Here is a 72,089-nt window from a genome sequence, read left to right as displayed (position 1 = left end):
AAGACTTGTGCTCCAGACCCCTCACCAAGCTTTGTTGCCCTTCTTTGGACATGCTCGAGCACCTTAACACCCTTCTTGTAGTGAGGGGCCCAAAACTGAACACAGTATTCAAGGTGCGGCCTCACCAGTGCCAAGTACAGGGGTAAGAAGTCTGTCCTTCTTCAAAAGGTGTTTTTCCCTGGTTATCTGAAAAATTGTGAGAGGCTGTTCCATTCAGTTCCACTCCAACTGACACACAGCAAGAGAGGTTGCCAGGTAGGCAGGTCTCTTGCCAAACCAAAGACAAAGAAAATGGTATTCTGTTTCAACATTTTCTTTTGCTCTGCGCTCCATGAGGCCTACAATTAAACAACTCAAGAACAACATTTTGAAGGAAATAAATCTTGCTATTTCTACTCAAATAACAAGTGGGACAGAAATACGCTGTTGAACAAGATCTGTAAAGTAGATGGTAGGAAGTGGGAGTAGTAAGACTCTTTGAATTAGACAAAAGGTAGAGATATCGTGGAATTCATCATGATGTAATTTACACAAATTTGTCACAACACTTACACCTCCTCTTTCTTCATTTTGTGTCCCGCACCTCATGTCCTTGCAGTCCACTCATTTCAATTTAAATAATTTTTTGGAAAGGCAAGTTCCACTGAAGCCTTTAGTAATGTGGCTATTAGAATAGAGAAATTTAACTATGTGGTGTAAATACACACCTTCTGTGTCTAATACTTAGAACATTGCAATTTGGTGCATTACATGACAAGATGCCAGGTTTCCTGATGAGGGATGGTGGCCAGAATGATGAAAAGAATGGACATTCCTTTGCAGCAGATTCAGGAATCTTATTTAACTACAGGGCAGGCACCTAAACTAGTGCCTGCTCAACATGATGGATGAATTAGCTGGTAAATCCTGAAACAGTAATTTCTCATTTGTCTTTGGATTCCGAAAACCTTGTATTTTAAGCTTTTTGAATGCTGCTACATTGCAGAGCATGAATATTTAGCCTTGGAAAATACTGCTGATGGGATACTTCCGTCCTTCACTCGGTATGGGCTCATCTCCAAGTCATGGACTACGTCACCATCTTTGGGATCCAGCATCTCTGTGCCATTCAACATTTAGCAACTCTAGCAAAAGCCAAACAGAGGGCTGGGAACCAGTTTTCTCAAGGGAAAAAAGGCCCTTTCATTGCTGGGCTTTCTCTGTGCCTGGGCATGTTAGATTTCACTATTAATCCTGACACAGACCTCATACTCAAAACATGTCTAAATAAAGCCCTCATAATAAATCAGGATTTATTATTCTAATCTCATTTAGGTCATACAGTGGTGTACAACAGTACAAATGTAGGGCCTTAACCTATAATCCTTAAGGCAGCCAAAGCTTCCATTGGCTTCAAGTAAAGTAATGCTTATGCATCAAGGGCAGGAACTCACCCACACAAACTAATCAGAGTAATGCAAGTAAGCTTTAAAGCAAGAAAACTGTGGTTTCATAATTTCAGCCAATACTTGACCAAAAGAAAATTTTCCAGAAGAATTAAATATGTTACTCAGTGAATAGAAGATAGAAGGAGACAGATTCTGTGAAACAGAAGCATCAGAACATCAGTGCCTTTGTTTCATTTTGGAGTTTTGTCTCTATTAGGGTGGTTATACATAGATTTCAGGCCTTCCTGCATACTTCCCCATTGCACAAGACACAATAGGAGCAGACTCAAGCTTGGAGATGCAGTCTGAATTCCAGACTGGTAAGAAAGTCTTGAACACCCTGAAATTTCTGTCCATGCTGCACGTTCCTTGGGGTTTAAAACAAGACTCAGCAATCTGTAGATCTAAGATTAAAAAGGACTGAAAAGCATTTGTTGCTTTTCACTGTTTAAATTGTTCTTTGCAGCCTTCAGTTTCCTGGTACTGCCATAACCCAGAAGGATACTTTAAATCCATGTTAGCTCAAGTAGAATATAATCTCTCCCTTGCTAGCTTTCTCTGCTTTCTTTGATTTAGGGTTTACCCCTTTTTTCACAGCCTCCCCACTGGCAAAACCCATAAAAGAAGAACTAAAGCAGCTAGGTATTTCCCTTCAGTGGGGATTCCCTTAGATGTATCAGTCAGCTGGGTATGAGCTGACTGGAAAAGGGAGGTGGACTAGATGTGGACTAACAACAGAAGGAGGTAGATTTGAGTGCTGAAGATTATTTGGCCCAGTGTCTGGGGTTTCATATCATCTATGACACAACCTGGCAGGGAATGTGGCTTCTCTTCACAAGAACCTTGATGGGTAAAGAATAAAAGCCTATTTAAATAGAGATGATTTTAACCACATCCAGTAAAGGGAGTCAATTAATTTTCTTCCCTTGGCTTCTGCTATTTAGACAATACAAAGCATCTGGCTCACAGCTAATAAAACCCCATGTTAGAAATCATCTGCTTCAGCCGATTATCTGTTCGTTCAAGCAGCTGAGAATTCAGCTTGTGGAAGCAAAAAGTCCTGAATCTTGCTGAATCCTTCTCAGATTAATACCTGGAGAGGGCTTTTAACTCCAGTATCCTAAATCTACTCCAGCTGGTGCCGACTTCCATACTAGCTGAGAGGACTGTGCAATGTTAGGAAGTGGGCCCACAGATGGTCTGAGCAGCTTGATGTTTCCTCACCTTCCAAAACTGTGTTTGGCAAGGCTGCCCTCTGAATGGCTGCTGCAGAAACCTTTCAGCTGTAAGGCCATCCTTGGAGTAGTGATGAAGACATTTTTGTTGGTGAGGGGCCTACAGAACTCTAGCCTGGCCCTTCTGGGATACAAAAACAGGGTGGAAAGGGGTAGCCCGGTGTGGTTGGAAGCAAAGGATCATCTCTGGTACCTCAAGGGGATGTAGCTGTGCAGAGGAACAGAGAATTCCTGAGCTATGTGTCAAGCATACAGCTTAGGGATGGATTCCTACAGGATGTTTCTTTGATCATTAGTGAATCTGTACTTAAGATGTCTGCAAAGACTCAAGAGAAAAATGTAACACCTGAGCTAAAACCAAACAGTAAACAAACCTTTAGAGCAAATTTGCATTCAACATTTAACACACAAGATTCAGGCCAACAGCACCCTTCCTTGTCCTACACATGTCTATCATGTGTTGTACCCCATGTTTGTACGCGTGTATTTGTGCTGTTACTTTCCTGCCACCATATGCCTTGTACAAGCCATTAGCCTACACCTGAGGGTGAAGGACTCCGGTAGCTCCTCCAGGTTCACAGAAAGGAAGGCGAGAGAGCTGGCACCTTACCTGTCAGGGCAAATGGGCATCATCTACAGCCCCTGGACTGAGCTGCATCCTCGCCGCCTCTGAGGTGCCTCTCCGTCAGCAGAAAGTAGGGAAAGACAGTCTGAGGCCTCGAGCCAGATGCCCTCCATCCCTCTCAGCCTACAGCAAGGGGCAGGGAAGGCTCGCTCATGGCCTCCCCCAGCCGTACGGCTCCGGGCGCGGCCACGACGCCTCACCCCGAGGCGCAGGGCGACGGGGGTAGGTGGGGGCACGACGGTAGCTTGGGCGCTGAGGAGGGGTGAGAGGGAGCGGTGAGCTGGAGGGAGGCGGGATCTGTGCGGCCCTTCCTCTCAACCAACGCGGGCAGAGGGCCCACACGGCCCGGCCCGCGCCGTCTCTCCGGCACCATCGCGCCCCCTAGTGGCGCGGCGCCGTAGCTGCAGCGCCGGCCGGCAGCGGCGGGAAGCGGCCGCAGGCGGCTGACGGGCCCGGGGGCCTTGGCTCCCAGCTTGCTGCTCCGTGTGCTGAAGGCTGGGCAGGGCTCTGTGAGGAGAGGATGAGAAATGGGAAAGGTTTTACCAGGTGCTTGCTGACGGGTGTAAATTATGTTTATGGTTGGTTTTTTCAGATTATTACCACTTTTAGGACTCACAGGGAAAGCGCAACAACTTCCACTTACAAAGTTCGGGGCAGAAGCGGAGCCGGGCTGGGCGCAGGCGGCGGCGCAGCACACGGCCTGCCGGGCCCGGCGGGGCCCGAAGGCGCGTGCGGGCAGTTACCTCAGCGTGTGGCGCCGTTGCCGCGTCTCCGGGCGCGGGGGGGGCCCAATCCCCCTGCTGTGGGCCCACTGTGTTAGCAGTTGTTAAGGCTGTCACGCGTGTACGTGCAGCATTCAGAGTGCCATAGGAGCCAGGGGCTAGGCAGGCAATTGACTCCTTTCTGCCGCGCACCTGAGAAGGACGCACTGAGCAGAGGTTGCAGCTGCTTTCCCTCCCCGCCACCTCTGTGTGCTGAGGGCATCTGCTCTTCGTAGCGCCTGCCTGCGAAGATGCCTGTTCTCTTCATAAAACTCCCCTGGAAGAGAAAGAGTTACATAGGTTCATGTCCTTCAGCCAGCTGCGTTTAGCTGGGCGGTTTCCTGTCCCAACCTGCAGCTTTTCTGGATTTACCCCTGTTGCAAAGCAGTCACCGGCATTGTCCAGCTCTTTGTTCTGATTGCTTCTGCAGGATTTCATTCGGTCGTGAACTGTGGCTCAGTGGCAGAAGTCAGCTGAGCTTTGTCTCCTCCTCCTTAACGTCATTAAAATACATTTATATGAAAAATAAAGTTAATGGTAACTGGCTTAACAAAATGTTGGGTTTAGTGGGGGAAAAGTTCCAAGAATATATGGGCTGTTTGTGAACGGAACTGCTTTTGTTCCTAACACAGTAAAATAAATTATGATAATTTCATTAATTTAATAATAATGTAAACTATTTATGTTTATTTACACCGTGACAGAACATAAAATGCATTAGACTTCAAATGGCCCAGCTGAATAAATTGCCCTAGTGGCTGCAACAGAGTGGAGAACTGTAGAAGTGTGAAAAAAGAAAATAGTGGGGGAAAAAAGAGCAAAGGAGAAAGTTTGAAGCAACAGAGCTGCAGATGTTATTACAGGAACTACCTTAAAGAGAACTGCTCAGAGAAAGTAAGTACTATGCAGGTTTCTCAACCTTTGGGGGATTTTTGTAAAATTCTCATAAGCAAGTTGTTTGATGATATCATTATGTGGATAGCTAAAACTTTGCCTTTCTCATTTCTTTTCATAAACCTGTGTCTATGTAAGTTTATTCCGTTAAATAAGCATCTTTGCTAAAAGTATAATTCGTTAATAATTACATTTGATAACATAATAAATCATAATTATTAAATACTGTGTTGCTACATTAATATATTAGTAAATACAATTTAAATTATTATGATAATACATTATAATGTATAATTATTAAGTAATAAGTATTAAGTATTTAAAGATTAGGAAATGGTAGAATTAAGGTTGTCAGTGCAAGTTTTGTTTGAATCTCTTTGCAAGTGCTTTTTGGTGTTACTTTTAGTGATTGTTCTTCCCCCAGGATCCTTGCTTCATTCAGAGGATAGAGTGGTAGTGCAACAAGTGTCCTAGGAGGAACCAGAGTTGTTAGGAAGCGATACGGTTTTTTGTAGGGTGTAAGATATAGGCAAGATGGGATTTGGCAAAATAAGGGTTTGTGTAAGGGCGTGTCAGGTCTTTGTAACTACAGGATGAGGAGAGCTGAGGAGTTCTGCAGAGAGGAGACGGTAAAAACTGTCGGGTGCTACATGCTGTGAAAGGAAGAGGGGCAGAATAATTTAACATCTGGGATGGAGGGCAGGGAATAGGTATTTATCTTGGACATACTTCTATCACCTCCAGCTGTGCTGGCTGTAGTTTGTTTTGGAGAAAAATCCAGTATAATACAGTGGCAGATTTCCAGTCCTCTTATAGAACAGACTATTACAGTAAAAGAATTTCAATCATTTTTGCTATTAAAACATTTTAGGAGGTGTATTCCTGTGTGCAACTGTATTTGCTTCGTCTTAACTGTGACATTGCAGAGAATGTTTCATCAGAAACCGCTGTCTTTTGTTTTATTTTTTACATTTTGTTGGCCCATTTTGTTTTTTTAAAAAAGTAATGAGTGTCTAAATCTCAGCTAGGCTAGTTACAGCCACTTGATTAATGAATAGAAAAAATATACAGAATTTCAAACTACCTTAATGAAAGGAACTGAGCAGCTGAATTTGAGTCTGATTAATCAGTATGAAATGTTATGAGATCTGCGTAATCGAATTTGTCAGTTTAAATGTGAGAGATGTGCTAAAGAGACCTCAGTCAGTGGCATCAATGACAAAGTTAAAATCAAAAGTGATTTTAACTAATTGACAATGCTTGTTGGGATTGTCATATCTTGGGACTGCTTGTCCCAATTGTTTCTCAGGTCGGTGACATCAGGTGTCCTTTACATATGTCATGCTAAGTATTGGGTTTTTTGAGAATACAAAGTGTAGAGAACCACAAGTATAAAATGGTAGTCTTAGGAGGCCTACAGCATTAGGCCATTTATTGCACCATACTAAAAGTGTGTCCTGTGTTCAAAGACATGGCAAAAGACCCTAAGTTAGATATATAAAGATGTGAAGAATAAAGAATTTCCAGGACTATATCTTCAAACGTAGGATATGCAAGCCTTTGTTTGTATCTTCAGACAGCTTTGGTTATAATTTAGTCAGGATCTTACCAAATCTATTCTGATGGTTTACCTATTTTGTTGTGTTTATGTCTATCAATTTTTAATTAGGAGAAGCAAAATAGTAATTTCAGAGGAAGTTTGCAATAAAGAAGACACTGTGATCTGGTAGTCAGAAGTCAGTTGCGGGGCGGTGGGTTTCCCCCCATAGAGCTCTATAAAGATGGATTGCACAAGAAAAATTCAATCTTCTAAATGTTTTAATTGAGACACATTAACTGTAAATTGTTTTTATTTGTTCAGTTTGCAGGACTTTGTAAAAAGAAAGTGGTTTTTATAAAACAAACAAAAAACCCCCATGAACTAATTATTTGCACAGTGTATTCTCTTTGTAAAAGCCTTGTAGTGGTACATCAAAAGTGAATTTAATCTTAGAAGAAATTAGGTAAACTCGGGGGGGAAAAGTATCTTTTCATTAAAAAGTAAAGCAACTGCCTCTCCTTCTGTGCTTTCTATTGAAAACACAGTGACTTGACAGATACAGAGACCATGGAAAATCCTCAGCCTTTTTTAATTCACTGTAAAATACAGAGATTAACGAGGAGAAGATACAACTGTCTCTATCTAACTGTCTCTATCACTCTATCTGTCACATTTTGTGATAGATACCTGTGTATGCAAAGCAGTTAAAAATCCTGAAAACTCATCAGCAACAAGTTGCATCCTTTCAGGGGAATTCCACTGGGAACTGGGGTTGTTTAGCCTGGAGAAGAGGAGGCTGAGGGGAGACCTTATCGTGCTCTACAACTACCGGAAAGGAGGTTGTAGCAAGGTGGGTGTCAGTCTCTTCTGCCAAGTAACAAGCAATAGGACGAGAGGAAACGGCCTCAAGTTGCACCAGGGGAAGTTAAGATTGGATATTAGGAAAAATTTCTTCACTGAAAAGGCTGTGAAGCATTGGAACAGGCTGCCCAGGGAAGTGCTTGAGTCACCATCCCTGGACATATTTAAAAGACAGGTAGATGTGGTGCTGAGGGACATGGCTTAGTGGTGGACTTGGCAGTGCTAGGTTAGTGGTTGGACTTGATCTTAAAGGTCTTTTCCAACCTAAATGATTCTATGTAGACTTAACAGTCTGGCTGAGTGTGTTAGCTTTCATTGTACATTTTTTGCTTTTATTAGCTTCAACCTCATTTTTTGTTAATTTTTTACCTTTAAGCAATCATATACGGAATTATTTTTTATTAGCTTTGATAATACAAAATCTGGGGATTTCTAAATTCCATAAGAACCTACACACTGTCAGAGAGTTAGAAAGAAGCTTGAGCATCACCAGAAGTGGAATAGGTAAATTTACTAACAGTGCCACCACTTGCCTTTTTGAGCAGAGATAGATAATGCTGATTTTATCCCACAGCTCAGGGACATCTTTGTGTCTTGGAAACTATGATTGCTTTCTAATTTGAAGTCACTGTATATATTGATTTCACTCAAGTTTGTCTAATATACTGGCTGAAGATCTAGTCCAAGGTGAATTCTTACTCATGGTCAGGTTGTCAAGGAATTTGTGGTAAGAATTAATCTAGTCACTGCATACGTATTCTGTTTCTATCCACTCATGATCTTGGAGAGCATATTTCAAATGCAGTCTATCCATTTAAATTCCACATAAATACCCAATTTCCATGTAGTTCCATTAAGCAAAAATAATGGCTATAAATGACCTTTCCTAGTTTCAGTGTAGGTATTTTTGTTATGTAATTGATAAGACTAATCAAAATCAAATACACATATCAGACACCTCTTGGATTCACTGCTTCTCTGCAGGAGTAGCCACTAAAATAAAAATAAACTGTATTAACCTGCATGAATGCACATAATCAAAAAAGAAAGAAAATATCTTTCCCAAAATAAATACTTAATCAGATCATGAACTGGTTTAGGTACACTGTTATTTTCCATATGGACCTTTGTGTTTTTATTATTGGATATCTCAATATGGCTAAAGAGTTTCTATAACTACACAAAGTTTTTTAAACCAATAATTTGCAGGTGATCTTCAAAGAAAAATACAAATTAAAATGTGCTGAACATGCTTAATCACAGAGAGTCACTATTTACTACTTCTGGATCAAATGAAGGACAATTTTTGCCAGCTCTCACGCACACAGACACCCTGTCTTCCTCATACACAGTGGCTTAGATTGTCCTTTTTTTAATTTGAATTTTGCACATATCCAGTGGCCAGAAATCTTAGAGGAAGAAAATGATGGTAATACCCAATTTAACTTTTCGTTACAAGCTTGCAAATAAGGCTGGTGCTGTAAGTAAAGTGCTAATTATGATTAGTCTGTTTGGGAAAAAAAAAAAATATCTTTTCGTACACGGTAACATAATTTATGAATCTTGTTACACTAAAATTAAGTGCTTTTTCTGTGTATAAGCTCTGTAGTCACTGCCCCTGCTTTTAAGCTATGTATGTGTGTAGTGACTGGAGGCCGCTTGCAGACAACACGACCTATTAGTATGCTTAGGAAAAAGGTGCATTTCTCTAGATTTAACGTAAGCAAGCAGCTTCCATCAGCCATTTTACTGCAGGTGTCTTCGTGGCAGAGACCAGCGGAGGGTGCTGTTGTTACGTTTCTGTAACAGAAAAAACCGGAGAGTAACGTTGTCCGGGGAGAAGTACGGTGTGCCAGCGTGGGGTCCTGCGGTTGGCGTCCCAGCGTCGTCTGTGCAAACTCCCACCCACCGCAGCCTCGAAAAGCTATGAGGTAGTTAAGAGCGGCTGACAGTGACCACCATCTCCAGTCAGGGTGTGTTAGCTACAGTGTGATGGGGAGAGGTGGGGGAGCAGGCAGGGAACAGCTTGTTTTGAGAAAGAGTCTGCAGCAGAGTGCTGCAAAAAGCTCTGCGGTAGGAGTCAGTTGTTCGTCTCGCTTTCAGTGCGTAAGGCTTGGCACACTGGCAGGCAAGAGGTTCTCATGAATCACTGGCCTCAGGCTGTCATGGTAGGTGTTGGCATTTGTCCGAGCTCTGTTTCTATTTTGAATATCTCTGTGGAGCTGCACAGAGGTTTATGGCCTTTAGCATAAGCTTTGGCTGCATAGGCACAGCCTTTGTGGTGAGCTTTTGCATCCCTTGTGATATTGTAGCTTCTTGGCTGTTTTCAAGCAGTCGTGATGCAAACTTTGAAAAGTCACCTTTTAGAGGCTGCAAGTTATACAATATTAAAAGTATCATGTATTGTAGCCTGTGCATGTTGAATAGCATATGCTTGGATCTTTGCTGGTTGATTTCACAGGTATGGGACCTCAGACAGGGAAAAACCTGCTGGAGCCCTCAGCTTCTGCTTCATTATATCTGCAGTTTGCCAGATATCCTAAAGAGAAAGCCTACCATGCCAAGAAGTCTTTAACACTCACTGAATAGAGTCTGAAGACAGAAATAAATTATTAGACATAGGAAGCAGGAGTCAATCTCAACAAGAAATAACTTCTAAATACCCAGTTTAAGCCTCTACTGAGTGCCTTCTGTGTGCTGCTCTGTCTTTTTGGCTGGCACTAACGGCACCCAGTTTTTGCTCTTTGGACTAGTACCAGGGCCTTCCTTGTGCCTAGTGAGTCAGGCGTGCCTATACCTTTTCTTTCTCTGTGCATCCTTCCTTATTACTGATGGCAGCATTTCTCCTTTATTCAAACACAGCAGGCACTCATTTAGAGAATTCACTCATCTTAGCTGAGCATTACTGAAGATGAGAGATCTTCAGTCAAAGAAGAGATCCATTTTTTCATGCAGGGTGCCAAGACCAGCAGGATCAGCAGACCTTGGCTTTCATCTGGTAGGGCTGGGAGTATACACATAGTTAGGCAGCAGTCCACCTCTTGCTGCTTTGCCTGCCGGATTGGATAGCCCAAGTTGTTCTCTTCTGGTTGCCATTACTATGTGATCAGCCCACTTAAAGTGCATAGGAAAATTCGCCTGCACAAATGCTGGTAATGTCAGGTTCTCTTTCTATTTCCCACAATCCTTCTCCCATCTGACTCCTTTTTGAAATCTGTTTTTTCCCCTCCCTAGTTTATTCCTTCTCAATTTAAAAAAAGACATCCTCAAAGTAAGGAGTGAGGTTACTGAGGCCAGTGGAAGTCCAGGGGGCTTCCTCTTCTCAGTTATGGGTCTGGCTCAACCACAGCCAGGAGCAGCTGAAAGCAGCTGGTTCGAATACTGGGACAGTAACTGAGTTGTTACTCTGCTGAAGCAACATACGCAACAAATATTTATATCTGGTACCAAGAGGGATAAAGCATGAAAATGGGCTCTTTGGAGATTACAAAGGTCTTGTCCTTAGGCAAGGCTGAGCAGTTTTGGGGGATTTCTTTTTAAATCGTTCTGAAAAACATGAGAAAACTGTAGTACACTGTAGAGATTGTTCAGAAATCATAGAAACTAGAACAATTATCAGAATTATTGGCAGTGAAATAGTAAGGGTAATGTACTTACAAGTTCATCTGTAATATATATAATACTAAATATAAGGCCCAAGATTGCAAATGCTCAGGCAGGAATGCTCCCAAGTTTTTGAGAACACTTAGATGTATGAAATGTGCTGGGCATGCTGCTGGATATGTGAAAATGAGCATCAGCAAACAAGAAAATTAAGTTAGTCTTGGTCATAGTTTGCCATATATAATGGATGTGACACCGTGGAAACTTCAAAGGTAAGGTGTTATTCAGGCGTGAATCATTCCAGGCAGAAGTTCCTCTCTAATTCTCCTATCTTTGTACTTTGTGGTCTTTGGATAGGGGATTATTTGAAAAATACTGCACTGTCAGGGGTAATTTGCTGCTGCTGTTGTGTTAGATCAGCCTGTTTGTTTTACTTCACTCTGAAGCATACATCCTGTTTTCAAAGTGATGGCACAGTTTATGGAGATCAGAAACAGTTTGCAGATATTTAAGACCAGCCTTTTAATTCCTCCACCATACAGAATGGAAATTGTTGCAAAAGGTTTGTATCTTCATCTGCTTACTGAATTGTAATTTGTCAGTCATATTTCCCACACAATAAGGCTGTATTTGGCAGCCAGCAACAGAATTCTTTGTTACATATTCACCTTAGAAGACTAAGTTTTCCTTTTAATTTTTTCATTCATTTCTGCCATGTGCTAGCACCTTGAATATCTGAAGTTGTTGAGCTCTCCTGAGGCTTGTGAGCATTAAGAATAACTGCACAGCTTCACACTTTGGATACCTGCAGAGCCAGTTACTAGTTGAAACTGGCATTTGTCTTGGGAAGAAACATGATATGCTCCACTTCAGAAAGCTACTTCTGGTTGTCAGGAAATCTGTGTGTCTTCTGATTTGCCAGGTGGACAAGCTATATTTCTTTGGCGCCTTAATTTTTCTATTTGTGAAGTGGAATAATAATAAATGTTTCTTAAATCAACAGGAAAGGTTTTGAGATTTGACAGTGTAGAAATGGAAAGCGCTGTTGAGACTATTGTACCGTGATTGCTGTATGAAAATCTGCTTTATGCTTTAGCACTGCTGCAGAGAATAAGCTGCAGAAAATAATTACATTCTGGATGAGGCAAAGTCCTGTGCTAAGTACTTAAATAACTGAATTCTATTTACTAATATGGAAGAGGCAGAGGGCAGCAGATTTCCCTCAGGAAGAACACAATGCTCTTGTTTGTTCAAATGCTCTGGCTCGTTCTTCAGAAGTTAGATTCCTTCCTCAGATGATAAAAATGTAAATATCAGTACATCCACAAAAATCAGTCCCATTGTTAAAACTGAGGTCCAATGTACTACGCTTTTTTCTACGTTGTTTGTTTTCAATAATTGCATCTCCAAATACTTTCAGACTATATAAGCTGTGTACACATGGTGAATAGGGGTCTCTAAATGGCAATTTCATATTATATTTAATGGCTCTTAGGATGGCTGGGATTGCTGGATGAGGTCATTGTTTTAAGGGACAAATGCATTAATTATATAAGATGCATAAATAAGAATTATTGTATTTTGTATTTCAAGAAAAAAATGGAGAATTAAGGACCGGATTTAGATGGTCTTATTTTGGAGAATATGACTTCTTTCTTAAGTCATTTCCTTAAGTTTAGTGGCCTTACTTGTAAATGAGAAAAACCCATGCTAGCAGAACTGTGCTTTGAAAGATCTGTGCTGCTGGAAAACATTCAAATGTTTTTCATGCAGGAAGTTTGAGAGAATCATAAAAGATTTGCAATTAAAAGAAAACAGACAACAGACGTGAGTTTCTCTGAGAAAGAAGTCAAGGAATGAGAACTGGTCAATGAGCCATAAAGTGGGTCAGCCCTAAGATCCCAAAAGGTTAATGAAAAGCCTCTTCTGGAGAAAGGCAAAGAAGGAGACTAGGAAGAACATAACCAGTATGGAGTTAAAGGCCCCTGAAGGGGAAGAGGTAAAGGAGGAGGATGTTAACGGTGGATTCAGGGAGTTCACAGGAGAGAAGATGTGAGAAGAAAGATCATTTAGGTAGAAGCCCAATAGTGACTGCAGAGCAAGAAGAAATCATTGCTTGAAAAGGGTTTTGGTAACCTTTCCTTTGCAAATGTAACTTTTTCAATTGTGTCAGTCTTGCTGTCTCTCCCCCTTGAAAAATCTTGCAAATATGCCCCTGACTGCAGATGTACAGGTACCACCTGTATTGCTAAATGAGAGGGGGACAGGGATCTCATGCACCAGACCCCTGAATATCCAAACTGCTGAAGTGTCAGCTGATTTCCTGCCTGCCCCAAGCGGCTCTTTCCAATACAAAACACAGGAGCGGGCTGGGCACAGTGTGCTCCAAGCACCATGCTCAAAAGGCAGGCACAAGCCTGGGCCAGGCCTCATTTTTGGCCCTATCTAGACTTTGCGACTTCAAATATCCGTGCGTAGCCTTGTGTCACAGGCTGTGGCACATGACATGTACCCTTAGTCTCGTACTGTAACTAAACCACTGCTGGACTGCGTAATGGTTCACTTTATTTCAGACACTGTGAACTGCCTGGTGGGGGGAATTAAATTTTGCGTCCTAGAGCTATAGTAACCCAGCAGAGATCATGGGCTAACTGCTATGTAATGTGGACACAGCCAGTGAGATCTAGGGGTTAGCGGTTTGGACACAAGCCACTGCTTGCTACTTGGCCTCATGGATGACACCCTGTCCCACTTTTAATTGGGAGAGTAGACTATACACATAGTTTGTTCTCAGCGGCCTCTTGTAGGAAAAAAAAAAAAAAAAGAGTTCCTGCTTTTCTTGCTCCTAGCCTGCCACTTCTCCAATGAATAAGTTAATGCATCATTCCTAGCGATTGCAAATAATGCCTCTTTTTCCCAGGGGCAACACAATTGTTTCTGTGCAGAGCTGCTTTAGTGCAGGTCCTCATGTTTTATTGTTGCTCTGTGACAAAGCTACAGTGTAGGCTAAAACACTAAGCCGTGTTTGGGAGATGACTGGGCCACTGTTTATCTTAGTCTGCAGATTCCAAGTGAAGTGAAGAGCAATATAAGTCCTTGGGTCAGGAAGAATAAATAGCTGTAATTCATGGAACTACTCCTGTTTTTTTGGATCTGGACTGTTTCAGGCCAGGGGAAAGTTCACAGTCTTTACATGGTTTTTAAAAAAAGAGGAGAGAAAAATCTTCTTTCAGCATTATAGATGCATGGTGTGTTACAGCCAACTATATGCATTACGTCCAACTAGTTTTAAACATAATTTATCTTTGAGCACACAAATTAGGTGTTCAGATTGAAAATGTACAGTAGGTTCTTGAATTTATGCATGTCTAAGAATAGATGATTATAAGAATCTAAGAATAAATTATTATATTCATAGCACCTCATAGCTACAATTTCAACTCAAGGTACTAGAAATCTCATGAAGGAAAAACATTTAAAAGGAACTAAAAAACCAGTGACAGTACTGAATTGTTACATACCATTTTTTACTAGCATTTTGTGATCAGCAGAATTGTCACTCCCAAAATACTGCCTGTTGACAACATTCTTGGAGTCTAAGATTATGATTCAGTCATCCTGAGGCAAGCTTTTGAGAAGAAACATTTTAGCCTTTGAGCACACGGTTACATCCACCCTGCTCAGCAAATTATCTGAAGCTCACAAATAAATTTCAGTAACTTGTAGGAAACTTTGGTGTGTGCTAAGTGGATTCCTGAAGGCAGAAATCCTTCCATGTAGCTAACTTTGAACAGTTGACCAGGAGAGGTCAGGAAACACATCTTTTTTTGGATGGAGGAATTTTCTTTCTTAGTAGACCTTGTCCAACAAAGAAAACATTTACAAGCAACCTCATTAAAGGAAATTGAATACCTAGTGTTAAACCTGTCCAAGCATGGACTTATATAGGGAACTTTGTTCTCTCTCTGTGCAGGACTTTCACAACTGTCTCTACATGTAAAGATGAACAACAATCTGATTGTGATACCATACAGTTAGTAAGAATAGGTGTTATCTTTATTACATATTTCTTCCCTTATCCAGTCCTGTTGTAAAAAACAGTAATTAGAATTGTTGGCCTTTGCTGCACCACAGCATCATCTACCCTGAATGAAAATCAGTTTCTCTGTTTTACTCACAGCTGCTCAAGGTAATGACATATTCTCGTGGGTGAATTTCACTAGCTTAGGGAATGATTCTACTTCAGAAAATCAGTTTCAGAAATAAGTCTTTTTCCTTGTAAAAGAGATCATCCAGTCATGATGGGGGGAAAATGAGTTAATTGTCTTCTCTAAATTATGATTATTTAGACTCATCTGAGAAATCATATACTCTTCTTCTAAATTACAATTGTTGCAAGTTGTATTATTCTAGCAGGCAGAGAATCTAGGCAAGGGCCAGGCTCTATGAGGCTGGGCAGTCTATAGGCACAAGGAGTAGGTGTGAGAGAGTAGCTTGGCAGTCACAGGAAAGGCTGTGCCAATGTTTCAGACTTTATTTCTGGGGTTATTTAGACCCTTTTGAATGTTTGTAGAAAAGTTGAGGCTAGGCTTTTCTCGTAAGCATTTGTTACTAAATTTTTAGCCGCCACTAGCACCAGACCAGTGCTTGGCCTCTCTTTTCTTATTGTCATCTAGAAGCTTTGCTGCTGGGACTCAGTGCAACACCTCTTCTGTGTGTTCTGTGTACAACTGAAATTCAGAGTCATTGCAGTCAAACTCTGAATCCCAAATACAACAGAATACCAAATTTATCAATGCTTTTGGTTTGGGTGCACATTCAATCTGAAGTGATGGTTTAACTTGAGATGCATTAAATACCATCTCATCATTAGACTACAAGGAGATGTATTTTCCCTGCCTGTATTGTCTCGATCCTGAAGTCTGACACAGTAAGATATCAGTGGGTCAGAGTAGTTATTTCTTTAGTCTTGGAGTAGGTAGGAAGTAAAGGATACCTTTTCCATATCTGTCTTCCTGTCCCATTCAAATTGCTTTTCCACATCCCATTCCCATTGTTTAAAAAACAATGTTCCTTAATCTTGTAATTGTTTTTGCATATATGAGAAACTGGTCATACATTTTATCTTCCTGTCTCCTGTGTGGTTTTTAAAAGTCTGAAGTCAGTTCTTAATGTCTGTTTGGAGTCTTTTGTTGCACAAAGCTAAAAGTTTTAGATAACAACAGAACAGTAAGACTTGGATAAGTGTAGTAGTTGACCTGGAGTAGGTGTAGTAGTTAGTGCTGTGCTGAATCTTGAAATAGAAGACTAATTATATACCTTCTTTCTCTGTTACAACTCTCATTACAGAGAAGTCATAGTATTCTTACTGGATTAGAGACTCCGTTCTTGAAAGACAACAAGCATTAGAATATAAGAAGGATATTTTGATAAAATATAAAAAAAGATAAAAAGCATTTTTTTATGTGGCTACATGGCAGGTGGGAGGATTGTGAGGTAGCTTTTTTTACCTAGACAGTTTCTGTGATGCTCATACTTTTCCATTTTCCATCTCTTTTTTTCTAAACTATAAACTAGGATGAAGAGAAGTGTTCATGCTTCTGTATAAGCATAACTTCACTGCATGACTTCCTCTGTGATATTTTTTTCTGTCCCTTATTAACATCGTTATCAGCTCTAATGATGAGACATAGAAATAGATGAAGGTAACACTAGAAACGTAAACAGTCTGTCCTAGCACCAGACCTAGGAAGGGCCTGAGAGGTACTGTTTCTCTCATGCTTCTTGCCCTGCTCCAGGCATTTACTAGGCTGTTACTGCTATGTACCATTATATTGCAGCAGTATCTCTCTTCTGTACTGACCAGGTCATTGGCCAAGTATTAACACATCGCCATTCTTGCCCAGCTGTTCTCCAGAACAGGATATGAATTCCCAAGGAGCTTGTCCTTTTGTTGCCCTGTAAGATCTCAGCATGAGAGGAAAAACAAGGGATTTGACAATCTTCTGTACCCTGCAGTAATGCAGAGGGTGAGATACAATATTGCCTTTCATGTGCATCTCTTCTCTAGAGCATCTAACAGTGCTTCAAAATTAGTCTGTTTCTGTAGGGTTCTGCTGCAAAATATGCTTTTTTTGAAGTTGTTCCTGAGTCTTGTGACCACCATAGTGATACAGGCTCATGTAGAGTTACAGAGGGAATCTCATCATGTTCCACTCTAATGAACATTAAGTTCCAAGACAGAGTGATTTAAATTTATGATGCTCACTCCATGATCTTCCTGCAAGCCTTGCCTTTGCTTGTGACCCTCTGATTCCCATGACCTTGTCTTTCTAAAAAATGCTCCTTCTCAGCCGACCTCAGTCCTATTCTTTCCTGTCATTACCCCAAATGCTCAGTTCCTTCCAGTTTATTACCACATGGTTACTCTGTCCTTTGATGTCCTCCAATGTCATCCATTCTGGTTGGTGTTAGCAATATCTCCCAATTACATCATATGTAAGCATGCTTTTCCATGCCTTTTTCAGGTCATTATTTAAGATGCTAGAAAAAATAACTGAATTTTTTTTTTTTTTTTTTTTTTTTTTTTAGTCTTAGGACTAACAATTCTCATTACTGGTCACAGTGGGAGCTGCATACAAGGTAAACTTATTCAACTACAACAGAAACATTGCAGTCTGCTTAAGGTAAAAGTAGACTTAACAATCACAATATACTGAGTAATGGCCAAAGGATTTACCATAGCTTGGCTATTACTCTGTGTTTTAAACATGCAGCTGTAGACATTTAACTCAGCCTTAAAATCAATTCCAAATTTACTACAGTAAGTTTCTGGCTTCCCAGTGGTCCTCATTCTCCAAATTCTGGAAATCATGTGGGTCTGACAGGAAAACAGTACCCTCTCAGAGTTTGCTTCTTGATGTGCTTCTATCTTTCTCTCTTTCAGGTTGACTTTTGTATCGAGGGAGAATGGGGCTACAGAAAACTTCAAGCCCAACAGGCATGACATTTTTATGTTGTGAATATGTATATGGGATTCTGGAGGTGTTATGGGGTTTAATTTAGGCTTTCTCTTTGCTATGGAGCTGCATTGCATGAGCACATCTTGCCTTTAGGTTCTGCAGGGTTGGAAAGCGGCTTATGCTGGAGAAGGGAGGTTGTGATGGGACGATGATTTTGTGGTGAAAGCAGTCGGTAGTATTCCAGTGCATGCATTTAACGTGGGTAAGGAGTTACATTGGCTTAACTACTTGTAGTTTAAGTATACATTTGTCAAATGAGCAGAAAGATACCTCAGCTGGGTATCTTGAGGCATCTTTGTGGATATAACTATGCTCAGATGTGGTGGTGATCCAGCAGTGGTTAGCCAGATATCCCTGAATCCACCAGTTACTGTCTTCTGGGGTGACGTTGCAGATGGGAGTATATCGAGAACTGGATCATGTGGGGAGAAGAGTTGTCTTCCTCCCAGGCCACCGGGCTGCTTATCTTGGTGGATGTTTTCACTGAAATACAGAAGTAAATTATAACTAGTTGCTAGTGATAATAATGGTGACTAGATATACAGATGTGCTTCTCTCTTTCAGGTGGGCATGGTTATAGCTCTACCCTGGAATGTCTTGTGCTCTTGCTAGTTGCCAAATGCAAAATTGTGTTTTCTTACCAAAAAAATGAGCAGGCGTTTAAAGAAAAGTAAAAAGCCATGTAAAAAGCATGTGGGTTGCGTTTCAGCTGCCTTCCCTCAGGTGACTTTTTGCTGTAAGCATGCTGTGAAAGTATCACGGCATACACTCTGCTGGACAAGATTTAATCCTTAAACACTGCTGTCTTCACTTGGAAGCTTTAGGAAAAATAGATGAAATGTAGCCATTCTTAAGTTGCTTCTGAGTGTTTCTTGGGAGCAGGACTAGGCCATGAAATGAAGATGACATAGTCAGTAAGAATGTATTTAGGTGTCCCACATTTCTATGTTTCTCGTATCATCAATGAATTTTCATTTACAGATTTTTTTTTCAAGTTTTATTTTACAATCAGATGCAGCTCTTACATTGCTGGTGTTAATTTATGAAACGCATTCCAGTGTATTTTTTCATTTCTCCCCGGCAATAAGCAGCTGGTGTCAAAATGTTTCAGAAGGCAGCGTAGGGATTCATATTTTTGTTGTCCGTTGGCGTGGGCACTGCTTTGTGCTGCCGGCAGGCACCGCGGCTGCGGGAGCACGTTTGAGCCCGCATTTCCCAGCCTAAGGCAGAAACCCCACCGGTCCCGACAGGGAGCCACCGCTCTGCAGGCAGCCGTCGAGGTCGGCAGCCCCCCACCAGTGTGGGAGCGGGCCCCAGGGGGTCCCGGCGGCGGGCGGAGCCGTGCCGGGGGCGCCGCGGCGCCGGTGGGTCCCGCGCCCCCGCCCCCTGCGCGGCCATTGGCCGCGGCGCCGTTACCCCGCCCACCTTCCCGTCGCGTCCCGCCCGCCCCGCTGCCCGCCCTTATAGCGGCGGGGCGGCGGCAGCGCTGCGGTGGGAAGCTGCTGGGATGTCCGCTGGCCGGAGTTGCCCGCGTTGGGCGCTGCTGGCCCTGGCGCTGCCCCTGGCGCTGCCCGCCCAGCGGTTGTCGCTGTTGCCGTACGGTGCGGAGAGCGGCGACGCCGCGCTGGAGCCCGGGGACGATAGACGCTCGGCGGCTCTGGAGCTGAGCACGGCGCTGCGCTTCTACGGCGCCGCCGTCAGCTCCCTCTACGTGAGTGTGGGGCGCCGGCGGGGCGCGGGGCCCCGCTTCGGCTGCCGGAGGGTCGGAAAGGCTGTTGGGGGCTCCCGGGGGGGGAGGATTGTCGCCTCTTGCCGTGGCGCTTCCTGGCTTTGGGTTGGTGCATAGTGGTGCTGGTTGGGTTTCACGCCGGTCGTGCGAGCGCCGTGGTCAGAGATGGGTCCAAAGAGCTGGGTTGTTGCCGTTGTGCAACGTGTCCAAGACTCGCACCTCTTCGCGCTGAGAGCGCTCTCCTGCCCCTTCATGTCTTGGGTGTTCTCAGACGGTCGTTGCTCAGGAGTCTTTTGGGGAGGGGAAACGGGCATCCGGAGCAATTGCAGGCTTTGGGCTGCTGGCAGACCTCAGCCGTCTGAGCGTGCCTCGTAGCACAATCTGCATCCCTGAGCTGTGTGTGCGTGTTTATAGCTGATGGAGGATGTTTGGTATATGAAGGTGGAATTGAAAACAGATTGTCTAGAGCAGAGCTGCTCAAAAGTAGCCAGAAAAAAAGAAGTGTTAAAAATGACAGCATGTCTTCAGAATGGTGCAAGAGTACTGGCTGTTATCATTGCCTCTTTTCCCCTGGAGCCTCATCTAAGCTGGCAGTTGAAGATGCTAGCTAACATATTTAGAAAGGTCTGAGTATGGAAGACTCAGTGTGCTAATGTGATCAAAGTAAACCCCACCTCCCTGTCTAGCTAAACCAATGTGCTTTAGCATCGTGGATTGGGGACTGATCTACATGGAGACACTTGGGAAACTAGACCTCCATTTGTTCACAGTCCTTCAGAATGTGATGTAGTTGCCATGTACTCGAGTCCATTTTATGACTGTTTACTGAAGATTTAACATGCTTGCATTACATTGAATTATATTAGTGCCGCCACTTAAGTTGTGCTCTTTTTCATTTGTCCGCACTGCTCCTACCTAGATAAATCCTGAAATCGCATCTGGAATCCAAAATTTTAAGGGATTCAAGTTATGCTTGTGTGGAAAACGAGTGTTGTTAGCTGAGGCTGGCAGTAAAGACAAAGTTTTTCACAAGTATTAAGTGGAGTTCAGACTTCAGTTTGACCCTTAGTTCATTGTCTTGTCTTCAGTACTCTAAGTTTGGTCAGTGATTAACTGACCCAAGTAAAAAATACCCTTTTTGAAGTGCAAACATATTCTTGAAAGATGGCGGGCTGTGTATCCAGTCACTGAGAAGCAAAGATAACAAGTAGGTTGTCAGATAAGTGACAGAAAGGGGACAGAGTTTTCAGAGAGCAGTATATCGGTTAACAATCCCAGATTTCTTTAGTTTAATGATCTTGTTACTTGGCCATGCCGTAAAACAGGAACAGTCCTAGTTACTTTTTGCCCGGAAGAATACCCGCGTAGAGGCTGTTGCAGAATCACTTTTAGGATGCTCTCAGCTCAATTATTCAGCTCCATATAGGTGAAGTCTGATAATGAATGGTATTTCAGTATCAGTCTAGATAATATGCAGAGGCTTTTAACTTGCATTTAATCTGTTACAGGTATTGCAAAACAGAAGCACAGTACAAATTGTGTGGGAGAGAAGTGTACTTGTTAAGGAAAGGTATTGAGCTGTGTTAAATGCACCTTCACAATACACAGTATTATTGTATATTGGCAGTGAGTACTTACTAAGCTCGGTGATGTTATTCAGTAAGCAGAATTTACCAAAGTATTGCTAGTTGATAGTAAATTGTATCAAGCTGATACAATTAACATGTGGTATCGGTAGAAATACATCATAATACTTACAGGAATTCCTGGATCAGATTTTGAGTTGTGATGAAATTCTGTATGGTTCATCAGGATAATGAGATAACCTTATCTTAATTTTTGAGTGCTTGATTTTTTGCAAGTTTTGCCTTCAATCAGTTGAACATTTACATGGGTTCTCTATTAACAGTTGAGCAGCTGAGTTTTTTGAGTTAAGTCTACACATGAGTAAAAAGGCAAGGAGTTCTGAGGAACAATTCGGTATCAACTTTTCATAAAGTCCCTGTCAACAAAACTTTTTTCTTTCCATAGACAGAAGAGAGAACTTCTATTTACTGTGAGTGGAAACAGACATTCACATACTGTAATCTTCAAAACGGTGTTCTCCTATGCAAGGTTTATAACATCACATCCTATCATTAACCCATACCGATCTATTTGTTTCACTAGCACACTTTTAATAAGGCTTTTTCTGTTTACACTAGGGCTCACTGATGTGGCAAAGCTAAAGGGTTAGGGATTACGTCCTTTTAGGGAAGAATCAGAGTCCTTTAAGGCAAGCTTGGATCAATTTGTTAGTCGTTACTTTTATTAACTTCCTAAATTAATAGTTGGTCATGTTTATATTAGAAAATTTTGTCAACTGGCACTTCATTATACAAATAAATTCAATTTTTCTAAACTCTCTTACTCAGTCCTCAAAATGCCAAGTAACTGAACATGGAAAAATACCATATTTGTTTGAATCTTTAATTTTTGTTATACACATAGGGATATACTTTTTCTCTCAATAGAAGTTCTTTTACTTTGTACTTCCTTCTCCTCACTTAGTTTTTTAGGGTGAACCTATAATAGAGTGTGTGTGATTTGTTCTGCTACGAACCATGAATGTATGTTAACTATGTGTGTAATCCAGAAGTTTAACATGCTAAAAATACATCTGTGTTAGTTCCTGTCAAGTTAAATAGTATTATACCCTAAAAGGAAAGATGTACAGTAGAGCTGGTCTTTAGACAACGCCCACCTGAGGCCTTCCCCCCCCCCCCTTTCCCTTTTGACAGGAATGATACTTTAATGAAGCCCAGTACTTACCCTGAATTACTTCTGTTTATTTTGGGGTTTGCACTTTAACCTATTTGTGTGACCTTAAAAGGAACAGGGTAAAGTTAAATCATACTATTCACCATCTTTGTCAATATAAATGCATTGTTAAATCTGAAAACTAAAAACATTTTTTCAGTAATGATGTATGTTTTTTCACTACACTAAAATCATCTTCATAAAGTGAGCAGTCTGTATTTATTTTCATTTAATTGCTTGCAAGTGTTTTCTGGGTGGTAGACTAAACATTCCCTTAACATTTGAAACTGAACTGTCTCATTTATAAACTACAAACAAATTTAAATAAGGTTGGCATTTTTGCATCTCCTTAATAAAATTATGTGTTGCATTTAAATTTTTAGCAAGATGGGAAATAAATAGTCAGAAGCATGCCCCTAATAGATGAAAAGAGGAAGGCCAAATTTTAGATCATTTCTTCTGGTCTCTACTTCGTTCTGTAGTATTAACTAGTCCTGATTGTATTTTTCGCTTAATGTTATTTTAATCTCTGCCATAAATGGGGGACCATGCGGCCACAAAGTCTGCACACACCAAATCTGATGAAGAGCATGGAATTTGTTTAAAATACTTCAAACACCAGTCATCTCTCACAAGAGGATTTAGAGTGGGAGCAGGGGTGCTTGTGTACAAAAAGCGTAAGCAAGGAGAAGGAAGGGAAAAACTTTTCATTTATTCTAAGTTTATTACTTTAAAGGTGGAGTGCATCTCCTTACTAAAATGCCTTAATGCCCACCATCTTCTCTACTGTCTTCCAGTGGTGTAGTATAATTAGTGGCTTTTAATTTTTAGGGTAAGTTTTAGTTTTGCTTTACAGGCATACGAGGCATTTTCCAGTGTACAGATGTAACAGATGTTCTAGGAACCTTTCTGGACTACAGCTCTGTTGCATGGCTGCCTGCAATTGCAAGGTCTAGACTGGGGTAACCCATGCTGTCTTTTTAGTTCTGTATTCCTAAAGTTCATAGTTCACCTTAGGATCTGTGGCCACTGTTAAGTCACAAATGATTAGGGGAAAAATGATCACAATATTCAGCTTTTCCTCCCCTTTTCTAACATGACCCGCATTCCCATCATGCTTGTGCAGATTATATACTGTTTATATATCTTGGCTTTATGCATGAACAGTATATCTAACTTCCCATTTTTTACATGATCTTAACTTTTTTAGTATTTCTCACTGTAGCAGCTAATGAAATTATACCTCTGCAGACAGTACAGTCAGCATACATCAAGCCATTTTAAAAGTAAATTCTGATATACCGTGTGAACTATTTGCTATTTTAGCTAATGGTTCATGCTAACCATTACATACCAAACTGATTGTCTACTGCCCTGTGGCAGGGGGCATGCTCTGACCCCCTGGGTAGCCAAAGGAGGGTTCAAGGCATACGTATGTGCTGTATATGACGGGCTGATTTGTAATACGATTTCCTGTACTACACTTTTTCTGATTTACCGTATGTAGTGTTTAGTAATGGTGGTCCAGATTTTAAAGGATGTTGCCAAGGCCTATGTAGCCACCATCCCTGACAGGGTTGCATAGCCCACATTTTCTCTATATCTTGAAGAACATAAGTAGTACTGGTCTCCTTGTTTCCAAATGTTTATGTTAGAAAAGGGGAAGAAAATTCTGGAGACAATGAGAATGATCAGAGGCAGGGAACAGCTCTTGCACAGGTTGTGTGTGAGTAGGCTGGGGGTCTTCATTCTGGAGGAGAAATTACATAGGGTGTGAGACTGGGTAGGATTTGACTGCATATCCCAGTATAAAAACTAGGGGCCATCAAATGAAGCTGCGAGCCAGACTGAAAACAAACAAAAGTACAAGAGACCTCAGAGTATGAGTCAAAGATCTGTGGAATTCCTTTTTAAGGGATTTTGTGGATGCATGAAGTTTATATGTACTGAAGGGAAGACTTAACAAATGCGTGAAGGAGGTCCACTGAGGATGAATAAACAGTCAAACCACAGGGAATCCCTTGAGCCGAATGTAGTCGGAGGAGTATGTGCACGTCCTTCTCTTGTTCTGCTGAATCTGTAAACTAGCAGGTACGTCTGGGGACAGCCAACTGGGCTGGATGACCTTGCGGTCTGAATCACGGTGGCCATTCTGACCCTCTTCCAAGCATTCATAAAGATTGTGTCATGTTGTGAACATCTTGACCAATGTGAAAAGGTGCAGCAGCTGTTAGTTCTTCTTGGACTCACTGGAATCCCTGTGAGTGAGAGAAATCTGTGGGAGATTGCAACTTCAGTTTCATACCCTGTGGTGCCAGTTTTGGGACCTCTGTGCCTTTCTGAGTCATCTGTGTGTGTGGCAGAAGCTCTAGAGTGGTGAGTGCATGGCTGCCTGCAGGTAGTCAGATATGGCTTCTCATCAGGTAGTCAAACACTTGGAAACACATTTGCATGTGTCTGATTCATACAGTGTCATACACATCTGGGAGAAGTGCCTGCGACAAAAAACTCTGTGAATATTTTATGCACTGCTTTGAGGGCTGACAGCTGCAGTCTTGCTTGCTTCTGTGTGTGTGGGCGTCAGCTCTGGTTTGCCAAGGGACTTTGGCTGTCACACTTGGAAGTGCCCGAGCATCTACCTGTATGTGTATGTATGTATGTGTTTCATTTGTAGTCATCATCTCACTGGCCAGTTAAATCTCGCTGAGCCAGTGTGTATGTGTTTTCAAACCAAGAGTTTCACTTAAATAGTAACGCTCACCCCCCGCCCCCGCCAAATAATAGAGCCGGTTTTCCATCAGACTGTGTCAGGGCACTCAGCTGTAAGGGAATTTACAGGGTGGCCTGTATCTTCTATAGAAATTCTGTCTCCTAACCTCAATAGCCTCTGGTGTAGGAGCTGTGCTCACAGTGGATCTTAAGTGTGGTCAGCAGCTTGTTGCAGTCAGCCTTGTACAGTAGCAGGGAAGTTCCTAGGAGGATGGTTGTAGTGAAGTGAAAATTAGAGCAGTCCTGGCCAGGCAAAGAGAAATCTGTACATCTTCGCAGAAGACTTTCACCCAAGCTATTGCAGTACTTAAGCGTGGAGCATTTTTTTGGGTGGGTACCTGTGTGTAGATTAGTTCTTTGCTCAGAAGTTCTATCAGCTTCTGAGGCAGTGCTGTAGTAGCAAGGAAAGCTCAACTGATCCACTTGCATCCTGACTCCGTAATCAGGTTTTTATGGGAATGACAGCCTGTTGTGTCATGACTTAACGTGTGTGTGTGTGTAGTCCACTCTGCTTTACACCAGGTAAGAATCTAGATTGCTTGTTAACTGGAAAAGTAACTTGCAAATACTTGCTTCATCCTTGCCATCCCCACTCATGCTCTTCAGGAAAGTAACAGCTAAAAGCAAGAAGAGCTTTTGGTCATCTGGGAGGGTCTGTACACAACTCTTGACAGACTCACAGAAAGGTTGCACTGGCTTTTAGTCTGAGAAAGACTTGGAAACTAAGGAAATGTGGTTATGTATATCTTTCTTAGAAGAGGCAATAAGTGTCTGAAATTTAAATAGCTAAAATCTTTATCTAGGGAAAAAAGGTTGGTCTATCTGTAAAGTAGACCTCTGGTTTTGAGGAACTGAAATCTCAGGACTCCTGACATGGGCTACAAAATAAAAACTTCAAAAAATTCAGTTACTTTACAAATACAAGACTGACTTTTGACTCATTTTCTTTTGGAAATGCAATGAAAATACTGTGATCTAGAACACATCGGTGTGGGAAACAGCCATATGAACAGTATCTGTCTTATAATTTCCACCTTTTTGTTAGGTTGCCACTAATGGGATTATTGCAGTGAATGAACCTTCAAGTGAAGAAAAATATCTTGGTCAATTTCCAGTCAGTTTTGGGGCTATTGCTCCTTTTATGGCTGACCTGGACACAACAGATGGACGTGGAAATGTGTATTACAGAGAAGATTCATCCTCAGATATCTTGCGACTTGCATCAGACTATATCAAAAGTGGTTTTCCTGAGACTACTTTTGATCCCAGCAGTGTTGTCATTGTTACCTGGAAGCTTGTGGCTCCTTACCAGGCACCGGGCGAAGATCAGACTTTGGAAGAAAAGGTGAATGTTGATCAGAGTAGTCCTGTACAGTTAAGAATGTGTTTTGTTGTTGAAAAGGCTGTAGCAAAACAGAAGTTTCCAGAATTTTTACTTTATTTTTATTTTACAGTATTTTATTAATTCAAAAGAAAATGCTTGAATCTACATAGCTGATTTCTTTGTATTCCCTGACAACTCTTACTTTGAATGTGAAGTGTGATATCCTACTGAAATAGTAGGATATCCTGCCCTCCATCTGTGGAATATAATCCAGTTGGCTTGCATTTTTCAACAGACTCAAGTCATTTTGACACCAAACTATCTAAAATCTGGTAGATATGTGGATTAATAGGAACTTCAAACTGTGAGACCCTTTTGGACAGATGACATTGCATTCACAAAAAGGTCATGCTTGGTAGCTTGTATGGAATGAAGAAGCAGCTGGAGGTTATTTTTTGTGTTACTTAAAACCATTTTCCCTTTTTAAACCATGTTAGGTACTATCCTGCAAAGATATGTAACTTTATGCACCATAATTATCCCAGCTGATGAGCCTGCTCACAATATATAAGGTTGAGAACATTGACAAAGATTTGCAACCAAAGTTGTGGTAAAGATTAATTTCTTGTGCCTAGCTTGACACAACCATTGTGTTCACAGTAATGGTTCTGCGCTCCAGTAGCAACGAATAGCTGAAGTCTGAGGTATTGTCTTGATGGTTCCTACAGGAAATGACACTTGCAGCAACATGAAACTCGAACTCTTCTTTAAATATTCTGTTTACAGAAATTTTCTATTTAGTCTAGCACATCACTCTCTTTAAGTAGATGATAGAGCATCCTATGCACATTACAGAGCTTAGAATTATTATGTTTTAGGCAGCCTCTCTGGCTATTTCCTAACAGATTTAACTTACCTCTGATAATGGTTTCTTTTTAATGTTTATGCATGCTAAAGCTAAAACTGCATTAGCAAAACATAAGCTTGCATAATATTGATTTCTCCTAGGAAGTACAGGATGCCTTGTCTGTGATGGAAATTCTGATTTTGACTTTGTGTTTAAAAAAATGTTATTCTGTTGTCTATCTTGACTATTTTTCCATGAGTAAATGGATGTTAAATTTTTTCCACAGAGAAACACATTCCAGGCTGTTATAGCCTCTTCTGACTCCAGTTCCTATGCTATTTTCCTTTATCCAGAAGACAGTTTGCAGTTCTATAGTACGTACTCCAAGAACAGTGATGGAAAGATTCCTGCTATGGTTGGCTTTAGTCAAGCCTCTACAAACTACTACTTTTGGGAAAAGCCGGGATCCTACAACATTATTGCTAATGACGAAGACAGCATTAGAAACCTGCACAAGTATGCTTTTTTGTTTGTTTAAACTCCTGAAGAAACATCAAGGAGTTACATGTTTTTCTTAACTGTAGCATAAGTCAATGCGAAATAATAAGATCCTATTAGCCATTGCATGAGAAATCGCAAAATCTGCCACTGGTAAATGTCTACCCTCCTGAGGAATATGAAGACTTTGGTCTAATTTGTCAAAAGTCCATAGTTCCATTGTCACTGGTAGAAGCTGCTGTATACTTGGCTCTTCTAAAAATAGGACCACTTAAGACTTTCACTCTTTCTAGTCTATCCTGGGCAGTCTTTTTTTGAAAGAACAAGTGAACAAGAAGGAAAGGGAGTAAGTTCTAGTAAGTGTTAGCAAGATCTTTGTGGCCCAAATATCTCCTCCTGTTCCCATCACTTTGGAGACAAGAAGGCCAGAAATTCTCAGGAAGAGAGCTCTGGGTGTGGATGAAAAAATGCTATCCAAACTGTCAGGGGTGTTTTATAGGCTGAATAAACTGTACCTGTAGATAAGTATGTGGATAAGATAATTCGGCAGTTTTCTTCTGATATTTCTCAGTGAAGGATAATATCTTGTGTAGGCTGGAAATACCACACAGCTTGTGATGGATGATTTTGATTTGGCATATGCTTCTCTTTGATAGAAGCAGCAATGCTGGGAAGCAAGGTGTCTGGGTGTTCGAGATTGGTAGCTCATCTGACAGTATTGTGCCTGCCAAGATCAACAACATTTTGGAGATCCTAGAGTCCAATGAACAAGACCAGGAGATTACTTCAAAACCATTCATGTCAGACTATGGCTCCACTGAAATGAGACAGCAGTATGTCACCAGTAGTACGGACAGCACAGAAAAGGATCAGCACCACGTTACATATAGTGTTCCTCAGCTAGCTGCAGAAGACTTTCTGACTTCATACCAAGATGTAACAGGAACACCTTCAACTGAATCTTCTTACAGTCATCAGGATTTCCCAACAGCAAAAGCTCCACCTCGCCCATTCCAGGTCCAGCAGTTCCCCCCGCAGCAACCCCAAGTTATAGATGTGGAAGAATTTGATGAAACTGGTATAGGTAAGGTCTTTCCTACAGCTTGGATCCTTCTAAGATGGATAGGTTGCAAAAAAACAGAGGTGTGCAAGAAATTGAACTACTGAATAGATAATCTGTTTCCTTCTCACTACCTTCATATCAGAAAATCTGGACCCGTTTAATAAGTTTTTGTTACTCATTGAGGTAGTTAACTTGGATGTCACCTCAGATTCAGATCCTGCCAGTCAAGTAAACTAGTTCCTTAGTCAGGCTCACAGGAGACCACATTTACAGTGTGTCTGTGGAACCTGAATCGCTCCGAAGGAAAGCTTCTTATAGAGATAATTTTATTCCTAAAGCTGACACATTCTTAGCAGAAACTATTTCCCCATCTCTTTTGCCCAGGGTTGTTGTTAAAAGTATGATCTTAACTTTAATAGCTGCATTAAGTGGCTGTTCCTGGTAAGGATTTTATGATGAGTTCTACTGAAACCTAGCTTTTTTGCCTTTCATACACGTGTTACTGAATACAGGTAATTTAATAAAGATTGGGAATAATAACTGTTGTAAAAATTGTTGGCTAGGGTTTCGTGGCCTTAACTTTTACAATGGTGGGATTAGCAATTCTAACTTTAGTGTTTATAGAAAATTCAAAACAGTGTGACTGACTGCCCAGATGTTAATTGTTTCTTGAAGCAGATGTGAGAATTGCTATCTCTATGAAATAATAGGGCAAGACAATTAGGATTACAGGGCGCATCAGTTGGTGCGTGGTCCTGGGTACCATAATGATTTGTTTTGTTCTGAGGTTGGAAAAGCTCCTTTTTGCTTTGGTTTGGAAGAGGGACAGGTTAAAATTATTGTGTGTTTAGTTTCACCAGGACAGTTTAACTGATCTGTATTAATATAGATCCACTGAAGTCAATAGAATCAAACAGTTTTCTAACATCTGAAGTCCTGATGTTTTCTGCAAAATACTAGACTGTTACTTGCATATTGCAAGGTTAGCAAAAGTCAATTGCAATTGTTTGTTTTCCTTAAAAAGAAAATGAAAAGACTAATCAAGTGAGTCTAGAGATCTTTTTAAACTAAACCAGGGGTATGTGAATATTATAGTAATTACATGAAGTGTGAGTGTCTGGTCTTATTTTCTACAGTGTTTCGCTACCACACAGATGTCCAACAGACCTGTGCTAACAACCGCCACCAGTGCTCTGTTCATGCTATTTGCGAAGATTATCCCAACGGATTTTGTTGCAGTTGTATTGCTGGTTACAAAGGAAATGGCAGACAATGTGTAGCAGAAGGTAACTTTTTTAAAAATTAGGAACATAAGCAGCAATTGCACATGGCATTCTTGAACAAGGCAACCTGTTTTCGATACTAAAAAAGATATGTTAACTTACTTTTTGAAAGACTTATCACTGGGATGTATTGAAAGATACTTTAAGAAGTGAGCTATACTTTCTAAAATGGTGTGTTTTTTTGAATGAACCAAAGTATTTTAGGTGGTCAGTTATATGCACTATGCATTTTAACATGACTTTCTACAAAAAACAAACTTCTGTAACTGACATAACTTCACAGATAGCATAACATTCAGTGTTTTTTGCTAGAATTAAGTCGTGAAGTTCCAATGTGTTATAACCTAATATGGTTCTTACTCTAGAAATGGACAGTTCAAAGGGGATGAACAAATTAACTTTGATAGTCAAACTAAAGAGCATGGCTCATTTTTGTCTGACTCTTAAGCTTTTTTACTAAACGGCTAATCTGCCAGATATTTGTTAGATATCCGTTTAAACTTTGTTCCTGTGTAAAATCCATAAAGGAATTTCTTATGTATACACTTGTAATCCTTATTGTGACTTGACTCAGTATAGATGCGTTTCAACAACTAAAACAGCTGACTGCAGACTTTGTGTTTTATACAGCAGGAAAGCAAAACCTACTACTTAGCTTTCAGTTCTTAAAATTGAATTTTCCAGTGAAAGAAAAGAAGGATCTGATGGTAATGGAATTTGAATTTGCATGTAGGAAATTATATACAGAAGAAAACTAGCAATCCAAAGTAGCTGCTTGTGTAAAACATGGACAGTCTTAGAATGGTCGATAGGTTTGGGTCAAGAAATAGAATAGATTAGACTAATAGGCCAATTATTCTTAACACCTGATGGTGTTAGCCTTCTAGTAGGGAATGAACAAATTTACATTCAGTAGGTATTGATATACAGAAACTTCTGAAGATCACACTTCATGCCACTTACTGTCAGAGATACCGTAACAATGTAGTCTGTTTATGGAGTTATCCCTGCGGACAACACTGTTAATGAGGATAAAGGGCAGCTCTTAAGGCAATTTTGGCCACTTGGTCATCTGTACAGTGACAACACACACACGCACATACCTACGTACGTATGTAAGCAAATTAACGCACTGCTTATAGGGAGTTTCGTCTCGAATTCTGTGAGCATTTGCCATTTATTTCAACAGTAATCTTTGGACATAGTGAACACCCTGAACACACTCCTTGGAGAGTATGTGAGAACTGTCATTCTGTTCTGATGCATTGTATTGATTTGCCAGGTTCTCCTCAGAGAGTCAACGGGAAGGTCAAAGGAAGAATCTTTGTAGGAAATAACCCTGTTCCAGTTATATTCGAGAACACTGATCTTCACTCCTATGTTGTGATGAACCAAGGGCGTGCATACACTGCTATCAGCACAATCCCAGAGACTTTGGGGTATTCTTTACTGCCTCTTGCCTCTATTGGAGGTATCATAGGATGGATGTTTGCTGTGGAACAGCAAGGATATAAAAATGGCTTCAGCGTTACTGGTAACTTCTAAATTAAAATAATGTTCAAAAACTGTACTATGCTTTCCTCTGTCTTGAGAGAAAAGAAATGTGTATTTACAAGCAATATAGCATGAAAACATGTTTATTCTGAGCTGCAGATGGATTGCTTTGTAATCAAACTTCTTGCCATTTGTCTTGTTTACAATGTATAGATACTGGGCTTTTTAATGTACACTGTCAGTCCACAAGCAGGTAAGTCAGTTAGAAAGAAGAATGGCCAGGCCAGTTCCTGTGCAAGAAGGAGATTATTTAAAAGGATCTGATTTTTGGTACTAGAGTGTACAGAGCTACTCTAAAAGCCGCCCCTACTTCTACAAGAAGTCTAACGTGTTAATTGCCTGACTGTACCAACGGAGCAAAAGAGAAATGACCTCATGAAGGTCTGAAATTCTTAACAGAAGCAATTCCTGCATGAGATGCAAATGCTTCTGTTAACTTATTTGAAGGGAAACCCCAGTTGACAATTACAGCTTTTCATCAGAGTTTGAGGCCAAATCTGGTTCGTTGTGCACATGAATTCAAGCTGTAGATGCAATCTGTTCAAGGAGAACATGTGTTTCTTCTTAAAACTTTTATCCTTTACAGCCCTGTACAATGAATTTAGTTGAACATAACTTTTTGGTTTGGGGTTTTCTTGGATTTGGTGTGTTTGAAGCTTGTTCTGGAATTTATAACATATGTTTCTCTTGGTTTTGATTTGGAAACGCATGTATTGGGGTTTTTTGGGGTTTTTTTTTTTAGTCACTGTATTCTTAATGGAGGTTTTCTCTAAAATGTACAACTCCTTTGCCATTTTAACTGGTAGGATAAGGCCTACCATTATTAGCCGTGTTGGAACTTTTCTTTTAATTTTAGAAAACCCTGCTTCTTCAGTCTTACTTGCAATTTAGTGTGTTCAGTGCAAGGATATTATTAGTATACCTCTGAAAGTTATTTCTGTAGATACCCAAAACATTAGCAATTATGCTGCATCAAAGCTTGCAGAAAATAGTGATTTTAATTTTATCTACTAGAAGCAATACTTTAAATAGAAGGATTCAGAAACCGCTATTAAATTGTTTAACTAATACTGTTTCTTTAGGTGGTGAGTTTACACGGCAAACTGAAGTAACTTTTATTGGCAACAATGAGAAGCTGGTTATAAAGCAGAAATTCAATGGAATTGATGAGCATGGTCATCTTACCATCAGCACAGAAATGGAGGGCAGAATACCTGAGATCCCATCTGGTGCATCAGTCCATATAGAACCATACACTGAACTCTACCACACTTCTAGTTCTGGTAAGGTTCCCTAAGAATGAAATGATAAGAAAGTGCACATTTCTCAGAGCAGAGAGTAAGACAATCTGAAAAGCTTTATTTTATTCCCTTCTCAGCGAGTCTACTTGGGACTGTTTGATTTATAGAAAGTTGCTTTTTGCCTCTTAGGAAAAGGTTCCAAAAGAAGGTGGATTTTGAGTGGGACAGTGCAAACATTTCTAATTTTTACTTTTTAAAAAAGTGAGTTTAACTTTCTCTGTACTCATATTTGCAAAACACTCTTGATTTCCCTTTTCATTGGCCTTATTTTTACACCACTGATGGCAGTTACAGAAGTTGCAAAGCTTTTTGTAGGGTCCACAGCTCTTTATTAGCAGCTGTACTGGTGTATACCTTTTTGTGGTAATGTCATCAAGACCAATGGGCTTTGGTCTTGTCCAATAAGACTGTGCAAACCAGTTATTTACTAGTATGTGTCACGTAAACTGCATTGCAGTGACTGTGCCTTGTGTTAGTTACAAGCATTTGTCAGTATTATTTGAGCTGTATTTGAACAGCTGACCAGAAAATTAGGAGTCTCTTAATTCCCTTATCCATTTCCTCTATTGTCTCTTCAGTACTTTTCTCCTCTCTCTCTCTTCCTTATTTCAGACTCTGAGATTTGGTAAGAGAGACGTTTTTTCATTTCACCAGTTGCAGAGGAATCTCCCTTCTTTTGCTTTCTTCTTCCTGGATAAAATTATGGGTGCTTCAACACAGCAAAAACAAAGTGAGGTTGGAGTGTTGCTGCTGGCCAGCCAGCCCAGCTGTCAGAGCCATAAAGAGGAAGTAGCCTGTGGTGCACCCAGGTGCACATGAATACTGGAGAGAGTGGATTTTGCTCCCAGGGCACACTTCGATTGTGAGAGATAGCTGAAAATGGTGTGGTTGCATCATCACTGCCTTATATATGCTAATGTCTGGCTTTGGTATCCAGTGATGAACCCCTCTTGCTGCTTTGCCTGTCATTATGAACTGTGAGGAGGAGGAGCTGGAGGCAACAGGAAGCTTCCGCTTTGACCCGAACAACTTCAGAGTTTTGGAGGAGTTGTTTGGGCAGTGTGTGCTCTGTAGAACACCTGCCTTCTTGGCAGAAATGCTGTCCCCATGGAGGAGAAGCCAGGGGCTGGAAGGAGACAGACATCCTTGAGACTGGATTTGATTTACCAGTGTTCCAGTAGTTACTCTTCTGCTGTCCTGTGGCATATCTGATAGACCATTACTTCGCAGAAATCCAGCTTTTGCTAACTGATGCAAGTGGATTGATAGAGGTGTGTTCTGGTGTCCAGATGAAGAATAGTGGAGTTCTGAGGAGCTTTCTGTTGGTGGGAGGATCCACAAGCCCAGATCTGCTTTGAAGAGTCTTGGTCATAATTTTTCACAGTACAGAAAACTGTTGTGAAGCATACAAGAGCCCTCAGACATGCATCTTCTTCAGGACTCTCAAAATCCAATGCCAATAGACCATAATGAACTAAAAGTGGGTGTAGCTTGATGCTGGTGAGGTGGCTCTCGTCCTTCTTAGCTTATAGATCCATTACGTAAATTCATCTAAAGAAACCCCTGAGTTTCCAAGTTGAATTTTCCTTTTTTCACCTGGTAACCCACAAAGTAAAGTTAAATTTTTAAAATATGTCAAGATAAATTAAATGACTTATTCCTCAAGGCTGTGATATCTGAGAAGAGTAAGCTTAGTAAAGTGCCTTTTCCTTTGCATGGAAATACATCCACTTTCAAGGCTTATTGCCTTTGAAATTTCTATTTACGCTACTTAACCTGTATCCCAAGTCTACAGATAGCACTGGGCAGAATATTTTTGCTCGCTGTTCTCATCAGCATATTTGTTGCCATGTTGCAGTGATCACTTCATCATCCACCAGGGAGTACACAGTGACAGAGCCAGAAAGGGATGGGGTTGCTTCCACGTACACAGGCGCCTATCAGTGGCGACAGACCATCTCGTTTGATGAATGCATTCATGATGACTCTCACCATGCCGCTTCAGCTACTCAGCAGCTGTCAGTGGACAGTGTATTTGTCCTGTATAACAGCGATGAGCAGATTCTGCGATATGCTATGAGTAATTCCATTGGCCCTATCAGTGGTAAGTATGCATTGAAAATCTTTCTCTCTTTTGTGAGTAATTAAGATCAGGCCTCTATATTTTTCTAACCTGCCTTAGCTGGGTTAATTTAATGAGTTTTATTAATTTGTTGCATTAGTCAGTAGAAGTTTGGGTCCAGAAATTAAAAAGATAAATGGGGCTGTTGAAAGTTCTTATTTTCACATGGGGAAGAGTATTTAAGTGATTTATGTCGTCTTGAAATTTGGTAGAGTTTATGCGTCTAATCCCTTGAAATATTCTCAACAAACCACCTTGAATCTATTGCTGCTCAGATACATGGAGTGTATCTTTTTACCTTTGCCTAATCTATAGCTACTCTATAATGATTTTTTTGTATTGTCAGAGCAAAGGGCAAAAGAGGGGAATAAGACTTGCCGCTGAAACAGCTGGTTTCTATAATTTATCTTGAAACATAGCATTTTATCTTTGGAAGGTGGGCAACCTATGAACTGTATTTTGTTGGATGAGCTGTCCAAATTTGTCTGTTTGCACTAAAATCCGGAAAAAAGCAGATGAGCACAAGAAAGGACTGTGCTCCTTTTTTCTTTGTTACAAAGATAAAGTTATACTAATTAAAATGAACAAACCAAGCTGTTAAGAATCACATTTTGAGTCTAATGTCAGTGGCTGGAAGATGTATTATCTTTGTCCGTCTTGGTCTTCAGAGAGGTTTTAGTGGCTTTTCTATTTTTTAACTTGGCAGTCCTTTGCACAAGGAAGAAGGAATACAGGTGCTATTGCCGTATCTGAGATTCATGTCCTGCATATCACCTGCGAGTCCCCTTCTTCCTGTTGCAAAAAATGCTCTCTTTCCTTGTTTCATGTGCCCTACAAGCAATCTTCTTCTGGGCCTTATCTGAGTGTTATTACTTGGATAGAGTCACCATGGCTAAATGTGGTCTTTCTTGTCAGATGGTTCTGCTGATATTAACCGGAATCCTTGCTACACCGGTACACATAACTGTGACACCAATGCGATATGTCGTCCAGGAACTGGAAATCGTTTCTTCTGTGAATGTTCAGTTGGCTTCCGTGGAGATGGAAACGTTTGCTATGGTATCAGAAAACTTTAATTACAAAATGAAAGCTAATGTAGCGTTTGGTTTGCTTGGAATGTTTTGGCCCCCAGCACTAGCCATTCCATCAAAATGAACTGTCCTGAGAGGCTGGTTTTGGGAAAGATATGTTAGAGGGATGCTGGAGTAGCTGAGGTATCTCAATAACTAAAGTAAGCAAGTTTGATCATCTTGAGGAGTCAAACTTGGATGTGTTTTGCTAGCTTATAAAGCATTTTTCCTACCTAGTTCATCTTTTCATAAAACTTGTGGGAACTTAGCTCTGAGAAATTTACTGTTCTGCAAGTTCTGGTTAAAATCAGTCAACTAGGTTAAAAATTCTTGAGGGAAACGAGGAATAGCGTATGCACATGCATACAGAGCAGAGATATGTGGAACCCATTGAAATGTTTTCAAGATCTGCTTTGAAAATCCTTTCTGTTCAAGGAGACTAATTTTCCATCTCTGTGTTCTTAATGTATTGGAGTTTTGTTTTATAATCAAATTGCAGCACAAATACCTGTTTTCAAGAGGCGAAAGTGTGTATTAATGAAATATGCCTCATCCCTATTAGTTAAACTGAGTTGTTTCTTTAATAAAAAGAAAAAAAACCCCACAACCCTCCCCCCCCACTACAACCCTTAAATCAACTTGCAGATGAAAACAACGGTATCACACTGTCCTTCCCAGTCCTCTGGTGCTGCGAGTTGAGCAGCAGTGGATTAGAGATCATAGAATCCCAGATTGGAAGGGACAGAATCATGGAGGTTGGAAAAGACCTTTAAGACCATTAAGTCCAACCATCAACCCAACACCACCATGCCCCCTAAACCATGTCCCAAAGTGCCACGTCCACACGTTTTCAGAACACCTCCTGTGATGGTGACTCCACCACCTCCCTGGGCAGCCTGTTCCAATGCTTGACCACTCTCCATAAATAAATTTTTCCTAATATCTAGTCTAAACCTCCCCTGGCGCAACTTGAGGCCACTTCCTCTCGTCCTGTTGCTAGTTACTTGGGAGAAGAGACCAACACCCACCTCACCACAACCCCCTTTCAGGTAGTTGTAGAGAGTGATAAGGTCTCCCCTCAGCCTCCTTTCAAGGACCTGGAGGATAATCTGGTCCAACCTTGCTTGGCAAAAGCACAGTCTAGACAAGATGGCCCAGCAACCTGTCCAGCCAAATGTGTAAGGATAATGAAAGGGGAAGTCTTTCCTAAAGTTTATGCTCCCCCAGTAGATACCACTCCTTCTGATCGCTTTGTAGGCTGCAGTTTCTTTGTCAGTGGCTCCTCCTTCCTCTCTGATTTAGTCTTCTCTTATTACTCCATTATAAAACCTCTTCTGGGTTTTTTGGGGTGCAGATTAGCTGAGGACACAGTTACCTGAAAACTTATTTGCTTACCTCTTAAGAGGTATGGTCTATCCAAAATATAGTTTATGCAAGCCTGCTATTATTCAAGAGTCGCACAGTTTCTGTTTTTCTGGCATCAGTATTAAATGCATCTTTGTAATAACTGAACCCTTACAATATTCTAGATGTTGATGAATGTTCAGAGCAACCAGCTGTATGTGGCAGCAATGCAGTCTGCAATAACCAGCCAGGAACCTACCGCTGCGAGTGTGTTGAAGGATACCAGTTTGCAGCAGATGGGCGGACTTGTGTTGGTGAGTGTCACATTTTGTAAAAGCACTGACCACCAGCTTTCAAGCTATGATTCGTCTCAGACACACAGAAAACTGAGCTTCTAGGATCTGTGATGACTTCTAACGTGAGTTGAATTTAGGAGTTCATGCTGCAGTTAGTGATTACAGTCCATTAGGTAACTGAAGAAGGTGCCTAAACTACTTTGTTTTTGTCTCATAAAAATTCCCCATTCAGACTGTTTCCAAATAGAAAGTAGAAATTATTATTGAATGCTGCTGTCCTTTCTGTACCATTATTTGGCTGGACGTTTCACCTGGAAGTAAAATTCAAATTTGTAAAAGAAGAAGAATTGAAGTGAGCAGTTACTAATTTGGTGTTATTTCACAGCATCTCACTTTCAAGATGAGGTAGAGCTTTTTCTGCATTTTCTGTAGTCCTGCACTTTGGCTTTTTGGAGTTTTGAGTTTTGTTTCTTTCTTAGATCTAATCCAGAATTAGATTTAACAGATGAGATTTTAGTTACAGATTCATCCCTTGGACAAGGCAGTGCACAAGTCTAAACCAGTGTGTTTTGGCTATTGCAGGCTTATTCTGAAGTGAGTTAATCATGCTAAAAAGGAGCTATAACTACAGATCATTTCACTGTTAAAATCTTTGAGATTTGGAGGAAATCTAGCTGGTTTGTTAATGGACCATTAAAACTTCAAATTCGGTAGTTGTCCCTGAATTACTTATTTTTATTTAATTTAAAAACATTTTTCTGGAGGAAGCCTGAGTTAATCTGTACTTGCTGGACTAAGGTTGTCCTAACGAAGGATACTTTTTCCTGTTTGCTGTGGTTTTTCACTAAAATTGTAGAAATTCCATTGGGTAGCTGGTAGAATTGCAAGATGATTGTGTAGGATGTGAATTGAAAGTAAATTTTCCATATAGAAAGAAAAACATTGAGCTTTGCCCTTGAGAACATTAAGCTGATTCTTCTGGATGTCATTTATATTGCAAATATAAAAAGCTAAATTAAAAAAAAAAAATCTATAAATGGCACATAGAAGAGGGGTAATGACTCTACTGCTAGAGCTGCAACTGTCAGGATAGAATATAGATGAGGGTTTTTTTTTTTTTTCCGCCCCGTTAGAATTTTTGTCTTTGTTTGCAACCCGACAGTACTTCTGTACTGACAAAACCTACACACAGTCTTCCGGTATGGTTGGATCAGTTCCTATTTCTTTTGGAAATAACTGGTAACAGCTGAGGATTACATTTGCTTCTTTGGGGTGGAAGCTTAATTACCCTTTGATCAACTAATGCATTCAGGTCTTTCCTCATTATAACTGAGACTTTCTTCAGCTAAGACTGAGGAGCCTTCATCTTGCAGCAGAAAGTTGCATTACTTCCCTTAAGGCTGTGACTTTGCGTGCTGTGTATTACATTCCATCACGAGCCCCATTTCTCTCCTCCAGATTTACCATTCATGTCTGCTCACAGTGCACCCTAAGGCTTCCCTTTGTTGCAGAACAGTTGGAAAAAGCAACTTCTACCAGGACCTGGAAGGGATAGGGTGGGATGTGGAGGAGTGGCTTTATGTTCTTTCCATTATGTCCACCACTGCCCTTTTGTCACTTGGACCTGAAAGGGAACATTCTTCCCTCCAGCCATGACCCTCCTGGCTTCACTCTACCGCTTTCCCATGAAGTTGATGTGTTACACTTCTAACAAGCGCTAAGTAATTCCTTGCCCAGCTTGAAGGATTTCGGTTTGATCCCTTCCTTCAATCAAAAGGAAACTTCGCATCTGTAAGACTGAAGAGAGGGAAGATGAACTCTAGTTTCCCAACAGATTGAAAATAAATGTCGTGGTAATCTTGCTCCCCTTTCCATGCGGGAGGGTTCTATAACCCACAGACAACTTCAATACCAGAAAGGGCAACAGCTGCCCTCTTTGTGCTTTTGCAGCTTGCTCTGGGATACCAACTCTGACTCAGCTTTTCTGGAACTGCAGCTTTTTCATACCAGCTGTGTGACTCACTGGATAGCTTTAGAAGAGAGTTGTAAATAAATCCTGTTCGCCTATTTGTAGGCTGAGGAATAGGAGGACCTGGGGACTCCCTTCAAGCTCCAGCTCCATCTTAGGCATTCAAAATGCAGTTCTGAATAGATTATTTTGTAATTTAAAACTTACTTCATCAAACAGAACAGATATAAGTGATTCTAACAATTACATCATCTCCTTCAGAGAAATTGAGAAAATGACTGTTTTCAGATCTGGCTCTGATAGCAGATTTTTGTTATTTCCCTGCTGATATTCTGATAGTTTCTTTCTGTGTATTGTGATGAAAGGAGCATTATAGAGTCTCAACTTGATCCCTTGTCAACTCCTCGTAAGAACTGTGTAAGGAAAGCCTCAGACTCTCTGTTGCAGCAGCTAGAAGTCTGTTCCTAGATGTACACGCTGCAAACTCATCTATTTCCGGGCCCAAAATTTTTGTAGTATTTTGCATCCTCCTATTTTAAATACCATGATTTCCTTTCCTCTTCCCTGACATAACAGGTAAGCATAGGCAGGGCTCCAGCGACTTCCTGAGGTAATTTGTGTGTAAAGCAGTGCAGTGCCTTCAGAGTCTCTGCTGTCAAAAATGAGAAAGTTACAAAAAGCTGCAGGACTGGTCCCAGCTTCCACAGTTGGTGAAAAATCTCTCCAATAGTTGACAAATGTGTTTACATTCTATTGAGTGAGTCATAGCTCCTATCTGTTGCCAGGTGATGACAGCCTTGGGTCAATGCGAGGTTAGTGTAGTGGGATATCTAATAAATCCCAGTGCAGTGAACTGGCCACTTACCTAGCATGTGAGGTACCTCTGTGAGGTGCCTTACATTTCTTCATCCGGGACTCCTTTTTAGAAACAAAACTGTCATGGATGTTAGGATCTGTCACTGTGGTAGCTTTTCTGTCCTCTTCTATATTAACAGACATCTCTGAGGTGCTGAGGACAATCAGATCCTTGGGAAACATTAACACCAGTAAAAGGGGAGATATGGGCAAAAAAAATCCCAACCCCCAAACCAAAAACCTAATTTTCCTTGTTTCCATTCTCTTCTGTATGCTTTCACAGCTGTTATTCTCTCCCTATAATCTTATGAGCTTCAGACTTTGTGGAAGAGCATTCAAATTTTAATCTTCTCTCTTGTACATCTAACCTGCAGCTGTTGAATATGTCGTAAACCATTGCCAGATGGGCACACACAATTGTGACATTCCTCAGCGTGCTCAGTGTGTGTACACCGGAGGATCCACCTACATCTGCACGTGTCTCCCTGGCTTCTCCGGAGATGGGCGTGCCTGTGAGGGTGGGTGGCACCATTTATTGTGGGGTTTTTACGCTCTTTGTTGCACAACTTGGCTGGTCATTGCAATGTCCTATAGTTACTTGTGATTTAAAGTAGGAAATTTCATAGTTTTAAGTCCCACAAGCAGGCATTGCATTAAGCTCTTTGTCCTTTCCTACCCTCACTTTTGGATTCATTCTTCAATATTTGAGCTACAGAAGGTCCAAGATGAGGTAAATGCAGAAACTGCAGAGTTGCAGCTAGCAGACCAGATCTTCACCTGCTGGAACTGTTTGCACTGCATTGGTTTATATTACTAAGGTGGTGATGCACAAATGTTCAGACTATGTAAAAAGTGTTATATTCTATTTCATGTCAGTTGGAGTGCGGTGGGGGAGCAGCTTTACCTAACTACATGTTGGAAACTTTGCTGGCCAAATCCTGCTTCTCTTGCTGTGTTAAGACTTTTTCCTTGAGAAACATGGACATACATTTCTAAAATACTGTGTGAGTTAACAATGCTAGTTACCCATTGGAATAGTAGAGTGCAGGGGTTTGCTGAGAGACAGAACCTTAAAAAAAAAAAAGCATGCATATATTTTCTTTCTCTTCTTTGCATTTCTGTACAGATGTTCTTCCAAAGGTCTCTAATTCTGATCAGATATTCTAACATAGGAACCTGAAAGTAATATGGCAGGTTTGCACTTTAATTCATTACTTTAATTTGTCCATCAGGAGGAACAGTTATCTGAGATTGATCTTTTCTTTTACAGATGTAGATGAATGTCAACAAGGCCACTGTCATCCAGATGCTTTCTGCTACAACACTCCTGGGTCCTTCAGCTGCCAGTGTAAGGCAGGTTATCGTGGGGACGGTTTCCGGTGTGTGTTAGGAGGTAAAATTTTATAGTTCTTGAAAGCTGGACCAGAAATTTAATTTGGGAATTGGAGGATATATGTTAATTTGGTTCCTCTCTGGAACAGATTGTCTTATTGGGATATTTATTCTTTCTTAAGTCTTTCAAGTTTTGAACTTCACCAAGCTGATGTCACAGTCTGTATCTTGACTATTGTCATTTTTCCACAATACTCTGTTCAATGGCCTTTTTTATGATTTGTTTGTTCTATCCTCAGCAATTCTCAGCCCCAAGCTGATACTGTCTTGAAGTTACCGTATGTAAACATTTGACCACAGATTGATTTGGTTTGTGTACACAGTAGTCACTTATAAAACATCTGGAACTGTTTGCAATGTAAATGAAATGTAACAATTACAGGAGAAAAGTGAAGGATGAGACCGAAGTACCTGCACTGTTGTCTTCAGTGGAATCTAGATGCCTACATGTCACATATAGCCACCAAGAGTCCAGAAATACTAACTCCAGTTTCTAACTAGCACTTAATTTTTTTCTGTATTTACCCAGCTTGTTCTCTATTTAGTGGAAAGCTGTTTACCCTTCCACACTTCTGTTCTTGCATTGTAGTTTGGGCCTTGAAGTATAAAATTGCTGATCTTGAAGGTGCTTTAAAAAAAGTAAGGAACACTGAAGCATAGAGTAGTATTCTTATGGTTACTTTCATTCAAAAGCGCAGCAAACCTATGAGTCAGCACTCAGGATTTGCAGAATGGTGAATGCTTTCATCTGGGAAATACAGCCTAAATTCTGTATATATTCAAACCCATTTCTCCTGCTTCTAAGATTCTTGCTGTTGGGCAAAAGACCCAGCGCCTCTCGACAGACTGAAATTCAAACTGTGCAGCTAAGAGTAAGTCATAGGAAAGCAAGCAAGAAGCAGCATGACTGAGGAGGGAGGCTGTCTTTATAATTCAGCTTCTGCATTGTGGTCTTAATGATGTTCAGAGTATTTGATGATCCAAAATTGAGAGGGGTTTTTTGATAGCGGATGTGCTGGCTTAAAACTGCTTGTCTGCATGTCACAATATTACTACCTGATGTGTTGCTGAAACTTAATATTTTTCTTTTGCCACTATATTCCCTAGTTCTGAAGTTGTGACTTTTTGCACAATTGGATACTCATGTCTTAAAACAAAAAGGTAAAGGATCATTTATAGGAAAGGCATAAAAATATCGTAAGGTTGTTTCCGGTTTTGGATCATATTTACATGACACGACTGTTCATCATGTGCTCAACAGCACGTGTTACGTCGAATCACCCAGTGCTGGCAGACTTTTGTATAGGTAAATTGTGGGAAGTTTTGCAGTGTTTAATTCTGAAGCTCTAGCTTTTGCCACTTTGTCAGTCTTTCAATATTATTTTTAACTAACTTTTCATGCATGAATGACCATGTGTATTTTCATTTTAATGCCAGATGAATGAAGAACTACCTAATGTTTCTGGTCGGTGTCAAAATATTTAGCTAACCAACCAGCTGATAAAAGCAGGATTATTCGTCAAAGATGAGAAACTTGATGTGAATAACTTGAAGCAAAATCGAACCTTAAAGCTTCCAGTTGTTCAGGAAGAACTGCAGAGGCAGAAATACTGCTTTCATGTCTGACACATCCCCTTTGTATCTGAAATAGGTGATTTGGTAGACTGATACTTGAATTCAACCAATTAGCTTTATTATCAGGACAAAATTAATTTCTTCTGAGTATATGTGATAGCATATTTAAGTGGGGTTTTTTTGTTGTTGTGGAGAACAACACCTTTTCATGTGTAGTGGTTAGTGTGTTTACTAAACTGCTAAGCACAGTGTACTATTTTGTAGCAGCTTTAAGTTATTTGTTGTTGCTTATCCTGTACACTTCTTGACTTCCCATACTCAACACAGTTGTGTCTTGAACGGGCATTTTTCCATGTCACAGCTTTAATGGTACTAACAAAATATATTGGAGAGTTTTGTTGTATCTGCCATTTTAGTGGGTGGGGATCTGCCAGGTTTTGTTAGTCTTCATATATGCCTCTGATTTTTTTTTTTTTTTTGTGCTGTTTTTTACTATCAGTAGAAGACATGCTTTAGGAACTCTTCTGTGAATTGGCTTTGCTCATTAAGTGCTCTGAGCAGGAAAAAAAAAAAAAAAATCTGTGTGGATAAGAAGTTTTGCTTTTTCTGAATCCTGACTAAGTATAGAGTATTGTAATGCTCTGCTAGTCTGCAGCAATGGCAGTGTTTACAACATGCTTAGCTACTCCTCCCTTAGAGATTTAAAACAATAGCTGCCCTTGGGTTGTCATCTGTTGCTAAAGCTTTAGTAATTTTAAAATGGATATATCCAACGGTTAATCATTGCCAGGACATAGAATCAAAATACACTTTCTGAAGCCTAGCAAAAACCAGCTTAGTTTAGCATCCAATCTGTAAAAGTAAGTTGCTTCAGAATGGAGATTCCAGATGAGGGTGTATTGTATTCAGCGGTAATTAGAGACCCTTTCTTCCCTTTTTAACCACTAAGGTTTTGATCTAGTTAGCCTCAGTCAAGGCACTGAAGTCTTTCCTGGTTGTTAATAGCATGGGAAGTTTCATTCATCCGAATATGCAGCTCTTTCTGCTGTACCTTTTTTTCTGATCCATGTGTACAATTGCTTGCTTGTTTGGTGTCTTTATTATCATATGAAACCTACTGTTGAATCCTAACACTGCTGAACGGCAACTGTTGAAACAAGTGGACTGATAAGTTAAATGGATTGGGAGTCGCACACAAGAGAATATCTGTAGGAGTGAACCAGCAGGTTGATGAAAGAGTTAATGATGCTGGAATGTCCCACTGCTCACAGCTATTAAGAAAGTCTGTACTTCATTATTTCCTCACGCTTCATTTTTCCATTTCAAAAAACCAGATGTCTGAGATTTTCTACCCCTGCAGACCCCAGACACTGTTCACTAAACAGAAACAAATCTAGATTCTTGGAACTAGGGGTCTGACTGTTAAGAGCCATTCGCTGGTCCTCTGTATACAACCTTCCACACGAGAAATGCACTTAACAGGGCAACACTGTAAGTGAAGGATTACAAAGTAAAATGAAGGGACAAAGGGAAGTGTGTTCTTTTGTTTTGGTTTTTTTTTTTCCCTCTTATTTTTTTGGCAAGTTCTGAGAACAGCAGTTTAAAATGTCAGTATAACTCTTTGTGGTATGTGGGGAATAAAGTGATCCACATACCGATTCTGGACACGGTTTTAAATCACTTCTGTCTTTAGCTTGTGAATGAAAACCTGTTTGAGTAGTTAGTAGTAGGTTGAATGCTGTTGCAGAACTAACTGAATTTGGTTTAGTGAACTAGACTGTAATTCCCCCCTGCAAAATGGAAGAAGTCCCATACATTTCTGTTTCTCGTCCTGTTTTCTCAGCCTCCATCTTTTTTTGGAAAAGTCCATAAATCATTTTCTGCAGTGCTACTGCCAAGAGCTTTCCTTTATGACCAGAAAAGACTTTGAATATGCCTTTAGGGGTTTTTTCCCCCCATTCTGTTTGTTTCTTTGCTTATGTGGGAAATGTGTACATGTATGCATCTCACCTGGCCCACTTTGCATATCCATGCTCTTTCCATTTCATTTTTTCAAGTTCCATGATATGTTTCAGTGACTTTTAAATTCCTGATTTCTACTGGTAGTTTACGAAACAACTGGAAAACATATGCTTAAAATGTTAAATAAAAATGTATTTTTCTGAGAAAGGGTATACATTTAGCTTAAGTTCATGGTGCACCGTTCTATGTATTTAGTCTGACTTGTGTGTACTGTAGTCCATGGAACGTAACTTCTTCATCAGGCCTTTGATCTCTGTTCTGCGCTATGGCTTCTCTTCTAGGAGCTCTTTTCTGTACACTGGTTCAATTTTTCACTCTCCTTTTGAACTGTGGTTACCAGAGCTGGACCCAGCATTCCTTGAATCATCTCCCCAGTCCCACATGGCTTCTCTATTCTTGTGTGGTGTTCCTTGTGTATATGCTGAATCCTTATTTACACCCACTCACAATCCCTACAGCACTGAGCTGGGTACTGACAGCTTATCTGCTTGCAGTTATCTGCTGATAGCTGGGATCTGCTGATAGCTTTTTTTTGTTTGTGGTTTCCAAGATGAGTCTACCTTTAGAGTCTGGTCTACACAGTGTAGTCCAAGAAGTGTAACTTTCCACTTGACTCTGTGAATCTCCTAGTTGATTTCAGTGAGCTCATTTTATCTAGTGATGAGGTCCTGTCCTCATGTTTTGTGGCCTATTTCTCTTCCACAGATGATGCAACCTATGGTTATATATTTTCCTCTGGAATTCTAATGAAAGAATTAAATTTCTTAATAAGGAAATTTAAAACCAAGACTAAGGTAATATGGGAACTTACTAAAAATACCACTACTTCATGACATTTGTCCACTGACTCAGGTGATTTTTCAGTTGTTAATCATTTATCAAATTAAGGTAACCCACAATATTGTTGTTGTGGTTTAACCCCAGCCAGCAGTGAAGCACCACACAGCTGCTTACTGTTATTTCAAAAATGATACTGCCCTGTGGGCATAAGTAGAGTGGGAAATGCAAATGGAAAATGCAAAGCTATTAGGTCAGTGTGTTAACCTTCATCAGCAAAGCATGAACTGCATCAAAAAGCAGTGAGAACACATTTTTACTCAATTTCATAACAAATGCTAATCAGTAATGTTTAAGCGGAGATACTGAAAAATACTGAAACTTGATCCTGCTGTTAATAAAAGGCTGTTGCCACCCCCACTTTCCTGTATCACTGAAGATTACCCAAGTCTTGCTCTTACTATTTGTTTTATATCTGTCATTATGAACTAACCCTAGTGTATACCATTTTTCTCATTATTAACATGATCATTTGGCTTGCCTTTCAAATGTGGGTTTCAAGAATGGTAAGAACCTCTGAAAATCAGGGCTGGTAACCTCTGGATATGGAGCCTTGAAATAGGTATGACTTGTTTTCCATTTGCTACGATAAGGTGTAGTAGTAGATGTAACAGCACCGTTTACACCAGGTGAGCATTATTTGTTCTTAGCTCTACCTGTTGTAATGAATGGAAGTTTTCTTCATGCCAGTCAAGAGATCAGAGAACTCTCCTAATGTTAGTTGTTCTGTATCTTTGAGGAGTCTTGACTGGATGAAATATTACTGTATTTATATTAAAGGAGGAGCACTAAGAAACCTCATTTGGGCTGCTTTTTCTGAAAGAAAAGTTACTAGCTGTAAGGTTTGTGTCCAGAAGCTGGCTTACAAAGTAGCCCTTGCATTACCTAAATATGTGCCAATTTTTGTTGTGTGTTTTGTCTAGCTTGTGCTGTTAGCTCATCAAGGCAAGGAATGTGCTTTATTTACTGTGTTAATCTCATCTTTCAAACTCTGTCATAGCTAGCCTCATTTCAGACAGTTAATTAATGCAATTTAAAGCTTGCGACATCAGAGCATCTTCTCTTAAGTATACTGAGTAAAATGTATGACTGTATCAGCAGACTATTTATCCCAACCAACTGTCATCTGTATCTAAGATTATTGTGCCATCATTGCTGCGCAGGCTACAACACTGGACTGGGATTCAGCTCACTTTTCTTTAGATGTCTCTAAATTTTAAGCATAGTAGTCCTGTTCATGATTCAGAGATAAGGAGAGAAAAAATACAGGATGGATTACAAGTGCCTGGTTTGGGCTGTCATAACTAGTTTAGGGGCTTGTTTTGGTTTATAAATTTTAATATTGGCTAAATTCATGTTAGTGAGTTGAAATGAGTTTAATGTTGAAGGGCAGGTTAAAATGATTGAGTCAGCACAGATGAACATGGTAATGCTGATTTTATTTCTTTTCAGATGTTTCTTTAACATAGATCACTTGATACTGTTAAAAAAGTTCCTCACAAATACAAGAGACTTTCAGGAGCACAGGAGCAATAAAATACATAGTTATTCCTGGAAGTGAGTGGCAATAGGGTTTTTGACATCTTTTTATGCAACTGAAAAATCAGTGTTGATGGGTTTTTTTAGAAAGAACAAGTCATAGTCTCTGCCTTCTAGAAACTGACTACTAATTTTGAAGGTTAATTTGTTTGACTAGTCTCTTGACTTTAGGGGAGCTAATTGCATAATCAGGCTATTTGTGAGATTTGGTCTTGATCATTGCAATAGAAGTATTCTTCAAAAATTCAATCAGTATTCCTGTATAAAATCTGCAGATATAAATGTGAACATTGTCTTGAAATTAGAAGACATTGGTATTTCAAGTTGCCAATAATGCTAATATATTTTATGTTTAACAGCTGGGTCTTATCTGGGAGTGTATACGCACTCCTTTGTATAATTAATATTTTCTAATTAATTTTCCTAAAGTTGATCTAGTCTATTGATGTAAAAACTTGTAAGCTGTTGGATATTCTCTAATTCTGGGAGTTTCAGATCGGAAGGAAAAATAAACGGCTTCTGCATTTGTTTTTATATCCCACTGAGGAGGGGCTAATAGTGTGTCTCAAAGATGACATGAATGCCATGAAGATTTTGTTCTACAATGAACAAAAGCAGGGTGGGTCAGTTAATCAATACTCTGTATTCACCCACGCTTTCTCTTGTGAGTGGTGCATATAATTAGAGCTTAAAAAAAAAGTGGCAAAACTATCTGGTTACTGGAATCAACATTTCTTTTACCTGCATAGAGCATTGAACACATGCAAACAAAATTTGAGGTAGATAATGGAGGCTTTCCTTTAGGGTCTGGTTTTGTAGGTTGATTCAAGGCTCTCCACCACCCACATTAAAGCTGATGCCAAATATTTCAGTTGTTTAGTGAGCTGTTCTCCAGACATTTATATTTCTCTAATTGTGTCCAGGTGCATGAAACTTGTCCAAAGCTTTTGCTTGCATAACTAGTTTAAATAATAATAAAAAACTACCCTTCTTTTTTGTATTTGTGTGATTTACACCGCAGTAGTCTGGGCACATGGGATTAGCCTGTTGCTCAGCTGGGCTGGGTCTAGTCTGAGCCACACATAGCTAATGCGGTCCACCAGGCACTGTAAAAACAAGGAAGGAATAAATGGAAGTGTAATGTTAAAGCCTCTTCAGCAGCCAGTTTGCGATAAGTATTTCTAACTGTCTGTAGAAATCACTGACAGGAAAAAGATACTCCCCCATAATCAGAGCTCTTTCTTTCCCAGTGCACAGAACCCTTCAGGGCTCTCAAGTGTAAGGTAAAACTAAGCCAGATTTCTTTGTCTGGAAAAAGAAAAATACTATTTTTACTATATTCTTCTAATGTCATTATGTTGTTTAGCATCTAGAAGGATGTATTGATCCACATGACATTCTTTATTGCATGATAGATAATACTATAAGAAGATGTATATTTTAGTCCAGTCTGTTTTGTAAAATTGAAACCAAAAGAACAGAATCTCAGAATCTCATGATAATCTGGAGAGTTAGCCTTTCCTCTGTAACCTTTGCAGTAATACATATACATGTGATGTAACCACTGTGCATCATAAGTTTCTCTTTGTACATAGTGTACATATTCCTGTTTTCTGTATAGCCTTACTTATGCTATAGGAATTGCAGGGACAGATTGTTCAGTCCTTTCTTGGGTCTAAAAGTATCAAACAAATGCTCAAATTTGATAACTGAACTCTAAAAATCTAATATACATCAAAGCAACGAGTTGTTTCACTCCATAGGTTTTGTAAAGAAGTCACCATCTGCATCATGTTGTGGTTTTCCCTTGCTCTGAAGGGAAACTCGACTTTTAGCATTGCAAAAATGCCTTTATCCACTGTATGGCCTGGGTAATTAGTCACATTTTAAGGCCAAATGAGTAGACATTGGTTCACAAGTTGGACAGAATGTTCTTGCTAATGTGCCTCAAGGAGAAAGACGTGGTTTCCAGCTTCTGTTTATGATGCTTCAGTGTAGGAAGCTGCAGGGGGGCTGTTTATTCTGTTTTAAACTAGACAGTGAAAGATAAAATGACATAAGTTTAAGGAAAATGTGTCACATTTACATAGGGCAGACTGTTCCTGAAGGTACGATGAAGGCATATGCCTTCAAGGTTTGTTAAAGTGACATGTTCCTCCAGTGGTAAGAATACTTGATTTATAAGTGGTCAGCATACATTAAGTGTTAATAGAACATAGTTATTAGTTCAAATACGAATATTCACTGGTCTGGTTTTTTTGTGGTGTGGTTTTTTTTGTTTGTTTTTTTTTTTTTTTCACAGAAGTGGAAAAGACCAAATGCCAGCGTGAACGAGAAGTAGCTCTTGGAAGCGGAGGCACTTTCTTCCCAAGGGAGATAAGAATTGGTCACTTCATTCCCCAGTGTGATGAGCATGGGAATTACCTACCCACTCAGTGCCATTCTAGCAGTGGATATTGTTGGTGTGTGGACAGGGACGGAAATGAGATTGATGGCACCAGAAGCGGCCCGGGGGTTCGACCACCCTGTAAGTGGGTTAAGCGCTTGTTTCTTCTGGGTGTCTCTCCACCCAAGTGCACTGTCTCCCAAATGTGGGGCTTAGTCATGCCCCTGAGATACAGCACTAACCTGGACCAGTGCAGATCTTTGCTGTCCCAGTGATGATACACCTTGTGCTGCAGCCCTTCGGTAACTGCAGCATACACTTTTCCTGCAGCCAGGGCATCTGGACAGCTGTGTTGAGCCTCTGAATAAGAAGATGGTTTTCTGACTTCTTCACTTCTTTAAAACTGTGAGGGGCCCCTATAGTTTCTGACCTCTGGGAGCTGTGGCAAATCTGAATGTGTGGTAACTGACTTGCCTCAGGAAATGAAGGATGTTCCTTCCTACACCTTCTTCACTTCAGCTGCAAAATCAGATAGGTTTTTCTAAATGTTTGAAGGAAAAAGCAATTACAGAGCTGAACATGAAAAGACCTATTATATTAATCGCTCCTTGGATGACAGAGAAAGGGAAAAATTCAGAAGCTTTCTGCATCTGATTATAGTCACTAGTGTCTGCTTATAGGGCTGTTTCCTTCGAAGAAGTCTGACTATAATTGTGTCTCTGCAAATAACAAGGAGCCTTGTTATGCTGTACAAGCTAATTTTTTCCCCATCTGTTTCCTTCTCTATGAACAAGGTCTGAGCACAGCTGCTCCTCCTGTTGTTATTGGTCCCTCTGTTCGACCAGATACAGTACCTCTGCCACCAGGAACACACTTGCTCTTTGCCCAAAGTGGTAAAATTGAACACGTTCCACTAGAGGGAAACAACATGAAGAAAAATGGTGCAAAAGCACTCTTGCATATTCCAGTAAGTAACGTACTATACTAAGTCCATGTGTTTTAGGAGACTTGTGATACAGATGAAAGTGAGAGTGTTTGTCTATGTCACTTGATAATTTAAGTTCCGAACTCAATTTTTACTCTTGATTAAAATTTCAATGTCCCATCACTTTGTCACTGAAAATTCCTGATCTGACTAGTCAAAAAGCCTAAAACTGAGCTATAGAAAAAATTATTCGCTTTTGAAGAATAGCTTATAAGACAGAAATCTAACATTTGTGATATCGAATGCCTCCAGTGCTCATGATACAAACTTTCCTACGCTCACGCTTCCCTTGGCTTTCTGACTCTGGTATAAAAGTCTGAGAGACCTACAAGAGCAGTATGTGTAAAGGCTTTTTTTTTTTTTTTTATTCTCCCTCAAAATCTTTTCCTAAGTCTTAATCTCTTCCTGTTATTCAGTCCATTCTCTGCACTTCTTGGCTACAGATATATATAGATTGTTTTTTTTCTTCTTTTTTGCTTCCTTCTCCATGTGCAGGCCCAGTGGGTGGTAAATCTTTTTCCCACACTTCTTACTCCTGTCCTGAGAATCTTTTTTCCTTGAAAATGAATCCCTGATGCTGAGAACCTATCTATTCCATCACCCGTGACACATGCCAACTTTTCGCACTTTGAGCTTCATCACATTCATTTGTTTTGCCCAAAGCCTGGGACTTCTGTTTTCATTCCAGTATTACTGTATTTATAATAGATAGCAATACCAGGTAGCATGCTGGCCTCTTTTTTACATTACTGTGAATATTTAGTAGACCAAATAGTGACTGAATTGCACAGATTCAGTTCTGTAAATAGCACCATGAACTGTGGTGTGATGTAAGGGCAAAATCAAGCTTTTGTGTCTTGTCTAAAGTGCTGCTGCAATAATGTAAAAATAAAGTAAAATACTGCATGCAAAATGGTGTAGTTAGGCTCATACAAGGACATGATTCTGAATCCTTGTCACCTAGTCTCATTTACTTGATCTACCTTAAATGAATTAATTAGAAGTATCTTCAGGAAAGAGCTTCCAAGAGATAAGATGCAACTCTTCATTAAAACTTTCAGTTGAAATGAAACTTTCTGTTTCTAACAGTGTTGTCTCTGCTTGTGTTGTCTTAATGGTGTGTATTTGCAAAGTGACAGTGTTTAGCAGCGTAGAGGAATTGTTTTATAATCTACAGCATTAATGTGTGCTGATGAATAAGTGCATCCATTTTAATGCGTGGTTTTGGACCATCTTTCTAAGAAGTTGAAAGTTACAAAAAGCAGCAGATGCGATAGATCTGGGAATCCATGTGAAATTATTGTTTTAACCTGAAAATCTCTTTCATTTGCCTGGAGGGAAGAGTTTTAATTCTAAACTCAAACTCTAGTCCTGTCTTCTTCTGCCTGGAAAATTTGCATATATAGGTTCCTTGTCTCTGAGCATATTCTTTCCAGCAGAATGACTTGGGGAGTATTTGTTTAAGCAATTTTTTATTTTAAAAACTGCTAGAACTTTTTTGAGTCAAATGATGCTACATAGGTAGCACTGCTGAAATGCAGCCATCATGCATGGGTTGATGAATATACAGAACATGAGTCAGATTTCCTAGAAGTCATTATTCCTCCTTGAAGGGAAAGAATGAGAGAAAAAAGCACATGAGAATAACATAGTAAAATAACAACATGAGCTTTCTTCAAATGGATACGTAGGTGAAGTTGTAGGAGTGAGACAAACTGTTCAGTAGTAATATCTACAATGCTTTTTTGAAATAATTGTAAATGGTGTCTGCTAGTTAAAAGGTACTTCTCATTTGAAGTGTTTTTCTAAGCTATTCTACAATGACTGCCAGCTGTACTCCCCATCTCCCACCTTTCCTGAAGAATTCTGTTTTTTCAGGCTTGAGACGTGGATCCATAAGCTAGTGCTGCTGACAAATAATTGCTGTTTAGCATAAGCTGATGTAATTTGTTTGTTGACCAACAGGACAAAGTTGTTATTGGAGTTGCTTACGATTGCACGGACAAGATGGTTTATTGGACAGACATTAGTGGCCCTTCGATCAGCAGGGCTAGCCTGCATGGTGGGGAGCCAACCACCATCATCAAAACAGGTAAGAGCAAAAGATTCTTCTGCTTGCTACTCCCTAGGCATGGCATTAGAGACTTGAATTTAGTAATACAGACTTCCCAGACGTTGCCTGATCATTAGCATTACAAGTTGGTGTTATTTGGATAAACAATAACCAAAAAGTCTGGATAACATAAAAAAAGATCTTTCTCCTGTGCAGTAGCCCTTCACTACCTTTCCACTGCTAAGATAGGCAAGAAGTTGGTTCTCTTTAAATAAGCTGAGTTTAAGGCCAGAAGTGGGAGCAACATGTCAGTGAATTGTTTCTGTCCTTACTTGCAGTTGCAGGATACTGTATCTGTCTAACCATTGAATGTCTTGTGAACATCACTGCGGATGTTTTAATTGAAGGCTGAGGAATTTGAAAGTTGAATCAAACTGCTGTGTGGTTTTAAAGCATATCTCAAGCCACTAAAAGGTGCAGGGTTCAGAGCCTTACAGTCTGGGGTTTGAACGGTGTCTCAGCTCCTCACAGAAATTTTTAGAGGATTTCTGTACCCATTTACAGTCCTAGGCTGTGCTTATATTCTTGCCGTGTTTAACAAAATAAAAAAAACCACCCTCCTTTGGATGTTTTGTCACTTCTGGTGAGGAATCTTGAGGTAGACTCGAGGCCTTTACTGTTCTCTACCTGTGGTGGCATCCTTAGGGCTGCTACTATGGTGAAGCAGCACAGCTAGTACTCTCCGGGCAAATCCTCAGGTCATGGCATGCGGGGTTTTCAAAGTGCACTCAAGACCTCACTTTTCCTGTGTTGAGGATTGGCTGTGCTATGTTGTGCCCAGCCTGGCAGCCTTCGTGTAGCCCATCTCTTTTATAGTCGTGTCTTGTCAACCGTTCTGATCAGATAGAGTAGTCCAGCATGCTTCCTGAAAAGGTTGCGTGTCCCTGGCCATGAGGAATGGAACATATAGGTAGGCTAAGCTCAGACTACTATAGGTAGATGCTAGTCATGCTTACAGTGATGCAATGGCTACAAGTTGTAAATATGTGAAGAAGGAAGGTTATCATTAAAACCCAAGTCATGTGCTGGAGTAGACCCATTGTTGTTCAATGTATTTATGATCTGAAAAGGGGATGATGGATTGTCAGTTTGCTGTTGAATGGATATTGAACACCATCAAAACTGAAGCTGACTGAAGAGTTGCATTTATATGTTTATATGGAATGTCATCTGTGGGTGTCACTCTTTGATACTTGTTCTGGCAAGCAAGGTAGGTAATCCACTGGCTAGCCGAGATTTGGCTATGTGTAGTCCTTTTCTCTCCTGTTCTCTGCCTGTCAGCTGCCCACTCTGCTGAGAAAGGACTGGTGAGCAGGGAGGTTGAAGAGGAGAACCCCTGCTCTCTGTTCCTGGGCTTGGGGATTAAACAGCTGAAAGGCAGTTTTAGAAACGGTTTCATCTGTGACTTTCCATGCCTCCCACTCAAGTTGTAAAATAAAAGTGAGTAAAGCCACCTTGTTTGGTTTTCACCCTTGGATTTTGAGAGGGATTTGAGAATTGGACTAGAGAGTATTGTGGGGTTAGTGCTTTTACAGTTGATGTCCTGTTTTTATACTCTTTCCTACAAGACGCTGTTCACTGCAGTCCATGTTCATTTTCATTAGAAGAGTAAGTGTAAGCCCATGCATCTTAATTATGAAAACCTTTTTTGCATGGAAAGGGTTAAGGGGAAGGACAGATTTGCAGAACAAAGTGAGTGTGGAGGGCATTAATAAATGACAAAAATAGCTGGAGGCACTTTTTGAATACTAGTGTCCTCAGGATCCTAGAACACCAGTGAAGTCAAGATACTGGAGGAGGTCACCCTTGCATTGGATCCTTTGTGGCTATTGTCACAAGAATTTAGGAAATTATTTTAGCAAAATGATCAACCAGTTTTAAAACACTACAACAGATTTGCTTTAGTTTTCTTTGGATGTGTTTAGTATCTCTCCCTGGAGTTTGTGCTTCGGAATAGCCACATTGCTGGGACTTACTCAGGCAGTGAATCTCTCAATGGGGCAGCTTGGATCCTACCATTGTCCTGGGAAGGGAAAAGGGAGAGCCTAAGGCCATCCTTAACAATTCCAACAATTATGGAGTTTCATATTTCTGTACAACTTAGTGGCTGAGATATTTGTAAGACTTCTTTTTCACTCCAACATATTTAATCTGAAAGGGACTCTATCTAACATGTAGTGCAAGCATGTGCCTGTACAACTACAAATTCTGTGGGGAAAGGATTTCTGATTTCCACCTTTAAAGTGTTTTCTCAGATTCATCACTTTTTAAAGTGAGGGAAATTACTATCATTAAAAATTCTATATCGATATGAATTAGTCTAATGAGAGTGAGTATGCACACATTAAAAATCTTGCAGTGTGTAAAATATTTTAAAACTATTTGTGAAGGCTTTCAACTAAATTTGATTATTTTAGGTATTTCAAGATGCTTCAATGCCACATGGAAACCTCATGGCTTTTATCTGCTACAAAAAAACATTGTGTGTGTAAAAACATCTCATGACTGCTGTTGTTCTATTGTTTGCATAGGAAGTGAATGCCATTCCTGAAGAGATGTTGAGCAATGTTGCACTTTACTTTCTGTATGTTAACGGGCCCTTCAATAAGGAGTCAGAACACAATAAGGTTGAATACTGAGTATTTGAATGGATGTCTTCTACACTGGTCAAAACTGAAACTTTAAAATTTCAGGAAATAGGATAATGCCTCCCTCAGAAGACTCAGGAGAATTCTTTGTTTTGTTTTGATCTTTGCCTTTTTCCTCCCATGAGCTGCAGCTGCTTTCTTCAGTTCACATGTATTTTTGTGGAATGCACGACTTTTTTTTCTTTGTTAAAGCTCTTGTGATCCAAGTTGCATTGCTTTGCAGAAACATGTTTTATTGTGGAGCCCCATCCAGTTCTCATCTATCCCTGCAGCTGTATAGCCTGTGGAGGCTTTCTGAGCTCTGCAGCTGTGGAGGCAGGTCGGGAAGGGCAGCTTTCCTCTTTGTTGTAGTTGCTTAAGTCATATCAGCCATACATGCCTGTACAAGCCAGTCCCCAGGGACAGAGCCTGTGACTGTATCAGGACTGATGACAATATAGCAGGAACACGTTTGTGCCTCTGGAAAGACTGGTGATACATGAAGCCTATATATTCCCTTACCCCTCCATGGGGGATAGTTTTTTCTGTCTCATTGTCAACTGGACGGGAAAGACATTTACTTTAGACATCACTACATCTCCTGGCCCATAGTTGATGCAAGGAAAGTGAAGCAAGGAATTTAGGCAGGGAACAGGGGTCCTGGGAATCAGTGGCAGCAGATCTTTTGGCTGCTACTTTCTCTGTTTCCTAAAAGAGGCTGGGAGCTGTTCCACCACCATTTAGTCAGTGATCTTCTGATCCCAGAGACTGGAGATTGTTGCTACCATCATCTCAAACATCTCAGCAGCCTCTGCCATTAGCAAGAAAAGAAGTAGGAATATTTGAGGGTCTGAAGTATGTATGAGGTGGTTTCTTGCAGATGACAGGTTTAGCTCCACAGAGACACTTGGAGAAATAAAAGTAGTAATGTGAAGTCAGTGTAACTAAATATGCTCAAGTACCTTTGGGAGGAGTAAAGAGAGAACTGATTCAGATGCATTTGGCCCCCCACCCCGTGTATGAGCTGTGAGTCAGAAGCAGTGCTATACATCTTATTTGTTCTTTTCCACCTCTTCAGCAATGAATAGACATCCAAAGTGTCATGTGTACAGGTTAAGTGTGGTAAGTATAATCCACAGCAAGGGCTGTTTAGGCTATTGTGCAACTATTATTTATAGCAAAGTCACAGTAGCAAACTTTAGACAGCTTCTGCCCAGTGTTCTGGACCAGATACCTTTTCTGCAGAAAGGTTGTTTATGTCGCATACTGTTTACTTAATGGCTGTCAGTAAATAAACTTGGGCATTGATAGAAGACTAATGGGCCACATTCCATCATTCTTGGATATTTTCATGATGTGTAGATCTGCATTTGAAAGGTGGTGTTCTTTTTCAACAGCTGGCTTGTATGAATGGTCTCTTCACCTCTTTTTATGAGTGACCATGTACAATTCTTTCTTTTTCTTTGGGAACTGAAATTGGACTAAAATTGATTTGTACCTGTCTTTGGCTTTGTTACATCCCACGCAGCCTGCCTGCTCTTTTTCAGTGGATATATGAACCCTGAAAAGTATAGAGCAGTTTTTCACAGTGGCTGGATTAAACCTTGGAGAGCTATATATTTATTTTGCATCCTTCATCTGAGTTAGAAATTACTAAAGCAGTAAGGTCATTATCTGCTATTTCCTGTTGCTTTTGGAACAACTAACTGTCCAAGAAAAACTGTGCACATACAGTACTAAAACATGTTCCAAAAGAATTGCTCTGCAAAAACAAAGAACTGGGTCTAAATTCCATCAGTTAGCTAATATCATTATCTCTAGTGCTTTGGAGCTTGATTATCTTTAAGTATTGCATTGGCTAAACTTTAAATCCAGTTTTCAGAGGGGTGCCACATATGCCAGAACCAAAGAAGGAGAAATATTAAGGATTGTAAAATCTGTTTAGGTGCGCTAAGGAGGGTAGAATAAGATTCTGATAGTCTCTACTGTTTATTTCTCTGCTACCAACTCTTTTTCTGTGTCCATCCCCCAAGGAAAGCTTACATGCATGATGAGTTGGTTCCTCATCTAATTTGTCAATGTATTTGTGAAAGTTCTGTGTATGTAAACTTCATAAGGCAAAATGCATATTCCTTTTCCAGCTGACATGAAGTAGCTTTTGTTGGACCACAGCCAGAAAACTGAAGAAAACTTACCTCAGTTAAGAGTTGTACTTAGGAGGCTAACATTGTATATGGGGAATAAATATAATGCCTAGGCATGTTTTTCTGTGTTCTCCCGCAGACTTGGGAAGCCCTGAAGGGATAGCTGTAGACCATCTAGGTCGCAACATCTTCTGGACTGATTCTCAACTGGATAGAATAGAAGTGGCTAGGCTGGATGGGCGCCAGCGTCGCATCCTTTTTGACAGTGGCTTGGTGAACCCCAGAGCAATTGTTGTGGATCCTATGAGAGGGTATGGATATGTTGTCAAGAGACATGTGCAAAGCTTGATTTCATTTATTTATTTAACATGAGCATGTACTATGAGTCCATGTTTTTAGGCCGTCTGTAGACAATAATAGGACTGCCTTTCCTAAAACAATGAACAAACAGAAATGAAACAATTACTTGTGTCCTGTATCTAAGTGGTACACTGGAAAGAAAACTTCTAAAATGCCTGCTAGGTAATACTATGGTATTTTGTTGAGAGGCTTGTCAAATACTTACTTGTGATTTGCTTTCAATACATTGTTGGCAGGATGGAAAATGTTGCCCTTACCTTAAAAATATATATTTTTGCAAGATTACTGGTCTAAAATACTAGATTAAGTAGTCTTATATTTTCATTTCCATTATGACAGCCTTTCTTCCTGCACAGTGTTCCTTCTTGGAAAACTCCCATGGTGTCTCTTCTGTCATCATTTTCACTTCTGTCATTCAGTTGTCTGAGAAGGTCCTATTGGGCTTGTATTTGAAGATGTATATAACCACATACTTTACAAATTGAGCCTATAAGGTGCAGTCACAGAAATAGCCTAGCAGAGTGTCAGTAGGAAAGTGTAAATGTTTTCAAGTTACGCTTCCAGCCTGCAAAAATGGAAGCATATACATACTTTTATGTGGTCTTTGATCTGTTAACATTTTTTCCTTTGTGAATATTGGAAGAAATATGGGCAAAATGAAAACTACTACAGAGTACTGCATGTCTGTTCATTAATGTCTGAACTTGCCTGCTGTTGTCCTGGTGCAACTTTTTGTAGTATGGCCACTGGTGAGAAGAGACATTTCAGTCAAAATATTCAGAAGCACAGAAACAAAGAGGCTTTCTTTTCAGTCTTGAATTGCTGGGAAGCTCTACTAAATGGTTGCTTAATTGATATACTAGGCATTTGGAGTGCTCTTAAGTGAGAATTAGTTTGTGAACAAAAGTACTATATTGCTCAGGGAGAGTTTGTTTTTGGAAGATGCATCCTCATGCCAGATGTTTGCAAACAAGGTTTGTAGTGAGAAAAGAATGCATGTGATCTATGAAAATTTGAGTGATACAAAATGAAATTAAAAAAGTAATGGTCTTAACTTCTCTGATTCCTTTAACGTAAAATAAAGTTTTACACAAAAGCCATATAATAATGGGCTGAAAACATCTGTGGATGTACATCAAGTGACAGCATAATAAGAAAAAACCAATGCACTTTGTGGTGTGAGGGAAGGGGAGAGGCACAAGTGTAATCAGACTGACAAGAGACCTCTGTTCTGTGCAGAGCTCCGTTGATGGAGTAGGGCTCTGGGTTCAGGTCAAGCAGCATGGACTTACGTCTGCTGGTAGATTTGTGTGTGTGTTAAGGAGTAAACAACAAAGTTGCCTGTGTTGAGGGATCATGTAAATTCTCAGCCGCAGAAAGTGCATCCAAGGAATAAAAAACACCACTAACCAATGGCCATTAATAATAAAGCATCAGTGAATTAATGGCCCTCATTGGGGTTCTGTCGTGACCATAGACTACTCTCATTCCATTTTATGTTGCTTACCTGGCACACTGACAAGAAGAATGTAATTTTGAATGAATCCCACAAACATATGCCAAATGGTCCTGCTGCTTAGCCTGAGCGGGCATGATGGGCGGTGAGGAGGAGAACTGTAGATGTACACTTTGAATGGTCCTCAGAACTGTTGGAAAAGAGGTCTTTTTGCCTGGCATCTTGCACATAACCTAAACAATGTAGAGAAAGCATTTCTTCGCATGTTGTGTGCTTGCTCTTTTTATTTTTAATGGAAGTATAATATTTGCTATATCTTAACAATACTTTTGTTACTTCTACATCAAAGTGCGATGTGATCCTTCTTATTGAAATGATTTAGGGTGTGTGCATGTTACTTCTGTGTCCTTTTTTCTTAATTACAACAATCTTTTGAGATCAGTCACTGTCTTAATTCTTGCCTTTTTCTTCCTCTTAAGAAACTTGTACTGGACTGACTGGAACAGAGAAGCTCCTAAAATTGAAACTTCGTACATGGATGGCACAAACAGAAGAATTCTTGTTAAAGATGATCTTGGGTTGCCAAATGGGCTGACATTTGATCCTTATTCCTCAATGCTTTGCTGGGTAGATGCAGGTAAAGAGGTGCCAAGATCTTTCTTCATAATAGTCATAGAATAAGTATGTCCAATCCTGAAATTATGCACAGCCTATTAATGTTTATAGCTCTTTGGACTGCATCTTAGACTTTATGACTTTCTTTGGCTTTAATAATCTCTTAATTTATTCGTTGTTATCAGACTGTGTGCAAGCTGAAAGATTATGATTCTGATCACAAAACTTTCTAGGAATGCAACAGGTTTATCTCTGTGTGTCTTGTATGTGGCTATCTCTTTAGGTAGTGCCTAGGCCTTTGTAGAAGAAGTTGTGAGTTGAAGACCGGGAAAAAAAAACGGTGATTAATCTAATCTGGCCCTACAGAATGTCATCCTGACACTATTGTTCTAAGACCTGTAACCTTAGGCAAAGTCTGGCTTATGTTTGACTGAAGCAAGTCTTGAAAAAGCAATTCACACTAGATTTAAAGATCAAGAGATGAAGGTTCTGCCACTGACCCATTGTTAGTTTTGTGCCAGTGTCTTACCAGTAAAAAAAAAAAGTGTGCTTTTAATTCTCATTTAAACTTTTCTTTTTCTTGGCATCTTGCTGTCTTTCTCCCTGTAGACTCTGCCAGAGATCTCTTCCTGTGGAGGTGCTTTTACACTTCAAGTCACCTTTCAAGTTTTTGATAAACTAAAAAGATCGAGCTCTCTGTTTCACTGTAAGACACTTTCTTCAACCAAATATATGTTCTTGTGCTATCTTTCTTTTCTTTTTCTCTCTTCCTCTCTTGTTCTCATGTTCGTCTCTTTTCCTTTTCCCCAATTTTGAAACACACTACTTAAGAGAAGCCAACAGGTGTTTGCATTTACTAGCAGTGTTCCCAATGTGTGTACCAGTTTTGCAGAAAGACCTTTTTACCTCTATTTGCATCTACAAGTTAGATATTCTTCCTGCAGTCTTGCCTTTGTGGCCCAACCCAGCAAGCAGTTTGGGAACATGCTCACCAAACTAACTTTGCAAAAATGCCGTCCAGAGGAGGTGGAATTGGTTAGTGGCTGAAGTATCCCTCCAGGATGGAGGAGACCTTCTGTCAGCTTCCACACCACCCTGAGGATGCTGATGTCTGTAGCAGGAATCTCAGCTTGTGAGCAACGGCCATGGCTGCACTGGACTAAGTGTTCCTCTAAGTTAGGTGTTGAGCTGATTAGCATTAGCACCAAAGTACTTTTCTGTGCAGTCTTTGGCAGACACACAGATGTGGTGTGGTGGAGGGCTTTGGCTAAGCAGCATATTGAAAAACTTCCACAAGTTTTACTCTGTTCATGCTTGCATGCTTACGCTTGTCCTTTATCCCTCATGAGACCTCTTGCTGTGGTTCAAAGGCTTGATTGTTTCACTACCCCCAGGTACCAAGAGACTGGAATGCATGAACCCTAATCAGCTTGGTCGACGAAAGATTGTTGAAGGAATTCAGTATCCTTTCAGTGTTACAAGCTATGGGAAGAATTTATACTACACAGACTGGAGAAGGTATGTTAGCTGCTAAAGAAATTATGGAGTGCTTTAATCTATTCTTCTCCCTGGTAGAAACTGAAGTATATACTGCATTTCTCATATCTGATCTCTCACACATTCCTGTTTTTTTGCTTTTCTGGCAATAGCTGATGCAGGGGGGAGTGGATCTGTAGAGTTGACCTACTGATGTTGCCAGTTAACTGAGTTTTCATTTTCAGCATAGTGATTTGTTCTCTGAGAAGATGGTTTTAGCACTGAACATTTTGGGGGAAGGAGTGGGAGCTAACATTCCTTGTGTTAGCCTTGTGTATGGCTGTGCTTGCTGTGTTACAGAGGGCAGAAATTAGTCACTCATGGCTTTCTATGCCCTATATTATCTGAATGTTCAACCAGAAATAAGGAAAAAAACCCAAAATGTTTTTACTGTCTTGATGACACTTTCTTTGTTGCAAACAATCTAAAACATTGACATATGATCAAGACTTTAGAGTTTACTGTATTTTCCAGAAAAAAATCCAGTCCCTGCATTTTTAAATATTTATTTTCCCTTGACATAAATGGTTGTGTGGGCTCTTACCTGCAAACTCTTATACAAATGACTCCATCAATTGCAGCAGGAAGAGCTATTAATGTGTGTAAGGATTTCCAAGCTAGAACCTAACAGCTGGGAAATGCTAGTCTAGAATAACTTGTATTAATGGGAAACAGTGTGTTACAGGTCTGTCAGTTGACTGCCTTTTTATTTGTAGGAAGAAAAGATTGCTTATGACTAGCTGTATTCCTTCCAGATGTCAGGCTCCACCTGAAATACAACATTGTCCATAATCTTTATGCATAATAGCTGCAATGTCAGCTATACTACAGAAAATGTCAGAGGGGCAGAATATGGAGAATGTGTCAAAACTACTAACAGATGTGTTCCTGTAGAGGGACGTTGTCCTGTGTTGGAAGTACCTTCAAAAATAGTAAGATGGCTCCCTGCTAAATTTTTTAGCTGCCTGGAATGAAGGTTATGGTATATTGGAGTTGTCCAGGAAAAATGAGGTCTTGGAGGATTTTTGCTTCTGGCATTGCTTCCTAATTGTAAAAAAAGCAACTTCAGATTTCTTCCCTTGTTTTTGTTTGTTTTTGTACTCCTGGGGTGGAGTGAGGGAGTGGCTGTGTTGTGCTTAGTTGCCGGCTGGGATTAAACGACAACAGTTTTCCCCTGTACTTCCACCTTCATCTAACTTCTGTGTATTCTCTTCTGCATACGGCAGGGATGCTGTTGTAGCAGTGGATCGCATGATTTCTACAGAAAAGGATAACTTCCAGCCTCACAAGCGCTCCCGTCTCTATGGAATCACTACAGCCTTTGCTCAGTGCCCAGGAGGTAATCCAGCTAATTCTCAAGTCTTTACAGCCATACACCTAGCGAATAGATGATCTTTACACCTTAGCGAATAGATGATCTTAGTAGCAGCTCCCATTGACAGGCTGCCAGCTGATCTAGGTAGCTAGTGAAGAACTGGCTAGTGGTTAGATTTCCATTTACTAAGAAATTAAAAGCCACCTAAATTTTTTTTATAACAGCAGTAGTTGGGGTTGCCATATGAAACCAGAACAAGGTGGGAAGAAGGGGCCTGTTCTATCCTTTATGAAAGGGCAAGTGTATGATCGTTGAGGATCTGACATGGCAAAAGCTGCTATGTTGTCATCATCTAAATTGAATGCTATATTCATGGATAGGGCCTTATTTACTTACTTTTAAGTTTAAACTAGAGAAATACCGTGGTCTTCCAGATGTCTTTAATGAGATCCAGTGTTTTTAAAAAGGGAATGTTCACAAAACAGCAGGTGGTAGGGTGGCTGGGCTGGTCTTTCTGCTTCATTGGATGTTAAGTTTTTCAAATACATTATTGAAAAGTTCCTTGTGAACCTTAGAAGAGAGGAAGTTAATACCCTTGAAATAATAATTTATTCTTTGGGAAGCAATATCACTCTTCAGTTATGTTGTTCTTAGGAAAACAGTTCACTTTTTTAATTACAACATGGCTGGTATTATAGGAATTGAGGTGTTTTTACTTTAGACCTAAAAACCCCTGAGATCATTTCTCCTCAAATTATTCAATATATATAGTAAAAAGCATTAATTTAATTTAATCAAAAGCTTGGTTCAGAGCTTAAAAATGCATATAAATGTCATAATTAAGAAATCAGCTACATTTTTATTACTAGTTAATTCACAGTTCCATTTTGGTAGGCAGTGTAAAACAAAACAACATTGTGTGCTCTGAGTAAATGTTTATAATATTCAGAACATTTGTATCATTCCTTTCTCATCATATGTCTATTTAAAGTGCCTTTTTTGTTTTTTTCCTGGGACAGATACATTTCCTCTTAGATCCACTGCTTCTAGCACTGTCTTCTGTTTCATTTTACCCTTCAACATTAACGTGCTCCTCCCCACCCACCTGATTTTTTTTGTTTTCATGGGTCATTTCTCCATGTTTTTGTAGTGGGTGGTATCCAGGGATGATGTCCTGTAGCATTTTGAAGTTTGTCCTCGGGTGTTGAACTTTCTGTATTTCGTCACTTACTGTCTCTTCATTCTAATGTCTGTGACCATTCGGCCGATTTATGAAGGGCTTTTCAGCAACAGCTTTTTCAGGAGAAATGCCTCTCCTCCTCTGTCCCGACATCTTGATCTTTCTTTGAGGTGAACATTGGAAGCTGACACAAGGGATACGATAACTCTCATCTCCCCAAAGCATAGTTCTGTTTCACTCTCAATCTTGTTATGGCTTGTTTCTCTAGTGTGGTCATGAAATCTGCACTTCTTTTGTATATATCTGTTTTAGGTTTTATTGTTGTTTTGCTTTTGGTTTTCTTTAACATTTTACATTTCTGTTCTTTTCTAGGACATAATTACTGTACGGTGAATAATGGTGGCTGTACTCACCTCTGCTTGGCTACCCCAGGAGGCCGTTCTTGCCGCTGCCCTGACAACACAGTTGGAGTGGATTGTATAGAAAGAAACTGAGCATTAAAATAAGCTTTAGAGCAGCAGACACCTTTTGGAAATGTGCTGTAAACAATTCACTCCTATCAACACAACCAGGCCCTAAAGATAAGTGCTCCATGCTGCTGACAGCAAGTCACAGTGCGCATATGCAGACGCACACAGAGGCAATGATGGTTTTGTAGCAGTTAAGCAAGACAGAGCTGCCCAGGTTGGGTCCAACTGCATCTTGTTGCTTGTAATATTTTCTCCTTGCTTTTAAAAGTAAATGTGGAGGCCTTAGTTGCGACCTGTGCAACTAAGGAGGATGTGTCTCTTGGAAAAATTAAAGTAACAAATACCAAACAGAGTAAAGTGGATGGCACGACTCAAATCCTGAGACTGGGTTGTACCTTAGAGTATGCAGCAGTTAGCTGCATAGTGGCATGCTTAGCCCATCATATATGGGGCTGGGCCATATCTCTAGTGGAGAAGCAACTGGGGGGTCCCAAGGATGAAAGATACGAGTGGGAACACCCAGTAACATCACAGATGTAACGCCTAACTGCATTCCTTCCCACTACCAGTCCTTCCACTTCCAAAACTTGAATCTCCACTTTTTACTCTTGTGTTATAGAAATACTTTATCCATGTGCTGTAAGGGTATTTCTTACCCTAGCTCATGTGTGATCATTTCCTACAGCACATGATGCTTTATAGATAATCAGCACTACATAGTGGATGTATTTGAAGTTTTTCTTGGATTTTTAAGAGATTTATTTTTCATCTGTCTGAGGTGGATTCCTGATTAGTTTCCTAAAATCTACTAAACAAACTTTAGATATGGATCTCAATTGCTGATAGTTCATCAAAGAATGGATGTTGATTCATTTGGAAGTGTTTGGTTTTAAAGAGACACACAGTCACATTTGTTTCCTGATAGCTTTTAAAATAATATTTCTATGTTTGATTCTGTAAGCCTGAAAGTGGTCTTTTAATTCTATCCTGGCAATCTTACTTCTTTAGCAAAACATGCCATGCCTTTTTGTAGACCATGAGAAACCATGGCAGTTAAAAGCTGATTTCCAGAAAGGTCACCTGTGTCTTGGTGCTTAAAAGAAAAAAAAAAAAAAATTGTAACGCCCTGTTTGTGTGCTAGTGTTCAGTAACCGCAAAAAGGCGTGCTGAAAATCAAAGCAAAGTTGATGTTTTCATCATCACCAGTAAGTTTGGAGCAGGGAGGGAAGATCAAAATGTATATTCTTATGTCAAATTAGCAGTACAAATCTGGGAGTGAAGTTTGGCTTCCACACTGTGTGTTGGGAAGGAAGCTTACCCACAAGCCAGCCTGCAGCAGCAGAACAAAACGAGGCTTGTGAGGCTTCTGCCAGAGCACATTTCAGAATGTCATGATCAGAGCAGTAAGCTAACATCCCCATTTCCTCACTCCCTCTTCAGACACTACAGTAACAGTTTTAAACAGAGCCAATTCTCAGTCTTAACTGTGTGATATCTTCCTCTCTAACTGTATATTTATCATAAAATAACAAAGCATATAAACATTTAAAAGATTTTTTTGTATAACTTTTAATTCATTTTATTCATACACTTAATCAGGTATGTCTTACTGTAAATATCAAATGTGTTGAAATGAAGGTGCTTGATAACTCTTTCTCCAGAATTATTCACATATCTGGTGGAATATTAAAGTTTACACTCTGTACAGGTATCTACAGTACAGTCAATAAAATTTTTGGGGTTTTATTTTCTATAAAAAAGAAAGTCATGCCTGCAGAAGGAATTGATATGTGGTGTCTCAGATCTCTTTTCCTGTGGGGTCTGGGTTTTACTGTCTAACTCTCATATCTAGCGATGATGCTTCCCTTCTAAGATGCAACACTATAGGGGAAAGACTGCTGTTGAGGATTTTGTGTTTTGAAACCAGTACGATACTTTTCTTCAAAACAAATATGTGAGAGTGCTTAAAGAATGTACAGCTTCCTCTGTTTTGACACAGACTTCTTACTGGTTGTTAACTCTTGTTTAACTTTTGTCAAGTAAGCATAATTTGATTTATACCATACTTCAGTCTTCTACATTAGTGGAAATATAGGGCAAAGACTAGATTAAATGGGGGACAGAATTTATCCCTCTACTCAGAGAGGCCCTGGTGCTGAGTTTCTGGGTGACAGGATGCTTTGTTGCCTGGTGCCTGCACAGCTCCAAGGCTCTGTGCGTGGCTGCAGGGCAAGCTGAAAGCTAAGTGAAGTGTGGCCTGCTGGAGGTGGTAATGTTGAGATTTAAACTCCTCAACTTTTATGGCTACAGCATGTCAGTGCCTCAGGGGGAATGGCAGAGGGCTTTGTGGTTCTGTGTAGATGGACAGCTGGAGAACAGCGTGCCTGTCAAGTGAGCCATTGGGAAGGTGGACGGTGGGGCAGCAAGGAGAGCTACTGGGATCTAAAGGGTGGTGTGTAGAGTTACAGGAGGAGATAGATGTTGATCCTTGCTGGGGACTACACATGGAATTGGAGGGAATTGGGCCTTTAGTTCATTCTTTACTGTGTGCTTTGGTTTTTTTTAAATTATTCTGATCCTTTAAAATTGCCTGCTTTGTATTTGGATCAACACAATATTCCTCTTTGTGCATTATGATAATTACTAATTTACTAAACCGCAGTCAGCTAGCTAATCAGTGAGCAATGACAAAGATGTCAAGGAAAATATAACTCAGCAGAACTTCTGGCATTAATGCTTGAACTCCTATGTAGTCTGCAGGACAGAGAGAGTGATCATGTTACTGTGGACTGAGTTTTTAGACTGAGTGACTCTGTTAACTCTGGTATCACATCTGACAGTAGCTAGCACTAGATTAGGCGGAAGCTTCAGCAGATTTGTACCAGTGGCGCAGATGTGGCAGTTTGCACAACTTTGAAGCAATCTTCAGCATTCCAGTTCCGAAAAATGAGGAAGTTTTTTAAAAGCTCAAAGATCAGGTTTTGTTTCCCAATAAATATTTGTTGCTAGCTTCAGCTGTTGTAGCTCTGTGTCAGAGTGCAGCAAGGGCAAAGCTGTTCCCTCAGGGAAAGGAGGCCAGGTACAGAGCATAACAACAAGGCCAGCAGAAGCAGTGGCTTCACCAGCAAGGGACCAGCCCCACCATACCCCAAGTGAGGCAAACAGTGATGATGAGGGTAGTCGGGTTCAACCCAGGAGCCAGACCACCAGGCAAATCTGTAGTGAAAGGGTAGATCAAAGTCAAGTTTGGAAGTCGAGTCAGGGTCAGGATCAGGGGTTGCCAGGCAAGTCCATAGTGGCGAGGCAGGCCTGCAGTCAAGCTGGGAAGTTGGCCAGGAGCTGGATCAATGGGGTGCATGGCTGTGGCATAGCTCAGGCAAGGACCAGGATGAGAGCCTCAGCTTTAGAGCAGCCTTGAAGGGCAAGAAGGTTGTCTTCACAGAGCTCTTTGAGGACAAGTCTCTGCTGAAGTTCCTTCAAGTTTTCTTCATACCTTCTGAACCTTGAACAGCCAGCTAAGCTGCTAATGGCGGGAATGTGTTCCAGGTCCTGACACTCTGGAGTTCTTTATTCCTATACGTGTTTGCTTCCTCACTGAATCTTGCAAAATCTTTGGCCTCTAAAATGATCTGTGGTATTGAGTTTCTTATTTTAATCACAGTCTGGTCTGGAATCTCATCCTTTGAGAAGATTTGTATTAGCCATTTCATGATGTCTGTCTTGTGCCTATCATTTTTCAGTTAAATGTTCACAAGTATTTTGAATGATAAAAATGTGAATTTTCTGTTTCCTCCTCTAACCCTAGAGAGTTAATGGCATCTTTTTATAACACAGGGTTTTCTCATGCTGACCTGGGTCTTAATTCATCTACCCAATCCTTTTCCTGACTGTTACTTATTAGTGTCTGACTGTTGTAGTCTTGCTCAGGAGCAAGTAAATTTTAGATATAGTTTTACATTGTGTTTTGGGTTAAAAAGGTAATGGAAAATGAGATGTGTTTTATTTCATGATTAACTTATTATTATTATAATAGGCTAGGACTGGTAATAATGTCAGTGACTGGAGTTGTGGTGGTTGAAGAAAAGATTCAGTGTAACTACAGTTCACCTTTTTTGCTACAAAAAAATAGTAGGTTTCCAGGAAAAAACAGTAATTGCTTCAATGGTTAAACAAAAGAGAAAATACTACGTAGATTTATTCAGAGGTAAGTTAGATGTTTTCTTAAATGCTTCCATTCAGATCTTCTAGCACACACAAAAATATTTAAGGGTGAGACCATTAGTGGTGTTTATCAATGATGTAATAACTTGGGAAAAGAGTGCTACTGAAAGTACTACTGGCTTCCTGATGATTTAATGGGTTGGTTCAGCCACCTTTCCACCTTTAGGGTGTTTTGAAAACCCTGACTTCACTCAATTTTTAACCTCTAAAGAACTCTCTCCTCATGATGAAAACCCAGCGTGACTTTCTGAAACCCAGTGTCCTGTCCAGCATTGTTCCAAGCTGGCAAACTGCTTGCTCTGCAGTTCTCCAATTGCAGAGTTTTGTCACAACATATTAGATTTTTAATTTGCATGCATATAATTAAGAATGACAGATGATTACTAGAGGATAATGGCCTCTCAATGGCAGTGTCACAATGCATCAGTTTAACCTATGGTTAAATGCAAACTGTTTTTTGTGTAGTATTTCATAGTGTATTGCTTGGAGACCTTGTTGGGGAAAAAAACCAACCAACAGGTTGTGAAACGCATATGGCTATTGAGACTACAGTTGCGACAAGCCCCCTGCCTGGCCTGTCTGTAAGAACTAAATACTACATTCAGAACCCAAGTCCGCAGCTGGCAATCTGGCAGCAGTTTGTGCATTAAGTGATTGATTCACCTCCTTTGTTTAAATTCTACTCCATTTGAAATCTGTCCTTTATTTTATAAATAAGTTCAGGACAGCACATCAGTAAAAAAGGTGAAAGATCAACATATTGCATCCTGCAAACGTACATATTGATGTACATCTGGAGCTTTGCTTGACTAACAAAAGGCTCAGTGGCCAGTGGAATGCAGTGAGTGGGCTTCCCTGCTGCTTTGCTGCAAAGCAGATGGGGCTGCAGGAACTTAAGGCTCTTCTTTTTTTTTCTCTTTTTTTTTTTTTTTTTTTTTTTTTTTTCCCCAGAAGGATTCTGGAGTTGATGAATGGGGACAGACTACCATTCCCACAAGTAGCCAGGATGGTGTATTTCAGCCTTTGGCTTCTTTGTCTTAAGTATTCACCAGAATCCATCCAGTTTGTGGTGGTGTTGCTTGCTCCAGACAGGCAGTATTTCCTACCCCATAGGGTGTCTAGAACACTGAGGAAGCACACAGAGGAGCTGAGTGTTGCAGGGCCTTCAACAGGAGGAAAACGGCCTGCTGTACAGATGTTGGTGGGGCATACCAAGTGGTGGCTGTGGATCTGACCCAGTTACCTGTACAGCAGCATTGGGGGTGACAGTGGAAGTCTTCCCAGGAGCTGAATGTAGGGTTACAGAGAAACGGGAAATGTGGTAGAAGGCAACAGAAGACGAGTATTTTATGGCAGTGGGTGCAGATGTGTGTGAAGTTTGGGAGGTGGGGGTAGTAATTAGCATGATAGTGATTGTACTGTGCTTTTGTGGTCTTCAGTTTGCTGCAGGGATAGGGTGAGGGAGACTAAGTTGTAGAGTTGCTGAGTTATAGGGGATTTTGGAAACCTTTCCTGTCTCTTCTTTTCCCACTAGAACCGGAATATCCCACCGACCATGGCATGGTTTTCGGACACTGTGGCATAAACTGTGGGACCTCAAATCCAATTCTGTTTGAGGACAAAACTCAAGAGCACGAGGTTTTGTTCTTCCCACCTCTCTTCCCTGCTTTAGGCAGATAAGAAACCTAAGCAGGTAAACTAGGAGAGAGTAATAGTGCAGCCCGGCCAGCTTTCTACCAGAAGCTACCTTCCCTCCTTCCTACCTCCAGAGGGAGGGCATGCTGCTGAGCATGACTTCCCTCATTCCTGAGACAGCCCCAGATACCCTGGTGAGCCACTGCTGGTATTTCATGGCACAGCTGCTTTCCCAAGTTGGTACTCCCCAGTTTCTAATCCCCACCTGGACCACCTCTTCCAGGACTAGATCCTCTAGCTATGACTTGCTGAGCATGTTAACTGTACACCAAGTGTGTCATAGGGGTCTTTTTAGTAATAAACAGTGACAAAGCACTAGTCTGCTAACAAGCTGCTAAACCTAGCCAGAAGCTTGAATCCAAAGGTCCCTGATGATGCATGGGTAAGCATGAGATTTTTTTCCCTTGCATTGTATTACAGGCTGTCTTATTGGTATTGATACCTTTGAGCAGAGGTATCTCATGTATTTTTAAGTGATTGCACTGTAATTGATAATTTATCTCAGCGGCCTATTGTCCTTTCAGATGTACACATATGAGGAAATGGCAAACCACACAGCTCATTTCATCCTCTTCCAGGCAGACTATCCTAGGCTCTTGGCTGCCAAGTGACTGTGCAACCATGACATTGGTTTCTTCAACACTGTAAAAGACTGATGTGCTGCATTCAGTTTCTGTGCTTATATGCCTTGTAGCTCAACTGTCAGGCTGACATGCCACACTGACATTTTCAGCTGACCTTAACCTGCAGAACCAATAGGTTTTGCTTTACAATTGTTTCAGCCTAAACCCTGGCACATCTGCTAGATCCTGTACTGTGTTGCACCCAAC

General features: G+C 40.3%; 1 protein-coding gene across 1 annotated transcript; it reads left to right on the top strand.

Moving 5' to 3' along the window:
- Positions 1-19,067: 19,067 nt before the first annotated feature.
- On the top strand, positions 19,068-65,367 carry NID1 (nidogen 1; the record flags this gene model as incomplete). Its single annotated transcript, XM_081998472.1, has 20 exons — positions 19,068-19,679; positions 26,311-26,610; positions 27,723-27,952; positions 28,591-29,018; positions 30,134-30,283; positions 31,563-31,814; positions 32,917-33,117; positions 34,994-35,239; positions 36,173-36,316; positions 37,857-37,985; positions 41,166-41,309; positions 42,062-42,184; positions 50,459-50,683; positions 51,337-51,509; positions 53,493-53,619; positions 58,551-58,722; positions 60,707-60,864; positions 62,237-62,360; positions 63,605-63,717; positions 65,246-65,367. Exons 1-20 carry the CDS (start codon positions 19,476-19,478, stop codon positions 65,365-65,367), a joined length of 3,765 nt encoding a protein of 1,254 aa, XP_081854598.1. The 5' UTR covers positions 19,068-19,475.
- Between the last annotated feature and the right edge of the window lie 6,722 nt (positions 65,368-72,089).

The sequence above is a fragment of the Phaethon aethereus genome (genome assembly GCF_964289735.1).
Source record: "Phaethon aethereus genome assembly, chromosome: 3".
Classification (NCBI taxonomy): Eukaryota; Metazoa; Chordata; class Aves; order Phaethontiformes; family Phaethontidae; genus Phaethon; species Phaethon aethereus.
Note: the sequence above shows the minus strand (reverse complement) of the source record. Positions and strands in the feature narration are given on the sequence as shown.